The 72,089-nt window shown below is 33.4% G+C and overlaps 2 protein-coding genes and 2 long non-coding RNA genes across 5 annotated transcripts; 3 read left to right on the top strand and 1 right to left on the bottom strand.

Annotated features, from left to right (window-relative positions):
• The first annotated feature begins 886 nt into the window (after positions 1 to 886).
• Positions 887 to 3,379, top strand: LOC146918098 (uncharacterized). The gene is made up of 4 exons (XR_015015975.1): positions 887 to 1,193; positions 1,302 to 1,377; positions 1,801 to 1,894; positions 3,154 to 3,379. It is a non-coding gene; the product is annotated as an uncharacterized LOC146918098 (long non-coding RNA).
• A 24,062-nt stretch (positions 3,380 to 27,441) lies between these two features.
• On the bottom strand, positions 27,442 to 28,624 carry LOC146918097 (uncharacterized). Its single transcript, XR_015015976.1, has 2 exons — positions 28,155 to 28,624; positions 27,442 to 27,818 (listed from the first exon to the last, which is right to left on the bottom strand). It is a non-coding gene; the product is annotated as an uncharacterized LOC146918097 (long non-coding RNA).
• Positions 28,625 to 39,791: 11,167 nt separating this feature from the next.
• Positions 39,792 to 53,356, top strand: LOC146918096 (disease resistance protein Roq1-like). 2 transcript variants are annotated; one of them, XM_085719764.1, is made up of 7 exons: positions 39,792 to 40,494; positions 45,416 to 46,523; positions 46,813 to 46,986; positions 47,431 to 47,444; positions 51,130 to 51,226; positions 51,346 to 52,653; positions 52,743 to 53,207. In XM_085719764.1, the coding sequence occupies exons 1-7, from the start codon at positions 40,028 to 40,030 to the stop codon at positions 53,205 to 53,207; spliced, it is 3,633 nt and encodes a 1,210-aa protein (XP_085575890.1). In that variant the 5' UTR covers positions 39,792 to 40,027. The 2 variants fall into 2 exon arrangements, with proteins under 2 accessions (XP_085575890.1, XP_085575889.1); XM_085719763.1 differs by lacking the exon at positions 47,431 to 47,444 and having other exon boundaries at positions 46,813 to 46,979; positions 51,115 to 51,226; positions 51,343 to 52,653; positions 52,743 to 53,356.
• A 14,988-nt stretch (positions 53,357 to 68,344) lies between these two features.
• On the top strand, positions 68,345 to 71,326 carry LOC146918095 (LEAF RUST 10 DISEASE-RESISTANCE LOCUS RECEPTOR-LIKE PROTEIN KINASE-like 1.2). The gene is made up of 2 exons (XM_085719755.1): positions 68,345 to 69,574; positions 70,310 to 71,326. The coding sequence occupies exons 1-2, from the start codon at positions 69,196 to 69,198 to the stop codon at positions 71,209 to 71,211; spliced, it is 1,281 nt and encodes a 426-aa protein (XP_085575881.1). The 5' UTR covers positions 68,345 to 69,195; the 3' UTR covers positions 71,212 to 71,326.
• The last annotated feature ends 763 nt before the right edge of the window (positions 71,327 to 72,089 follow it).

Below are 72,089 nucleotides of genomic sequence, written 5' to 3'. Positions count from 1 at the left end.
GTTGAAAACGAGTAAAATCCCTAAATTGACGAGGAAATATTCTTAACCTCCATTTTGGCCGAATTTTTAGAGAATGCAAAAACATACCATGGAAGTCGTAGCTATGTTGTTTACCTATCCAACTAATTGGCACATGCTAAGAGTCAATGCAAATCGGCCACTTTATGGTCTTCCTAGTAAAAAAGGGTCGAAAACGAGTAAAATCCTAAACTAACGAGGAAATTCCCTTAACCTCCATTTATATGCTTGTTAGCTTTCCAAGGAATTGTTTCCTTCTTCACATCGCTTAAAATCGGCTAATTTATGGGCTACCTATTAAAAAAGGGTTGAAAACGAGTAAAATCCCTAAATTGACGAGGAAATTTTCTTAACGTCTATTTTGGCCGAATTTTTAGAGAATGCAAAAATATACCATGGAATTCGTAGCTAAGTTGTTTACCTATCCAACGAATTGTCACATGCTAAGATTCAATACAAACCGGCCACTTTATGGCCTTCCTAGTAAAAATGGGTCGAAAACGAGTAAAATCCTAAACTAACGAGGAAATTCCCTTAACCTCCATTTATATGCTTGTTAGCTCTCCAACGAATTGTTACATGCTTCACATCGCTTAAAATCGGCTAATTTATGGGCTACCTAGTAAAAAAGGGTTGAAACCGAGTAAAATCCCTAAATTGACGTGGAAATTTTCTTAACGTCTATTTTGGCCGAATTTTTAGAGAATGCAAAAATATACCATGGAAGTCGTAGCTGTAATATCCCACCTTATCGTTAACGGAATTTTTATCGGACTTTTGAATTAGAGAAGAATGTGGAAGGGGCAAAATGGGAATTTCACCTAGATGGGGGTACAAATATAACACAACACCAAAATATCTTCATTTTATCCAATTCATTTTCTTTCCAAAATCATATTTTCTTCTCCTCTCCCTCACAACTCACGCCCTCCTTTCTACTTCACCCTAATCCATCAAAATTCATCAAATTTTTTCCATTGAATCATCAAATCATGCTACAAAGGAGTTCCATGTAGAGTTTTAAGCAAGAGCCAAGCTTCAAAACCACTTTTCCCTCCATTCTTGGTGATCCACATCTCTCCCTTCATTTTTCAAAACTTCCATTTTCACTCCAATTCATGGGAATTTACTTGTAAGCTTGTTTTTGGAGATACCCATGAAGGAATAAACACTAGGTAAGCATCAAAAGTTCCTTCCCCTTTTCATTTCATATGGTGGCCGATCCACCCACTCAATTTTCCCATTTTCACACCTTGTTGGAATTGTTCTATTTTGTGCTCTAGGAATGCAATTATGTTGTGGATAATGATGTTAGTGACTTGTTTTGGATGCATAAGGAGCTATGGAATCACATTCAAGGTGAGTTTACTATTAAGTTTGAATTTTTGGAGAATGGGTTGAAATTAGAGACTTGGGATTTAAGAAGTTATTATGGACAAGTGGTAACAACTTTGATGAGTTAATGTTAATGTATGTTAAGCGGCAGTTGTTGTTACTAGTGACTATATTTGAAATTCATGATTTCGAGACGACATTTGTATGGTCATCATTGGCTTGTATATACTGCTGTGTAACCTATAATCGAGTAACTATTGGATTTTTGGATTCTACGCTTAATTCCCTTTAGTTTGGATATAAATTTTGTACGTTTCGGATTAGAGACGAATTCAGAAAACGCATTTAAAGTTTGGGATTTATGCTGAAAAATGGCTTACGGGTTTGATGTGGATTTTTCCGGAATAAGTCACAATGTGAATTCAAATTGGTTATAAATGATTCCAGGTTGATTACGGATGCCCTCATGGTTGAGCGGGAAGTTGGTTGAAGTTTGAAATGCAAAAGCGAGACGAGCCTAGGCCATTTCAATTGGTTAAAGGTGAGTTCCTTTAGTTAGTAAACCCTCCTTTGGGTAGTGAATTGTACCATTAGAATGCCGACATGTGATTTTGAATAAATAGAACATAGTATATTGTGACTTAGAATCATTAGGACATAATTAGCATAATTATGTCATAAGTTAGAAACCCTTGCTAATTTATTCTAAAATAACTTTTATGTTAATGAGCATGTTTATGGTAGTGTAAATGTTAGAGGAAAATTCTCTACGTGAGGTTTTAATACATATATGGATGTATACATGGTTTCGGATAAATTTGGAAATTGAAAGTTGTTTGATTGCTAGAAATTATTTCAAATTATTTGTTGTTGGAAATGAATACTTTTATGTGATTACTTGGCTATTGTTTGGATAGAAATTGAAAATCCATATTTTTCCAACTATGTAATCAAAATGACATGAAAACCTCCACATAGTTACTACCATAAGCTTATACATATTGACATAAGAGTTATGTTTAGAATGAATTAGTCATGAATAATATATCATGAGTAGATTTCCAATAATTTGAAACAAGGAACTTTAAGTTATGAAATTTCGGCTTAATTAGTCGAAGCTAGTGTTATCAAATTATTTATATGTTAAAGATGGGATCACTTTGTCTTTATTAATAGACTTAGAATATTATCATTATCAGAAAATCAGTTAAGATAAGTTATTCCTCTTTAGCTCCCCGTCAGTATTGGAGTTGAGGATTAACTTAGTTATCAGAAATCAGTTCAAGTTACAATATTAAAACATGTTTAAGTTGTGGCTTTCGCTATCCCGCCAGTTGGATACGAAAGGTTCCCGCCAGTTGGAACAGGCACTATCCGCGAGGATGACCCCACAATAATCAGAGGAGTCCGGTATCCCCGTCAGTTGGGTTCCCGCCAGTTGGAAATTAATACCGGTCAGAGTGGAATAAATTCCGGGGTTACTCCACCTGGGTTTATTCCGTAAAATCAACTCAGATAATATTGTTTGTTCAACGCTAACATTTCTAACATAATATGACAGACATTATGATTATGTTTATGATTTTGTCATTAGTATTAGAATTATATTAGTAATTCAGATAGCGATCCTAGTTATCCCCCGATCGCTCAGTTATGCATGATAGAACAGTATAAACCCGGAATGGGTTAAGTTTAGAGACAGATGGCGATCCTAGGTTCCCTGTGATTGCCTACAACCTAGGATAGGTGGAACTCACTGAGACATCCTGTCTCACCCCAATCCCTTTTATTTTATTTCAGATTCGCAGGTGGTGCGCACGCTGAACATTTGGTGATGAAGTAGCAGAAGAAGCTGGAAAATTATGTTTACTTGTCATTGCATGTATTTTGTAAACGTCATTGATACTCTTTCAGATGTATAAGACAAGTAATTCTATAATTTATTTGGAGAGATTTTTATTTATTGTAATTTTAATGTATCCAATACTAAGTTTAACGCACATGCTAAATATTCTAGATAAATTTAGTATGGGTGTTACAGTAGCTATGTTGCTTACCTATCCAACCAATTGTCACATGCTAAGATTCAATGCAAATCGGCCACTTTATGGTCTTCCTAGTAAAAAACGGTCGAAAATGAGTAAAGTCCTAAACTAACGAGGAAATTCCCTTAACCTCCATTTATATGCTTGTTAGCTTTCCAAGGAATTGTTTCCTTCTTCACATCGCTTAAAATCGGCTAATTTATGGGCTACCTAGTAAAAAAGGGTTGAAAACGAGTAAAATCCCTAAATTGACGAGGAAATTTTCTTAACGTCTATTTTGGCCGAATTTTTAGAGTATGCAAAAATATACCATGGAAGTCGTAGCTATGTTGCTTACCTATCCAACGAATTGTCACATGCTAAGATTCAATACAAACCGGCCACTTTATGGCCTTCCTAGTAAAAATGGGTCGAAAACGAGTAAAATCCTAAACTAACGAGGAAATTCCCTTTTCTTGGATTCTTGCCAAATGCCTAATATAGTTCATTCTAGTTATGTAATACTAATTTAGTAATGATTATGGACCTAATTAATAAGCTACTTCCTCAAAAGAAGTTTAAATTAAGTTCGTCTCTAAAGGAGGAACCTTTGGTGACCAAAATTTAATCCGAATTTTTTTTGGCCTGGATTCTTGCCAAATGCCAACTATAGTTCATAATATTTATGTAATACTCTTGGTATGATGATTATGGACCTAAATTTAATCTCCAACGGAGGAACCTTTCTGATCAAAATTTAATCCAAACTTTTTTTCTTGGATTCTTGCCAAATGCCTAATATAGTTCATTCTAGTTATGTAATACTAATTTAGTAATGATTATGGACCTAATTAACAAGCTACTTCCCCAAAACAAGTTTAAATTAAGTTCATCTCCAACGGAGGAACCTTTCTGATCAAAATTTAATCCAAACTTTTTTTCTTGGATTCTTGCCAAATGCCTAATATAGTTCATTCTAGTTATGTAATACTAATTTAGTAATGATTATGGACCTAATTAACAAGCTACTTCCTCAAAAGAAGTTTAAATTAAGTTCGTCTCTAAAGGAGGAACCTTTGGTGACCAAAATTTAATCCGAATTTTTTTTTGGCCTGGATTCTTGCCAAATGCCAACTATAGTTCATAATATTTATGTAATACTCTTGGTATGATGCAGAGGAGAAACCTTGGTGACCAAAATTTAATCCGAACTTTTTTCTTGGATTCTTGCCAAATGCCTAATATAATTCATTCTAGTTATGTAATTCTAATGTTATGATGATTATGCGCAAAAAAAGTTATGCGCAAAAAAAATTCAGCTCACCAAATCAATTGCTTCTTCAAAAAGTTATTCCAGACATATGTATCACTAATATACTATCAGAAACCCTTATGTATTTATTTATAATGTGCATGATTCGGATTGTCTTACATCCACTATTCCTATCAGATTATTTTCCTTGCTTTCTACATATGTTATGTAACCTAAATGTCAACCAACTTGGATAGACTATGAATTCCAATTAATTGCATACATATTTAAAAACTATTATGCTATCAGAAACCGTTATATGTTTAGTGATAAAGGGTTCAGATTGTATCTAGGGACTGTTATATGTCAATACTACTCTATCTTGCACATTAATATCTTGCAACTACAACATGTAGATACTGAACATAACAAACTTAACCAAAATATTGGTTAAGTAGATCATCCATAAAACCACTTTACATTATTAATCGTGTTTATATTCAATGAATCAGTAGTAATCTTTATTTTCAGTAAAATCCATAATACATTATGTCCTATGGTTACTCAAATCACTTTATTACATCAACATTTCAATATACTCATGCATATTATTAATGTTAACTATAAACTTCAACCATATTAACATTGATCATGCTTTATTGTTTTAAAAAATAGGCTTAATTATGCATATTGTTTATTAATTTGGATTTTACTTCTTGAAACCTCTATGTCTAATATAACTTGTTAATTAGGTCCATAATCATCATAAAAATAGTATTACATAACTAGAATGAATTATATTAGGCATCTGGCAAGAATCCAAGAAAAAAGTTCGGATTAAATTTTGGTCACCAAAGATTCCTCCTTTGGAGACGAACTTAATTTAAACTTTTTTTGCGGAGGTAGCTTGTTAATTAGGTCCATAATCATCATAAAATTAGTATTACATAACTAGAATAAACAATATTAGGCATTTGGCAAGAATCCAAGAAAAAAAATTTGGATTAAATTTTTTTCACCAAAGGTTTCTCCTCTGGAGACGAACTTAATTTAAACTTCTTTTGGGGAAGTAGTTTATTAATTAGGTCCATAATCGTCATAAAATTAGAATTACATAACTAGAATGAACAATATTTGGCATTTGGCAAGAATCCAAGAAAAAAAGTTCGGATTAAATTTTGGTCACCAAAGATTCCTCCTTTGGAGACGAACTTAATTTAAACTTCTTTTGCGGAAGTAGCTTGTTAATTAGGTCCATAATCATCATAAAATTAGTATTACATAACTAGAATAAACAATATTAGGCATTTGGCAAGAATCCAAGAAAAAAAATTTGGATTAAATTTTTTTCACCAAAGGTTTCTCCTCTGGAGACGAACTTAATTTAAACTTCTTTTGGGGAAGTAGTTTATTAATTAGGTCCATAATCATCATAATTAGGACACCCTCTCCAAAAAGACTTCCTACGCGGAGATGATAAAATTTTGCAACACTACTTAGGGTGATTTTGAATCTAGAAGGAAAGGACAATTACATCCAAAAAGACTTCCTACGAGGATAGATAGCCCCTAAGCATCTGCAGCCCCTTGTGCTTGATTGTTAAATCTAATTTAATTTTAAATTCCCATCACTCTTATATGAAATGAAGAAAGGACTTTTCTCGGTTACTTTAGCACTAAGGATAGAACCTATTCCTCATAATATCTGTCTTATACAGGAGCAAGAAAAGGGTTGGACTGCACACACACACTCACTTGAGACTTGATGTTGGGTAGAATAGGTTCATGAGAAGTATTTGAAATTGTAATTAGTGTACTTGGAACAAAACCTTTCTTTGAGACTTATGTTCTTAATATTGCCATAAATCAATCTTTGTTGCTGCTATGTTTGCTGCCTTTTGCTTGAGGACAAGCAAAGATTCAAGTGTGGGGGAGTTTGATGAGTCATAGATAGTATAATTTATTGCCTTATTTAGTTTAGTTTTATTTTAGATTTGATTTAGTTTTATTGCATTTTATTTTATATTAGAATATTTTACTTCAAATTATGTTTTATTTTATTTTAGGAATAAATATATGGTGGAAGGTGTCTTGGAGCAAAAGAAAGAGGACTGGAGCAAATACAGTGCAAGAATACGAAGATACGGGACAAAAATATGTTCCCACCAAGTCAGAAGCTTGGCACGGCCAGTGTCTTTTTAAAATCTATTCTAGTTATGTAAAATCCTTGGGGAACCCCTTAACCATCCCAAAAACATTAAAAGTACGGTTGGGAACTGGTAAGCACATAAATTGTACTCTCTCCGGTTCTATTTACAAGAAACAATAGACTTTTTAAATTCATTGAATAATTAATGTATTTGATCTATAATGTATATTAGATGCATCAATTATTTAATGAATCTAAAAAATTAAATGTTTCTTGTAAATAGGACTAGAGAGAGTAAACATTAAAAACTTGTTTTTACAAAAATACCCCTAAGTAATACAAACCTTTTTTTTACAAAAATACCCCTATAAATTGCACAAATTGAGAAAAACAATTTTGCTTTATCTCCGTAAAATTATAAATCCTCCTTGAAGAAATTGTTTTCCCTAAATATAAACTCATACTTCCTCGTCTTTATTATTAAAAACAAAAACTAATCTTATTTTTACTCTTTCCGTCCCTTTTTATAAGATTGATTTACAAAAATCACATGTATTTAAAAAAATTGTTGATTAATAAATTTGTCACAAATGTATATACTTTTTATGTTTTTAAATACATGTCACAATCAATCAATTGATATAATCTCACATAGACAATTAAGATTACACTTTAATATATGAATAAAGATCAACACACAAAGTTCACCAAAAAAAAAAAGATCAACACACAATCTTCCTTCAAAATAAACACATTAAATTTGCTAAAAATATTTATAAAAAAAGTCAAGTGGAGGTGGACAGGAGGAAGGAGGGAGTAACTTAAATGTAAGGACAATCAAGTAAACTAACACAATTTTACAAACTTCCACTTATGTGACATTATGACAAGAAGTCACTACTACAGAAATTAGTTTTTACATCAGTTGGAATCGACTTTTTACATCAGTTTGTATCCGATGTAAACTGATATGATGTGGTAAGTCAGTATCCTTTCACATCAGGTTGCAACTGATGTGAAATATTGAATTTCTACATCAGGTCCGCTTGCACTGATGTAATAGACGCACTTTGAAAATTAACCCAACAGTTTTCACATCAGTTGTACGTTCGACACTGAAGTTAAATACGTATATTTCACATCAGTTTTTTCAAATCCACTGTAGTGAAATAATTTTTTTTAAATTTTTTTAAATGGCTTATCAAATAAGCTTGACCCCTGTTTTTTTCTTTATAGTAATAAAATGAAAACAAATTATGGATAATTTTAATGCAAAAAAGCTCCCTTCATAGTTTGAACAGAGAGAAGCAAACATAGCTTTAGCAGTGGATTTGTCACTCATCTTCATGTACTCTGCTTTGGGTATGGCAGTGACAAGAGCTCCTCTGATAATATGATGCTTCTTGTAGAGTTTCCTCAGTTCTGGAGTATGTTTCTTTCTATCCACAGCAGCTCCTTCTTCATCAAGGACTAAATCACCAACACCATCTTCTAGAATATCCCATAATTCTTCATCTAGGCTCATGATGTAACTGTAAAAGTTGGTCTTCCACCAACTTGATATGTGAACCTATTTGTTTTTGTATTTGGTAAAATGAAAGAATTGGAATGACCTTTGTCCCAAAAAAGAGAATGGTTACAAGTTTGATAAATGAGAAGATTGAACTTGTCCCTTGATTTGAAAAATGATATGTGATCCTATTTTGTTTTAAATAAGGTAAAATGAAAGTCTTGAAATGACCCTTGTCGTGAAAATGAGATTGTAGCCTATATGGTTAAAAGTTTGATAAATATGAAGGTTGACCATGTCCCTCGATGTACCTTGACGCGAAACATGATATGTGAACCTATTTGGTTTCGTATTCGGTAAAATGAAGGTATTGGAATGTCCCTTGTTGCGAAAAGGAGATTTTAGACTATATGGTTACAATCTTGATAAATATGAAGGTTGAACTTGTCCCTCAACTTCCCTTGATTTAAAACTTGATATGTGAACCTATTTGTTTTTGTATTTGGTAAAATGAAAGAATTGGAATGACCTTTGTCGCAAAAAAGAGAATGGTTACAAGTTTGTTAAATGAGAATATTGAACTTGTCCCTTGATTTGAAAAATGATATGTGAACCTATTTTGTTTTAAATAAGGTAAAATGAAAGTCTTGAAATGACCCTTGTCGTGAAAATGAGATTGTAGCCTATATGGTTAAAAGTTTGATAAATATGAAGGTTGACCATGTCCCTCATTAATGTAATTTATCAAATACTCTTGAATTCCTTCCAAGGTTGGATTCAAGGGGTTCCCCAAGGGGAATGGTTAAGCCGAAAGGGAGCCGTATTTCACTAAGTTAACGTGTCGTGTCTTTTGTATTCCTTCCAAGGTCGGGTACAAAAGGTTCTCCAAGGAGAATGGGGTAAGCCGTAAGGGACCCGCACGTTCACTAAGGGAGTCCGGTGCGCTCTTGCTAAGCATTTCACCGGTAGTAAGGGATTATCTAATCGGTTAGATGGAGTGTAAATTGGTGTTGGATGATATGGTAACTTTAGGGTGATATTTGGGACGAGTTTGGTGAGTTTTAGGTCAAAAATGAGGTTTAGGGAGATCCCATTCCGCAAAATCATCTGTCACCCACGCACGGTCGTGCTACTAGGGAGCACCACTCGTGCTCAGCTTGCGGCTCTTTTAGTTGTTTTGGGGGTGCACGGTCGTGCCCCCAGGTAGCACGTCGTGCACCCTTCCCAAGCTTTGAAAAAACAATTTTTGACCACTTTCTATTCTGAATCAAGCTTAGGTTTCTTCATGAAATTTGTAGACGTGGATGTTAGATTTCAATTGGCTTTGGTTTTACCTCATTTATACATCCATAACTTGAGTTGTGATCAAAATACTCCACATGGGTCAACAGGGTCGTGCTCTTTCCCCAGGTGGCGCATTAGATACTCCAAATGGCATCACAGAATACTCATAGTGTCCATACCTCGTTCTGAACGCAGTTTTGGATATATCTTCTGCCTTCACTCTAATCTGATGATATCCTGATCTCAAATCAATCTTGCTGAACACTTCTGCACCAACCAACTGATCCATTAAATCGTCAATCCTCAGAAGCGGATACCGATTATTGATTGTCACCTTGTTCAACTGTCGATAATCCACACACAATCTCATGCTACCATCCTTCTTCTTAACCAACAACACAGGAGCTCCCCACGGCGAAACACTCGGCCTGATAAACTGTTTCTCAAGCAACTCTTCCAACTGCTTCTTCAACTCACCCAACTCTGATGCAGACATCCGATACGGCGCAATCGAAATAGGACTCGTTCCAGGCACCAAATCAATTGCAAACTCAACTTCCCTCTCCGGCGGTAACTCGGTAATGTCGTCTGGAAAAACTTCTGGAAACTCTTGCACTACCGGCAAATCACCAATTCATTTCTCACTACTCTCCTTCAAGGAAGCAAACATCATGAATACACAAGCTTCACCATCCAAAGACTTCTTCACTTGCTCCGCGGTCAAGAACCTTCTACCTTCCTCAGCTACCGACTTAGAAAACGTTACACTCTTGGTCAAACAATTAATGTTAACACCAAAAGTCAACATCCAATCCATACCAAAAATAATGTCCATATGCTTCAACGGAAGACACACAAGATCCAACTCAAAATCAACAGGAACCTTAACACAAACCACAAACAACTGAGCCTTCGCAAAAACAATTTTCGGATGACAAATGATACTCTTAGATGACAAATGATAGATTTTTAGAATTTTATAAAATTCGGCCTAAATGGAGGTCAAGTGAAATACCTTGTCAATTTTCGGATTTTGCTTGTTTTTGACCCTTTCTCACTAAAACGGTAATAACTTGGGAAGTCCTTATTCGGTAGGAGCGTGTGAACATTTATTGGAAAGCTAACAAGCATATGTATGACTTTTTCCCATCGAACAATTTTTTAAACGAAGAAATTTTGATGTAAAACAATGGATCAAAATCTTATCGGAAACGTTTAAAATCTCGTAGCAAACACCTATGAAAAATGCATTTATCTCATTTTTACGCATAACCTATTGACCAATTATTGTTTAAATTGTTGTTTTGTATGTCTTAGATGACAAATAATAGATTTTTAGAATTTTATAAAATTCGGTCTAAATGGAGGTCAAGTGAAATACCTGGTCAATTTTCGGATTTTGCTTGTTTTTGACCATTTCTCACTAAAACGGTAATAACTTGGGAAGTCCTTATTCGGTAGGAGTGTGTGAACATTTATTGGAAAGCTAACAAGCATATGTATGACTTTTTCCTATCGAACAATTTTTTAAAGGAAGAAATTTTGATGTAAAACAACGGATCAAAATCTTATCGGAAGCGTTTAAAATCTCGTAGCAAACACCTATGAAAAATCCATTTATCTCATTTTTACGCATAACCTATTGACCAATTATTGTTTAAATTGTTGTTTTGTATGTCTTAGATGACAAGTGATAGATTTTTAGAATTTTATAAAATTCGGTCTAAATGGAGGTCAAGTGAAATACCTTGTCAATTTTCGGATTTTGCTTGTTTTTGACCCTTTCTCACTAAAACGGTAATAACTTGGGAAGTCCTTATTCGGTAGGAGCGTGTGAACATTTATTGGAAAGCTAACAAGCATATGTATGACTTTTTCCTATCGAACAATTTTTTAAAGGAAGAAATTTTGATGTAAAACAGCGGATCAAAATCTTATCGGAAACGTTTAAAATCTCGTAGCAAACACCTATGAAAAATCCATTTATCTCATTTTTACGCATAACCTATTGACCAATTATTGTTTAAATTGTTGTTTTGTATGTCTTAGATGACAAGTGATAGATTTTTAGAATTTTATAAAATTCGGTCTAAATGGAGGTCAAGTGAAATACCTTGTCAATTTTCGGATTTTGCTTGTTTTTGACCCTTTCTCACTAAAACGGTAATAACTTGGGAAGTCCTTATTCGGTAGGAGCGTGTGAACATTTATTGGAAAGCTAACAAGCATATGTATGACTTTTTCCTGTCGAACAATTTTTTAAACGAAGAAATTTTGATGTAAAACAACGGATCAAAATCTTATCGGAAACGTTTAAAATCTCGTAGCAAACACCTATGAAAAATCCATTTATCTCATTTTTACGCATAACCTATTGACCAATTATTGTTTAAATTGTTGTTTTGTATGTCTTAGATGACAAATGATAGATTTTTAGAATTTTATAAAATTCGGTCTAAATGGAGGCCAAGTGAAATACCTTGTCAATTTTCGGATTTTGCTTGATTTTGACCCTTTCTCACTAAAAGGACAATAACTTGGGAAGTCCTTATCCGGTAGGAGCGTGTGAACATTCGTTGGAAAGCTAACAAGCATATCTATGACTTTTTCCTATCGAACAATTTTTTAAACGAAGAAATTTTGATGTAAAACAACGGATCAAAATCTTATCGGAAACGTTTAAAATCTCGTAGCAAACACCTATGAAAAATCCATTTATCTCATTTTTACGCATAACCTATTGACCAATTATTGTTTAAATTGTTGTTTTGTATGTCTTAGATGACAAATGATAGATTTTTAGAATTTTATAAAATTCGGTCTAAATGGAGGTCAAGTGAAATACCTTGTCAATTTTCGGATTTTGCTTGTTTTTGACCAATTATTGTTTAAATTGTTGTTTTGTATGTCTTAGATGACAAATGATAGATTTTTGGAATTTTATAAAATTCGGTCTAAATGGAGGCCAAGTGAAATACCTTGTCAATTTTTCGGATTTTGCTTGTTTTTGACCCTTTCTCACTAAAACGGTAATAACTTGGGAAGTCCTTATTCGGTAGGAGCGTGTGAAATTTTATTGGAAAGCCAACAAGCATATCTATGACTTTTTCCTGTCGAAAAATTTTTTAAACGAAGAAATTTTGATGTAATACAACGGATCAAAATCTTATTGGAAACGTTTAAAATCTCGTAACAAACACCTATGAAAAATCCATTTATCTCATTTTTACGCATAACCTATTGACCAATTATTGTTTAAATTGTTGTTTTGTATGTCTTAGATGACAAATGATAGATTTTTGGAATTTTATAAAATTCGGTCTAAATGGAGGCCAAGTGAAATACCTTGTCAATTTTCGGATTTTGCTTGTTTTTGACCCTTTCTCACTAAAACGGTAATAACTTGGGAAGTCCTTATTCGGTAGGAGCGTGTGAAAATTTATTGGAAAGCCAACAAGCATATCTATGACTTTTTCCTGTCGAAAATTTTTTTAAACGAAGAAATTTTGATGTAATACAACGGATCAAAATCTTATTGGAAACGTTTAAAATCTCGTAGCAAACACCTATGAAAAATCCATTTATCTCATTTTTACGCATAACCTATTGACCAATTATTGTTTAAATTGTTGTTTTGTATGTCTTAGATGACAAATGATAGATTTTTGGAATTTTATAAAATTCGGTCTAAATGGAGGCCAAGTGAAATACCTTGTCAATTTTCGGATTTTGCTTGTTTTTGACCCTTTCTAACTAAAACGGTAATAACTTGGGAAGTCCTTATTCGGTAGGAGCGTGTGAAAATTTATTGGAAAGCTAACAAGCATATCTATGACTTTTTCCTGTCGAACAATTTTTTAAATGAAGAAATTTTGATGTAAAACAACGGATCAAAATCTTATTGGAAACGTTTAAAATCTCGTAGCAAACACCTATGAAAAATCCATTTATCTCATTTTTACGCATAACCTATTGACCAATTATTGTTTAAATTGTTGTTTTGTATGTCTTAGATGACAAATGATAGATTTTTAGAATTTTATAAAATTCGGTCTAAATGGAGGCCAAGTGAAATACCTTGTCAATTTTCGGATTTTGCTTGATTTTGACCCTTTCTCACTAAAAGGACAATAACTTGGGAAGTCCTTATCCGGTAGGAGCGTGTGAACATTCGTTGGAAAGCTAACAAGCATATCTATGACTTTTTCCTATCGAACAATTTTTTAAATGAAGAAATTTTGATGTAAAACAACGGATCAAAATCTTATCGGAAACGTTTAAAATCTCGTAGCAAACACCTATGAAAAATCCATTTATCTCATTTTTACGCATAACCTATTGACCAATTATTGTTTAAATTGTTGTTTTGTATGTCTTAGATGACAAATGATAGATTTTTAGAATTTTATAAAATTCGGTCTAAATGGAGGTCAAGTGAAATACCTTGTCAATTTTCGGATTTTGCTTGTTTTTGACCAATTATTGTTTAAATTGTTGTTTTGTATGTCTTAGATGACAAATGATAGATTTTTGGAATTTTATAAAATTCGGTCTAAATGGAGGCCAAGTGAAATACCTTGTCAATTTTCGGATTTTGCTTGTTTTTGACCCTTTCTCACTAAAACGGTAATAACTTGGGAAGTCCTTATTCGGTAGGAGCGTGTGAAATTTTATTGGAAAGCCAACAAGCATATCTATGACTTTTTCCTGTCGAAAAATTTTTTAAACGAAGAAATTTTGATGTAATACAACGGATCAAAATCTTATTGGAAACGTTTAAAATCTCGTAGCAAACACCTATGAAAAATCCATTTATCTCATTTTTACGCATAACCTATTGACCAATTATTGTTTAAATTGTTGTTTTGTATGTCTTAGATGACAAATGATAGATTTTTGGAATTTTATAAAATTCGGTCTAAATGGAGGCCAAGTGAAATACCTTGTCAATTTTCGGATTTTGCTTGTTTTTGACCCTTTCTCACTAAAACGGTAATAACTTGGGAAATCCTTATTCGGTAGGAGCGTGTGAAAATTTATTGGAAAGCTAACAAGCATATCTATGACTTTTTCCTGTCGAACAATTTTTTAAATGAAGAAATTTTGATGTAAAACAACGGATCAAAATCTTATTGGAAACGTTTAAAATCTCGTAGCAAACACCTATGAAAAATCCATTTATCTGATTTTTACGCATAACCTATTGACCAATTATTGTTTAAATTGTTGTTTTGTATGTCTAAGATGACAAATGATAGATTTTTGGAATTTTATAAAATTCGGTCTAAATGGAGGCCAAGTGAAATACCTTGTCAATTTTCGGATTTTGCTTGTTTTTGACCCTTTCTCACTAAAACGGTAATAACTTGGGAAGTCCTTATTCGGTAGGAGCGTGTGAACATTTATTGGAAAGCTAACAAGCATATCTATGACTTTTTCCTATCGAACAATTTTTTAAACGAAGAAATTTTGATGTAAAACAACGGATCAAAATCTTATTGGAAACGTTTAAAATCTCGTAGCAAACACCTATGAAAAATCCATTTATCTGATTTTTACGCATAACCTATTGACCAATTATTGTTTAAATTGTTGTTTTGTATGTCTTAGATGACAAATGATAGATTTTTGGAATTTTATACCTCTCAGAACTGAAAAGATATTTCACATCAGTTGAAAAGCACTTTTCGCATCAGGTGACAACTGATGTAAGGTGATATGATGTGGTATGTTCACATCTTTTCACATCAGGTACGAACTGATGTGAAATCTTTTTTTCCACATCAGGCCTTTATTGCACTGACGTGGTATGCTCTCTTTAAAATTTAACAGCAGGGTTTTCACATCAGTTTTATGATAGAAACTGAAGTTAAACATGTATACTTCACATCAGTCCTTTAACCCACTGATGTGAAATCCAAATTCTAATCCGTTGTTTAATTGTGATCATTAATTAGATTTTTAGCTTTCCAACATTTAAAATCTACCATTAGTCATCTAAGACATACAAAACAAGAAATTAAATAATAATTGGTCAATAGGTTATGCGAAAAATGTGATAAATGGATTGTTTCCTATGAGATTTTAAACGTTTCCGATAAGTTTTAATCTGTTGCTTTACATCAAGATTTCTTCCTTTAAAAAAATATTCGACAGGAAGAAGTCATAGATATGCTTGTTAGCTTTCCAATGAATGTTCACACGCTCCTACCAGATAAGGACTTCCCGAGTTATTGCCATTTTAGTGAGAAAGGGTCAAAAACAAGCAAAATCCGAAATTTGAAATGGTATTTCACTTGGCCTCCATTTAGACTGAATTTTCAAAAATCCTTAAAATCTACCATTAGTCATCTAAGACATACAAAACAACAAATTAAACAATAATTTGTCAATAGGTTATGCGAAAAATGAGATAAATGGATTTTTCATAGGTGTTTCCTACGAGATTTTAAACGTTTCCGATTAGATTCTAATCCGTTGTTTAATTGTGATCATTAATTAGATTGTTAGCTTTCCAACGTTTAAAATCTACCATTAGTCATCTAAGACATACAAAACAAGAAATTAAATAATAATTGGTCAATAGGTTATGCGAAAAATGTGATAAATGGATTGTTTCCTATGCGATTTTAAACGTTTCCGATAAGTTTTAATCTGTTGCTTTACATCAAGATTTCTTCCTTTAAAAAAATATTCGACACGAAGAAGTCATAGATATGCTTGTTAGCTTTCCAATGAATGTTCACACGCTCCTACCAGATAAGGACTTCCCGAGTTATTGCCATTTTAGTGAGAAAGGGTCAAAAACAAGCAAAATCCGAAATTTGAAATGGTATTTCACTTGGCCTCCATTTAGACCGAATTTTCAAAAATCCTTAAAATCTACCATTAGTCATCTAAGACATACAAAACAACAACTTAAACAATAATTTGTCAATAGGTTATGCGAAAAATGAGATAAATGGATTTTTCATAGGTGTTTCCTACGAGATTTTAAACGTTTCCGATTAGATTCTAATCCGTTGTTTAATTGTGATCATTAATTAGATTGTTAGCTTTCCAACGTTTAAAATCTACCATTAGTCATCTAAGACATACAAAACAAGAAATTAACTGTCCTTTTTCTTGTTTTTCTCTCTCTACCTCTTATCTCAAAATGAAAAATGATGGTGTAAACCCTATTTTCTCTACAAACTAGAGTTTATATAGGTTATACACAATTAGCTCAACCCACCAAGTTCTAATGGGCCTAACCCATTTCTATTCTAACCCAAAATGTTACTATCACTTAACGGTAAAATGTAACAATAACGGTTACCTTCCGGCATATTTGTCAAAGCAGAAATGCGGCGCGGCGCTGCCACCCTGAAATTTGACGCGGCGCGGGATGCGGGAGCGTAGCGGGCGCTTTTTGTTGTCACTGCCTGGCTTATAAATGATTTCAAAATCAAATCCCATCAATTTAGAAGTCCACTTGAACTGATATGCACCCAATACATGTTGATCTTGCAGAAATTTCAAACTTTTCTGATCAGTATGGATTAGATAAGATATGATGTATTGATAATGTACGAACGCGTATTGTTGTATATAAATCCATTCGAAGTCTTTTATGTTGTATATTTTAATGTATCCCGTACTAAATTCAACGTCCGTGCTAGACTTTCTAGATACGTCTAGTATGGGTGTTGCATAAAGTTTCTTAATAGTTATTTTTCCTATGTAAATCATCTCCATTAGTGTTCCAAAAAAAAAAACATCTGAATTATTCTCCAAACTTAGAAAAAAAAACATTTTTGTCTAGGAAGAATAATCATTTAAAAATATTTATTTCAATACTAAATGATAATGATATATTCATTTTTCTTTATTCTAGAATCTCTTCATCAACAACATTATTTCCTTCTTCTTTTAAATAAATAATTTTTATAATAAATATTTCACTCATGATCCCAACGTTGGTATGATGTAGTAAATTGTAGTCCCTACATATTTAACTCATCGTCCCAACGTTGGGACGACGTTGTTTTTCTACATGCACATTATTAAATGACAATTCTCTCAAATTTCATTCTAAGCAAACCTTGCCAACATGGAATCCTCTCACGACTCTTCTAATTTTTATAAAAAATAAATAAAACTCAAAATAATAATTATAATTAAATATTTTATTTCCATTTTAATTTACCACAATTGATCATTTATATTACTATGCATTTAATTAACGGTCAACTTTTCCATTACTATGCATTCAAAATAAAGAATATTTCCTACTAAAAAACATTTATTTGTTTAAGGAAAACATGTACATTTTAATAAGCAAAAAAAAATGTAAATTTCATTTGTATTTTAAAATTTTAATTTTTTAATCTATAACCCAAAAAATATGTTTTTTTAGAGAACACAAAAGAAATATAAAGTTTCTTAATATTTATTTTTCCTATGTAAATCATCTCCATTAGTGTTCCAAAAAAAACATCTTAACTATTCTACAAACATAGAAAAAAAAAAAATTTGTCTGTGAATAATAATCATTTAAAAATATTTATTTCAATACTCAATGATAATGATATATTCGTTTTTCTTTATTCTAGAATCTCTTCATCGACAACATTATTTCCTTCTTCTTTTAAATTTTTTTTTTTTTGATAAGGCCAGAACAAATGACAAAAAATAGAGTGGCTCCCAACTAAATTGGTACTCAACGCTAATATTTTGCCAGATGCCCATAAATATATTATTAAAAAAAAGGAAAAAAATACAAAAAAAAACTGGGGGACATAAACCTAACCAGTTTATCCATAAAATGGAGGTCTACCCAAACGGGTGATATGAAAATTAAAAACAACACAAATGGATTATAACAGCCTCTTACGTAGAGGTCTAGACCGCGGTTAATGAACATAGCCAAATAAGATCATCCTTCCGACGCGGTGATGAATTCACAACCACCATCCAGATACATCTGGATCAACACAACAGTGTGTCCCTTATCAGACCTTGAAGAACGACGCCAATCTTCAGGATGACGACGACGGTAGGTTGGGAATCCGAACTGAAGCTTGATCGTCGAAAAGGAAAACGTCTAATCTGCCATGTCTACTCAACAAATTGAACAAACCAATTAATCAGAGACAGGCATGAGCCTATCTTTTCTAGGGATGGTGTCTGAATCAACCGCCAACACAGACAAAAATTCATGTACCAACAGCCCCTGCAACAAATATCAGCAAGCATTTTCAGCCCTTTCGAGCCCAACTGACCCCGCACACCGCGAACCACACTAGCATAACAGTGACGGTTGTCTGGAATAGAACTAAGAACTGTAGCACCAAACCAGCCATATCAGTCCAACCAGATCCAGATCGATGACCAAGATTTTAAACAAAATCAATAACTTCCCGACATATTAGATCCAAAGCTTCTGCACAATAGAACCAATGAGGAACGGCGTCGCCGTCTGCAAAACTTAAAACCCACAACCTCACGAACCAAAGAGAGAGCTAAGACAAGAGCAAACCCAATCGAACGTGATCAAACCACGCCGCCTAAAAAGCGATAACTCTAAAGGAAACCGACCCTTGCAGGTTATTGAGAGGAAACAAACATTCTACCGATAGCTGCGGTGTTGTGGGTCGCCAGAGTTTGCAAGGCAGCAGGCGAGAACCTCTAACAAACCAAACCCACCAGAACAGAAGTCACTAGTAGATTTGGCAAAGGGATGATGTGGAGGGCCGAAACCACTCATCACACCATCGTATCGTTGTGGCTACATCGTGTTGTGATGTTTGGATTGAGGGACGAAGAACTGGGCTGAAAAGAAGGAAGGTCAGAGGCGGCTCTTTCTTTTAAATAAATAATTTTTACAATAAATATTTCACTCATGATCCCAATGTTGGGATGATGTAGTAAATTGCAGTCCCTACATTTAACTCATCGTCCCAAAGTTGGGACAACGTGCAAACCTTGCCAACATGGAATCCTCTCACGACTCTTCTAATTTTTATAAAAAAATAAATAAAAAACAAAATAATAATTATAAATAAATATTTTATTTCCATTTTAATTGACCACAATTGATGTAACACCCATACTAGATGTATCTAGAAAGTCTAGCAAGTGCGTTAATTTAGTACTCGATACATTAAAAATTTACAACAAAATATACTTCGAATGGATACATTATACAACTAAATGTGTTCGTACATAAAATATAGCTCAACTTGTCCAAAACATAAATGATGCAACCTTGAATGTCCATCTCATCCTTCAGCGGTACGAACGAACACTTGTTGAATCATCCATTCGGCAAATAGCTTGCGTCCATCCTGTTTATCTGAAACAAATAAGGATTGGGATGAGATGTCTCAGTGAGTTCCACCTAATCCTAAGCTATAGGCAACCTCAAGGGAAACCTACGGTCACCATGTGTCTACTTTACAACCTGACGGTTGATTATACGTGTGTAGGGACTTGCATGCTTAGACAATTATGCATACTAGGACCGTCTTAATTTCATCTTACTTGTTATAGGCTTACTATAATTTTGTTTGTCATGGCGGTCAAGGGAACCTAAGACCACTATGCCAAGATACGGTAAACGCATCGAGGTCTTCTTGTAACATGTTCATGACACAATGCTAAGTCGGATGATTAGGGAAACCTAAGAACGTCATCGGTATCACATTCTTTACTTGTCTTAGTCTTGACTTGTACTTAACATATCATACATGAGTTCATTCATGATCATAATCATATCATACATAATCGTGTCTAAGTTCATTATTCATTATGTTAGCGTTGAACAAACATTCTTATCTTGATTCATTTTTTGGAGAGTCCCGGGTGGAGTAACCCCGAGTACAATCCTATCATGACCGATGTACATACATCGGACTCCCTCGATGTTGTGCAGGTCCCTTATGGCTTGAACCATTCCCCTTGAGTCGAGAACCTCCCATATTCCCCTGACGTGGATAACAAGAGACACGAGCAACGACATGCTGTTATAACATAGTCTTGCAGAAAAAGGTCTAAGTATGATTAAAATTCATTAAAATTTTGATTAAGAAAATGAAAGGAAAATCAATGGGATTTTGATCAAATGGCACCAGAATACTAAAACTTCCTGTTGAATTTAGTTAGTTTATTTGGCTTTGCAAAGAATAAAACTTACGGCTGTGGTTATATTTGTACGTTGACCATTTATTTAATGTCACGAAGTTGTATAAGTCGGTCTAAGTGGTAAAGATTTAAGAAATTGTCCATAATAATGGAATTATAAGAGGTGTTCATGATTTTGTCTAAGTTATAGGAAGTTGAGTCCATTGCATACTCATTAAAGATGGGGGGCGGAATTGTTTCAACAACTTAAATAATCTTTGGCACAAGGGCCTTAACATAAAGTCTCATAAAATCTTAGTTCAATAATAGTTCATGAAAATCTTCTTAAAATTAAGTTGTCTCCAAAGGAGGAACCTTTGGTGACCAAAATTTAATCTGAACTTTTTTTCTTGGATTCTTGCGAAATGCCTAATATAGTTCATTCTAGTTATGTAATACTAATTTTGTAATGATTATGGACCTAATTAACAAGCTACTTCCCCAAAACAGGTAGAGCTTTCTGGTTCCTTACCACTTCTTCTTGAAGCCATGATACCTTTGTTTGAATTGGTTTGAAGGTTTAGGCTTTTGGAAGGTTTGTTGTGGAAGGGATTGGTTTAGTGTTAGGGTTGATGTGTTGGTAAGGTTTTGGTTTGAGATGTGGAGATTGGTTAAGGTTTTGTGATGTTTGGGTTAGGTTTTGAAAGATTAAGGTTTTGGTGAATTATAGGTTTGGATGGATGAAAGATGTTTTTGATTGGTGGTTTGTGTTTTGGATGAAGTTTGTGATTGATTGGTGAAAGAATTGAGTGATTTGGTGAAGATTTGATGGAGATATGAAGGTTTGAGGTTTGATAGTTATGGAGGTTTAGAGAGAGGTTTAGAAGATGAAAGAAGGTTGTGGTTTGTGAATGAGGAAGAAGGAAGAAATTTTTTGAAGGTTATAGGAAGGGAGAGATCGGGCACGGCCGTGCCACCCTTGGCACGGGCCGTGCCAAATTTCTTGTGGCTCCTGGCTTTTTTTGTTCACAAACCCTTGGCACGGCCGTGCCAACCTTCTGGTAAGGAGGCTTCAAAAAAATTTCTTTTTTTCATTTTTCGAATCACACTTGGACAATTACCTGCAAAACAACTTAAAACAAAAAAAAACAAACAAAGCAATTAAATGCGTGGGTTGCCTCCCACGAAGCGCTTGTTTAGAGTCATGATGACAGTCAGTCATGCACTATTTTTAGAGTCTTTTTCATGATATTTTTGAGTTCACAAGCAAGTTTAAGCAGCAAGAAGAGCAAGAAAAGCAAGAAAATTGGAACAACTGCAAGCTGCCAATCGTATTGCGATTTTCACCATCGCAATACGATTTTTGAAGTCAGAACGCATGTTTTTGAAGAAGCCAAATCGCAGTGCGATTCCTCCTGGCGTGGTACGATTGCAAGATGGATCTGGAAGGATTTTTAGGGTTTAAGGCCAAATCGTGATACGATAATTGGCATCCATTAATTAATATTACTTCTTGACACCTCCTATTTTGTCATATTTTCAACATTGGAAAGCTAACAATCTAATTAATGGCCACAATTAAACAACGGATTAGAATCTCATCGAAAACATTTAAAATCTCATAGGAAACACCTATGAAAAATCCATTTATCTCATTTTTCACATAACCTATTGACCAATTATTGTTTAATTTGTCGTTTTGTATGTCTTAGATGACGAAAGGTAGATTTTCAACATTGGAAAGCTAACAATCTAATTAATGGCCGTGGACATGCCTTGTTTCATTAGTTACTACTTTTCTTAGTTACTACTTTTCGATTCCCTATCAGAATAAAATATGATAAAAATTGAGAAAATCATGGAGTTTATCAATTATATTAATTTATATTTTGTTTCAGTATGTCATACGTGATACTAAAACTTCCTGTTGAATTTAGTTAGTTTATTTGGCTTTGCAAAGAATAAAACTTACGGCTGTGGTTATATTTGTACGTTGACCATTTATTTAATGTCACGAAGTTGTATAAGTCGGTCTAAGTGGTAAAGATTTAAGAAATTGTCCATAATAATGGAATTATAAGAGGTGTTCATGATTTTGTCTAAGTTATAGGAAGTTGAGTCCATTGCATACTCATTAAAGATGGGGGCTTGATGCCCGGCAGCTTTATGCTCAAACTACGTTGGGGGCTTGATGCCCGGCAGCTTTATGCCCACTTGTTGAAGAGCCTATTTACGCTCATATATGTTGAGGGCTTGATGCCCTAAATGGTACCACATGCATTTGCATATCAAGAGGTTTTAAGATGATTTAAGATGTTAAGAGTTGCATTGTCAAAATTAAAGTTGCATAGTCGAGTCAAAGTCGTTAAATTGTTAAGATTAATTTATAAAGTTGATTATGAAGATGATATTGATGATTGAGTTTGAAGTTGTGTATGATGATGCTATGATTTTATAAGATTGTTATTATGATATATTAATGATGTTTATGCTGTTAAATATAATTGATGAATTATATGCTTAATATTGTTGTTTGTGAATCTCACCCCTTCTGCTGGAAATGTTGCCCTTCGTATGGGTAACTGCAGGTAATCAAGATTATGATACTCAAAAAATAATATTTGTTGCCAACACAAATTAAAGGTATATGATCTCAAAGTAGAAATATGACATGATGATACTTGATAATTTTTCATCCCTCATACTATGTTGTTGCTATTCACTGTTGTATATTTACCATCTCATACCTCTCACATTAAAACAGAAATGGGTGCATTCAAGCATTGTTGGTGTTCTAAAACTTGATGCACTTGTTAGGATTCAACCGCAGCTTGTTATAGATATGCTTGACTTTTGTAAAATTGTGACATAGAAAACAACAATTTAAACAATAATTGGTCAATAGGTTATGCGCAAAAATTAGATAAATGGATTTTTGATAGGTGTTTCCTATGAGATTTTAAACGTTTCCGATAAGATTTTAATCCGTTGTTTTACATCAAAATTTCTTCGTTTAAAAAATTGTTCGACAGGAAGAATTCATAGATATGCTTGTTAGCTTTCCAATAAATGTTCACACGCTCCTACCGAATAAGGACTTCCCAAGTTATTGCCGTTTTAGTGAGAAAGGGTCAAAAACAAGCAAAATCCAGAAATTGACAAGGTATTTCACTTGGGCTCCATTTAGAACGAATTGTAAAAAATTCTAAAAATCTACCATTTGTCATCTAAAACATACAAAACAACAATTTAAACAATAATTGCTTAATTAGGTCCATAATCATCATAGAATTAGTATTACATAACTAGAATGAACAATATTAGGCATTTGGCAAGAATCCAAGAAAAAAAGTTCGGATTAAATTTTGGTCACCAAGGTTCCTCCTTTGGAGATGAACTTAATTTAAAATTCTTTTGAGGAAGTAGCTTGTTAATTAGGTCCATAATCATCATAAAAATAGTATTACATAACTAGCATGAATTATATTAGGAATCTGGCAAGAATCCAAGAAAAAAGTTCGGATTAAATTTTGATCACCAAAGATTCCTCCTGAATTTTTCATAGGTGTTTCCTATGAGATTTTAAATGTTTCCGATGAGATTCTAATCCGTTGTTTAATTGTGACCATTAATTAGATTGTTAGCTTTCCAATGTTTAAAATCTACCTTTAGTCATCTAAGACATACAAAACAACAAATTAAATAATAATTGGTCAATAGGTTATGCGAAAAATCATATAAATGGATTTTTCATAGGTCACAATTAAACAACGGATTAGAATCTCATCGGAAACATTTAAAATCTCATAGGAAACTCCCAAATCCTGTCAATGCCGATATAGTCAAGAAATACTTTGTCTAAAAAGAAAAGAACAGCGTGGTAGGTCGAAAACCCGAAAGGGCGGCCTAGGCAAAAATGCGCTTCCCGGTGGATCGAAAACCCGAAAGGGCGATCCAGGCAAAAGTTAGGGACAAAAAAAATGAATATGAAAAAGCTCGCTGAGATTGTACGCAACTCAGGCAAGAATGAGAGCCTCGATGAGCCGAAAACCCGAAAGGGCGGTTCATGCAAAAAGGAGGTCAATAAAAGACAAGTAACTATATCTGGCAAATCACCATCACCCCTTAGGGCATCTGCAACTGTCAATGATTTTCTTCATCAGAGGCTTCTGTACTTGTGAATTCAAAATTTCTATGAAATGTAGCGGTCATCGTGTTCAATGTATCACCAACCAATAAAATTACCATTTTCCGAGCTTTGTAAATCCGTGAAGTCATGCATTTGGCCGACCCTCACTCTTCTACATCAATTTGAGCCTGTGCTATTGTTTGAAACTCTATTCATCTTTCTATTTCCAATGCTATATGCAAAATATTTCTTTTCTATTTGATAATGTCAATGTCTGAAACAAACATTTTTGAAAATTAAAAAATCTTTTTCTGTCTATTTTGAAAGAAAACCTGAGCAACAGGGTACATTTCAATGAAACATGCATGAATAAATGAGTGTCAATGACTATTTCAATACATGTTACAAGCAGGTTACTCCCCAGGATAATCTGTGGTCAATGGCAAGAATGAAAAAACAGAATGAAAATGAAAAAATGAAAAATGAAAATAAAAAGCTCGCTAAGTTGAAAACCCGAAAGGGCGGCTTAGGCAAAAATGAGCACCCCGCTGATTGACAACCTCTGAAGGCAATTCAGGCAAAAATGGGGCAATGAAAAGAACTTTACTCCCCGGTGAATCGAAAACCCGAAAGGGCGGTTCAGGCAAAAGTGGGGTTTGAAAATGAAAAATGAAAGAATATAAAAGCATTGACCACAGATGCGAACATCCAACGTTTACCCAGCACTGACACGCCTAACAACGGCGACCTGTATCCAAGGATCTTCCAGAAGGTTTCCTCCTCTACAAGTTTACTGCCCTCAGCCATGGTTTCGATACGTCTCTCAACGACGGTCTCTCCAAAAGAGGTTTTCTCCTGTGAATATGTTGCAGCACGAGCCATTACGTGCCCAATCTTCCAATGTTTTGTCTGCCTTTGTGAAACTTCTCTGTCAAGTTACAAACCGGTCAAAAACAAGCAAAATCCAAAATTTGACCAGGTATTTCACTTGGCCTCCATTTAGACCGAATTTTCAAAAATCCTGAAAATCTATCTTTAGTCATCTAAGACATACAAAACAACAAATTAAACAATAATTGGTCAATAGGTTATGTGAAAAATGTGATAAATGAATTTTTCATAGGTGTTTCATATGAGATTTTAAATGTTTCCGATGAGATTCTAATCCGTTGTTTAATTGTGACCATTAATTAGATTGTTAGCTTTCCAATGTTTAAAATCTACCATTAGTCATCTAAGACATACAAACAACAAATTAAATAATAATTGGTCAATAGGTTATGCGAAAAATCATATAAATGGATTTTTCATAGGTGTTTCCTATAAGATTTTAAATGTTTCCGATGAGATTCTAATCCGTTGTTTAATTGTGACCATTAATTTGATTGTTAGCTTTCCAATGTTTAAAATCTACCATTAGTCATCTAAGACATACAAAACAACAAATTAAATAATAATTGGTCAATAGGTTATGCGAAAAATATGATAAATGGATTGTTTCCTATGAGATTTTAAAAGTTCCCGATATGGTTCTAATCCATTGCATTACATCAAAATTTCTTCGTTTAAAAAACGATCGACATGAAAGCTAACAATCTAATTAATGGTCACAATTAAACAACGGATTAGAATCTCATCGGAAACATTTAAAACCTCATTGGAAACACCTATGAAAAATCCATTTATCTCATTTTTCACATAACCTATTGACCAATTATTGTTTAATTTGTCGTTTTGTATGTCTTAGATGACCAAAGGTAGATTTTCAACATTGGAAAGCTAACAATCTAATTAATGGTCACAATTAAACAACGGATTAGAATCTCATATCCACGCTATTTGATCACATCAAATCTCTAAACTTAAACCTTAATAAGAATTTTACATGGCTTTATGCATATAGATTCCATCTTATCGAGAAATTTACATAAATTTAGTACGTTATTCCTCATTTCCAACTATTGGTAAAATGCCCCTGAAATATTTCTTCGTAGCTAACTCATTCTAAACATAATTTTCATGTTAATATGCGTATGCTATGTTAGTATTCATGTTGGAGGGTCCTTAAAAATTTTCCTTGGTTCCATAATTTTTTTTTTCTCTTTCAAATATTATTCGAATAATTCTTGACTTAAAATTTCATATCTTTAATTATACATTTCATTCGTTACTATGAGCCGTACCTCATAGGCTACATTATCTCTCGTTGTAGCAAACGGATATAAAATTCATTACTATGACCCGTACGTCATAGGCTACATTATCTCTCGTTGTAGCAAACGGATATAGAATTCATTACTATGACCCGTACGTCATAGGCTACATTATCTCTCGTTGTAGCAAACGGATGTAGAATTCAATTTTCTCATTTTTTTATTTTTTTCTTTCTTTCTTTCTTTTTCTATGAGCATATTATTCATTTCAATTTTTCTCATCATTGCCATATTTTTTTCTGTGACTTTCTATAATTCACTGTGAGCATATTACTCATAGATTGTATTTCAATTTTTCTTTCAAATCATTTCTATAAGTATATATGCATCGATTGTGTTGTTAATTTCCCTCCAACGTTTATACTAACATCAACATACTTATTAACATAAAAGATATTTTAGAATACACTAATAAGGATACCTAATTCAGAAATAATCATTCTACTATCTCATATTTATTATGTTTCAAATGTACCATTCATATGGCATGATAGTCATACTTGCACAATCGGCAAATAATCATAAAAATGGTCTAATTATTCATATTATCTCACTAATCTAACAAAATCATAATTGATCCCATACTTCAAAATTGTCTCCAGACCTCAATACTGAATCGAAATTAGTGAAACTGATACTAAAACGTCCGTAATTTCGTTAGCTAACCATAGCATTAAAAATCATTTGATTTCAGGTTACAGAGAGAAAGTTATTACTGTTTTAGTGGAGCCCTGTCCCAGAACCCGTAGCCAGTTTTTCCAGCAGAAATTCACAACTTCAAACACACTTTCTGAGCTCGTTCCTAATCCGAAACATACAAAATTTATATCCAGACTGAAGGTAATTAAGCGTAGAATCCAAAAATCCAACAATCATTCAATTCCAGGTTACACATCGAAAGCTATGACCAAAAATACCACATATAAGCCATAAGAATTTTTGACCCAATCTCATAACATTCATGCATAATTACACTTCTATCCACCTCAACATGTATTTAGTTTCAAAATCACTTATATAACAACTTAATTTCATAACTCAACCATTCTCCCCTAATATTTTCTTAAAATTCAAATTCTAATTCATTCCATTATCTAACCACACAACTTATAAAATCAAAATTTATTAAGTAACTCACCTCAAAACAAGCTTTCAATCGATACCACAACCTCAAATTTCACTCCTTGGTTCCTTGAAACCCTAACCATCCTACAAGCTCTAAACCCATTCTCCACTTCTTGCTTCAATCACCAATTTAAACCTCCATAGTACCATTAACCTTACTTGCAAAGCTCAAGCCCAAGTTCAATTGCAAAAACCCAAATCAATGGAGAGGAGGAAGAGGTTTAGCCAAGGGAAAAATAAGGGAGAATAACTTTTCAAAGCTTGAAATGTTAATTACTTCACACAAGGATCCCAAAGAAGTTCTTGTATGGAGTTTTTAGGCAAGTGGTTGTATGTGTGCAAGCTTGGATGAGCCAAAAATGGCGTTTTTGTGAGATATGGTGAGAAAGAAAACTCTCCACGTGAGGGAGAGAAGAGAAGAAGGGTCTAGAGTGGTGTAGAAACATGAGGAAAAGTGGTAGAAAATTTGACCTTTAGTTTTTTTTTTTTTAAAAATCTAGAGTGGCAAGATTACCAAAATACCCTTCAAGTGAAAAAGACATAATTATCCTCCGTTAATTCGTAACCATTTAATTTCTCAAGCCCGTTGGAATAATATTACGAGATACTTACCAAATATCGTCGATTTCTCAATAAATAATTAATCCTTTGAAAATTATTAACTGATACGAAAATTTATTTAAAACTACGCGGGATATTACACTGACCCTGGTGGTGACCGGAGCCGAACCCACCTAAACTTTTTGTAACCAAAAAAAAAATCTATGTTTTAATGAAGTAATTGTCGTATCAACAACCACAAAAAAATGATTGACTCTAAGGGTGTGTTTGGTTGTGAGAAGAAAGTGAGAAGAGAGAAATAGGTAAGAGAGAGTGTGAAAAGAGAGAAATAGATGAGAAATAGAGTAGATTTGATGGGCTGTTTGATATAAGAGAAAGATGAGAGAAATAGAAGAGAAAGAAGTGTGTTTAGATTTTAAAAAGACAAAAGTATCCTTGCATTTAAAATTGATTGATTTTTTATTTTAACATAACTTAGTTTTTACTTTAGTTATAATTTACATAATTCATTTAATTATTATTTTAGTAAATAATTAATACATACCATTTAAATTACTTTTTTGTGCAAAATAATTCATATAGTAGTTTTTGTTATTATTATTTCATGTTCTCGTACATATTCAATTTGACTTTTTTTTTCTGTAAGTAAATGTTTTTTTTTTGTTTTAATTCAACTTTACTGATTTGAAATTATAATAACTAGTGCTTATATAAGCATTGATTCGTTTTGAATTTTGATCAACAATTAAAACAAAACCTGCACTTGCACTTGACCAACAAAAAAGAAAAACACTCATGTATTAGGCAATTGGTTCAGGCACCGCATAATTGAAAAGAAAAGGATAAAAATGGAAAAACAGTGATATTTTTCTTCTCTCTCGTGTTTCTTAGCTAGTTTGTGGAGATGCAAAAAGGTGTGGGTCCCAGTCCATTTTAATCTGTCGTCTTAATTTCTCTCATGCTCCAAACTGAAGAAACAAAGCATTTCTCGGCAACTTCTCTCGTCCATATCTCTCTCTCACCTTCTTCTCTTGTTCCAAACAAGCCATAAAAGATTTCTTAGGTGATTGTATTTGCTCACCATTATCATTTTCATCATATTATCTTTTTCCAAATCTACGACACTTTGTCGAAAGTGTCGGCTCTATACTCATATCAAATGCAAGACTTTTGGCAACAATCATACTGTTTATTTCTATATTTATCAAAGTATAATATTATACCTTATTACAGTATGAATAATCAACTATAGTTAATTATTCATACTGTAATATACCTTACACTTTTTAAAAAATTTGGGGAACATATTTTAGATTTATTTTTTGAGACCTAGGACGGTCGTCATCTTCCCCTACCTCGAATACGGCTCTGTGTGAATAGAGTTAGACTGGCAAATGTGTCATGACTTATGACAACATCATTATAGTTTTTAATTTGTGTGTAAAAACCTTAACCGTCATTAAAGTTAAACGTTATGTTTTTTTTAGATCCTACACATGTACGTTTCGAGATACATCGTATGTTTATGGATTCATGGTTAACTACCATTTGTACAACTTGACATTGCTACAACACATATGGTGGAACTTCCTACAAATGTACCAACATTAAAGGTTTGAAAATGAATTCTAACCTAGTTTTTCTTAATTTAATTGGTTAAGAAAAACAACTGCAATCAATTTTTACAGTATTATTACTCAAAAGAAATTCACAATATTTACATGGTGAAATATTAACATTATTTTTAAATCTGTCCATGTATGTAATGAGGCCAAATGAATTAGTGAACAATACCAAGGAATAATCACATGGAATAGTTGACCACAACTATTAGATGATTAATCTATAATCATAAGTGAAGTTAGTTACATCCGTTATCTTTACATTGAAAAGTTTGTTTGTTAGTTAACTAATAACTTGCACTCCAATTTATGTGTATAATAGTTTGTATTCTCCTATTTTTCATTAATCAATGAAATAACTATTTCTCTCTCCATAACCACCATTCTCATTCTCTCTTCTTCTCACTCTCAAATTCATCCATTGTTATGATTGCTTGAATTGCAAGAAACATAGCTGCGCTAATAACAACCAGGTCTGGCCAAATAAAAGGAACAATGAATGAATTCAAGACTCTTAGACTAATAGTGACTCACATATGAAAGAAGAGGTTAGAAGAGGGGACTATGAAAAGTGTGTAATGACTGATGAATTTTTTCTCTATTCATGTTTATAGACGTATTTGTCTTAAGCTTAGAGCTATTATGTTGATATCCTCATTAGACTTATACTTTGGAGTTTGTCTTACTTTTCTCAGCAAAACAAATGTACACTCAATCTCATTTCTGATGCATAATAGTTGATCAGTCTCTCATTTCTTAATGGTAAATTTTAGTATTTATATCAAACTTAATATTGTATCTTTACAGGTTCTAATATATGTTATTTGCATAATCACCTCACTTTCCATTAATTAGATTTTTCTTATAACAAAAAGTTTACTAAGCATCTTTAAAAAAAGAATTTACAAAACACAAAGCTACACTAAAATATACATGATAGACAATTCACAAATAAGTGATCACCCCTCTTCTCCATAATTCAACTCTTGGATGGATCTTTTCTTGAAGCACAACAAAAAACATATATTTTTGAAGGCACCGATGTTATCCACATTCGTTTTACCACTGCATAAAATCCATTGTCTACGTCCATGTCCGGAAACTAGACAGAAGAGCATATCAGCTTTTCACCGTAAAAATATTTCTCGCTTCAGGTAGTGAAGAGAATGAATCTGTCTCTGCAACTCGCGGCTAAACCTGCTGCACCAGACTACTAAAAACAGCAGCATCTGCATTGTCTTCTCCTACTTGATCAGTACTAGATGGCGTAAGAGTTCCGCGTTGTATTAGTTAGAAACATGATTCCCTGATAGCAGGGTCAATTCATTATAGCATATCATATACATTAATATCATTTATCTGTCAATTGTAGCCTAGCATAATTGTTATTAATGTATAACAAATAGTCATCATGACTAGCATGATTCTAGGATTATGTCTTGCAAAACAATGTTGTATATATGTGTATGTTGCGGTCTGTACAGATCATTACAAGAAATACAAATACATATTATTTTGTCTTGGCATCAGAGCTCTATTGCCAAAAGGCTCTTGATCCAAATAAAATCATGGCATCCGCTGCAAGTGCAAATAACAAAAACGATCTTCCATCAACTATTTCTGTCAAGCTGGACAGAGATAATTATCTCTTATGGCAATCTTTAGTCTTGCCTATCGTTAGAGGCTGCAGGCTTGATGGATACATGCTAGGGACAAAGGAGTGTCCTGAGCAATTCATCACTAATACCGATTCAAGCAAAAAGCTGAATCCTGCATTTGAAGATTGGCAAACTTATGACCAACAACTCCTTGGTTGGTTAAAGAACTCCATGACTGCAGACATTGCATGCAACACAATTCTTGCATTGTGAGAACTCAAAGCAACTTTGGGAGGAGGCCCAAAGTCTAGCTGGAGCACATACAAGGTCCAGAATCACCTACCTGAAGTCAGAATTTCATAGCACCAGGAAAGGTGAAATGAAAATGCTAGATTATTTGACCAAAATGAAGAATCTTGCTGATAAACTCAAACTAGCAGGGAATCCTATCCCCAACTCAGATCTAATCATTCAAACTCTGAATGGATTGGATTCTGAATACAACCCTATGGTTGTTAAATTCTCTGATCAAATCAATGTCAGTTGGATTGATTTACAATCTCAATTGCTGAGTTTTGAGAGTAGAATTGAACAACTCAATAGCTTCAATAATCTAAACCTTAACGCCTCAGCAAATATAGCCAACAAAACTGACTACAAAGGAAATTGGAGAAGCAACAAGTTTGGCTCAAATGGAAATTGGAGAGGCTCCAACTCATGGGGTTGGAGAGGAGGTAGAGGTAGAGGCAGGTCCTCTAAAGTAACTTGTTTTTCATTGAATTTATTAAGTTTTTTTGTTATATGAATTTGTCGCATCAGGAAAATGAAGTTAATGAATAAAAATTTATAATTTTTTAAATAAAATGGATTTCACATCGGGTTCAATTAAAGATGATGTGGAATATGTAGATTTCACTTCGGGGATGTCAAATATGCCGTTGTGAAATGCATCTTCAGATTTGGAAAAAAAGCGGTTTCGCTTCAGTTGAATCAAAAACTGATGTGGAAAATGACTTTTCACATCGGCTCCTTACCCGATGTTAAATGTCACGTACATACAACCTCACCTTTAGTTACATCGGTTGGGACCCGATGTGAAATGTCGATTTCCACTGATGTGAAATGTCATTTCTGTAGTAGTGAGTGTTTCTATAGGTTTGACAAAACCTACTCAGGGCCAAACCACTCAGCAGATGATGACAAACTAGCAGCACACAATGCCTTTCTAGCATCACAGGGAGCTGATCAAGATTATGATTGGTACTTTGATAGCGGTGCAAGCAACCATGTGACACACCAAACTGACAAATTTCAAGATCTATCAGAACATTATGGTAAGAATTCTCTAATTGTTGGAAATGGTGAGAAGTTGGAAATTGTAGCCACAGGCTCATCTAAACTTAAATCCCTTAACCTTCATGATATCTTATATGTGCCTAATATCACCAAAAACCTGCTAAGTGTTTCTAAACTAGCTGCTGACAACAATATACTTGTTGAGTTTGATAAAAATTGTTGCTTTGTGAAGGACAAGTTAACAGGGAAGGCAATACTAAAAGGGGCACTTAAAGATGGATTGTACCAGCTCTCAGGAATCAAAAGGAACCCAAGTGCATATGTATCTGTCAAGGAGAGCTGGCATAGGCGACTTGGTCACCCAAACAATAAAATATTACACAAAGTCTTGAGAAATTGTAATGTCAAAGTACCACCTAGTGATCATTTCAGTTTTTGTGAGGCATGCCAATATGGTAAAATGCATCTTTTACCTTTTAAATCGTCTTCTTCTCATGCTCAGGAACCACTTGAGTTAGTTCACACTGATGTATGGGGTCCTGCACCAATAATGTCATCCTCTGGTTTTAAATATTATGTGCACTTTGTTGATGATTTTAGTAGGTTCACTTGGATTTATCCCTTGAAACAAAAATCTGAGACTGTGCAACCTTTCACTTAGTTTAAAAACTTGACCGAAAATCAATTTAATAAAAAAATCAAAGTAATTCAGTGTGATGGTGGTGGTGAATACAAACCTGTGCAAAAACTTGCAATAGAAGCTGGTATACAGTTTAGAATGTCATGTCCATATACCTCTCAACAAAATGGAAGAGCTGAGAGGAAACACAGACACATAGCTGAGTTTGGGTTAACCTTGCTTGCACAAGCGAAAATGCCCTTACATTATTGGTGGGAAGCCTTCTCTACTGCAGTATATCTCATAAACAGGTTGCCATCACAAGTTACTCAAAATGAGAGTCCCTATTCACTCATGCTTCATAAAGAACCTGACTATAAGCTTCTAAAACCTTTTGGTTGTGCTTGTTACCCTTGCCTCAAACCTTATAACCAACACAAGCTACAATTCCACACAACCAGGTGTGTGTTCTTAGGCTATAGCAACTCTCACAAAGGGTACAAATGTCTCAACTCTCATGGAAGGATTTTCATATCAAGACATGTCATCTTCAACGAAGATCACTTTCCATTCCAAGATGGGTTTCTCAATACAAGATGTCCTTTAAAAACAACAATTAACAATCCATCTACTTCTTTTCCTTTGTGTAGTGCAGGTAATTCCAACAATGATGAAAGCACACCAATGAATGAAGAAGAAATTCTAGTTGAGATGAATTCAGAAGAAGCACAAAATGAACCACTTCAAACTGAGCATTTTCAAGATGTGAACAGCGACACTGAACAGACTAATAATAGTTCATCAAAAGCTGACACAACTCATGAAGAGTCACCAGACATAGCTCAACACAATGTAAGTGAATCAAGTCTGAACACAAATACAGGAAACACAATTCATACCAGGAGTAAGTCAGGCATTCACAAACCAAAGATACCTTATGTTGGATTAATTGAGACCCACAAAGACACAATGGAACCTGCAAATGTCAAGGAAGCTCTCACAAGACCTTTATGGAAAGAAGCAATGCAAAAGGAATTCCAAGCCCTCATGTCCAACAAAACATGGATACTAGTTCCCTACCAAGATCAAGAAAACATAGTTGACTCAAAATGGGTTTTCAAAACCAAATACAAGTCAGATGGCTCCATAGAAAGGAGGAAAGCTAGACTAGTTGCAAAAGGGTTTCAACAAACAGCTGGAATTGACTATGAAGAAACATTTAGTCCCGTAGTCAAAGCTAGCACAGTTAGAATTATCCTTTCAATTGCAGTGCACCTCAATTGGGAAGTCAGACAACTAGACATCAACAATGCATTCCTAAATGGATATCTCCGAGAAACAGTATACATGCATCAACCAGAAGGATTTGTTGATCCAACCATGCCTAATCACATATGCAAACTATCTAAAGCAATTTATGGATTGAAGCAGGCACCAAGAGCTTGGTTTGATAGTCTGAAAACTGCATTGCTAAACTGGGGCTTTCAAAACACAAAGAGTGACTCTTCTCTCTTTCTTCTAAAAGGTAAAGATCATATCACCTTTCTCCTTATATATGTGGATGACATAATCGTCACAGGAAACAATAATAGGTTCCTTCAAGCTTTCATCAAACAACTCAATGATGTCTTCTCTCTGAAGGATTTGGGTCAATTACACTATTTTCTAGGCATAGAAGTGCAAAGAGATTCAAGTGGAATGTACCTCAAACAATCCAAATATATAGGTGACCTGCTGAAGAAATTCAAGATGGATAATTCCTCACCATGTCCAACACCTATGATAACAGGTAGGCAATTCACAGTTGAGGGGAAGAAATTGAAAGATCCAACTGTGTTCAGACAAGCCATTGGAGGACTACAATACCTGACTCACACAAGACCTGACATAGCTTTTTCAGTAAATAAACTCAGTCAATACATGAGTTCACCCACCATTGACCATTGGCAAGGCATAAAAAGAATCTTGCGATATCTCCAAGGCACCATCAATCATTGCTTGCACATCAAACCATCCACTGACTTGGATATAACAGGCTTCTCTGATGCAGATTGGGCCACTAGTGTTGATGATAGAAAATCTATGGTTGGTCAGTGTGTGTTCCTCGGTGAAACACTTGTCTCTTGGTCCTCAAGAAAACAAAAGGTAGTATCAAGATCAAGTACAGAGTCAGAGTACAGAGCTCTAGCTGACCTAGCTGCTGAGATAACATGGATTCGTTCACTACTTACTGAGCTTAAACTCCCATTGCTAAGGAAACCCGTACTATGGTGTGATAACTTAAGTGCCAAGGCACTGGCTTCTAATCCAGTTCTGCATGCTCGTTCTAAGCATATTGAAATTGATGTTCATTATATCAGAGACCAAGTACTACAAAATGAAGTTGTTGTGGCTTATGTTCCCACAACTGATCAAATTGCAGATTGTCTCACCAAGCCATTAAGCCATACTCGTTTCAGCCAAATCAGAGACAAACTTGGTGTGATCCACTCACCACCAGTTTGAGGGAGGGAGTTAGAAACATGATTCCCTGATAGCAGGGTCAATTCATTATAGCATATCATATACATTAATATCATTTATCTGTCAATTGTAGCCTAGCATAATTGTTATTAATGTATAACAAATAGTCTTCATGACTAGCATGATTCTAGGATTATGTCTTGCAAAACAATGTTGTATATATGTGTATGTTGTGGTCTGTACAGATCATTACAAGAAATACAAATACATATTATTTTGTCTGTATTATTTTTATCCTAATTGCTGTATATTTTTCTATCACCTTGTAAAGAATTTCTAAACTCTTGTTATAGTGTATGTTTAAAACATTATAATTTGGTCAAATAAACTCCATATTATGCATACTACTCACTATTAAATTAAGTATTATTTTGATATGGCTGAAGCGAATGGAAAAATACGAAGAAGAAAGCCTTCCAAATGACATGTTTATATGATTTAAAACAGACATTTTATAGGCAAATACTGAAAATCATATCAATCATTTGTTTGAGAATTTTTTATTTCTCTGTTGAAAACCATAACTCACAAGTACGTTGTTAAACCTAAACCTCGCACACATGAATCTAAATCATGTGGATAAAACAAGGTTTGTCACATGGTTAAGGACACATGGCATGTGATCCACAAACGAAGAAGTTAAGGATTGGAAATGCTAACTAAAAATATTCATCAGCATGCTATAAGAAGCAAAACAAATTATCCGTAAAAGGTATTACACCATGATTATCAAGATAACAAGGATTCATACACTATTAGTTAAAGTTAGTATATGCATTTTCTAATAAAAATTAGAGTTCCTTTCAAATACTGAATTCCTATATCATAACTTCCACACATATTTAAGAAGAAATTTAATACTAATTGTTTTGAATTAAAAGTAACTCAGGGCATTATTTATTTGCTTTTTGAAAAACAAAAAACTAACTATTTTAGATTTAGTGTTATGCCTTTGTCTAGGTGAACTAATTAATGACTATGTTTTATCATTCATGATTTTTTGAACTCTTAGACTTTGGTGAGAAAGAGTTATTTATTGCCCATATGCTCAATCATGTAATGGACAGTCTCCATTATGGAGATATTTAAAAGTCATATGAACTTCAATACATTTTGTCGACCCACCAGCCTTAGAATTTGATGTTGAAATCATGTGTATTGTTTTTGGAAATTATTTTCTTTATTGGTTTTTCTTGTAGTTCATTGATAAACCAACCCAAGCTTTTAATAGAGAATGAAGTGTAACTCACTTTAATATTTGTAAATTTATTTTACATAGAATGAATTACAATTGCTCTTACTAAAGTTCTACTTTGTTCACTAATAAATTTATCCTCATTCTGCAGGGAGCATTGTTGTAGTTTGTGAAAGTTGAAAGAGAAAGGCTCTTGTATCAGGAAGCAAGGTTCAATGTCTCGTTTCTCAAGTTCTTTTCCATGAACAAGTTTTACTTACATTGGCCTTATTGAATAACCATATTATGGCCTTATTGAATAACCATAATCTCTATACAAAAACTTAAATTTTGATGATAATAAATTACTAATCAAAATACTTCCAAAAATATTGATGATTATAATTTTCTACTAAAACACTTTTCCATATTTCTCTCTTACAAATATGTGACACAATATATTCAAAAACGTTTACAATATACATAAAATTCACAACAACCATCCACATATTTCAAAAGATCAAAAGAAAATTGCATAAAGAAAAAAAAAAAAACCTAAATTTGAAACCATCTCACTATTAATGCGTTCGTAAGTTCGGGAGTCAGGGTGCTTGTGGTGTGGGGAAGTGTCGGTATCGGAGAATCAGTTGTTCACTACGTGTGATTTCACTAGTGCAATATGGTATGAAGTCTTCAATTCGCTAGGAGTGGAAATTGTGCTTCCGGGTGACACCTTTACTTGTTAGAAATTTTCTTTTCCATGGCCCGGAAAGGAAAAGGGTAAAGGGTGTGATGTTGGTTTGGCATACGGTCCAATGGCTGATTTGAAATGCAAAGAAAATGTCAACTTTTAACGGCAAATCTTCTAAGGTGGCGGAGGTGGTGGATGAGATAAAAAGAGTGACTTAGAGTTGGTTGCTGGGTAGAAAATGGAGTCCTTCTTGTCTTTTATTATGAATGACATACCTTGCCATTTGATTGTATTTTAAAGTTATATAGCTTTGTAAAATTTTGCATTAATTTTATGGAAACTTATTTTTAGGAGGGGTGAGTGCTACATATGTACTTCTTTACATGGTGTATATTTAGTATCACTTGTACCTATTTTCATCTTTCATGAATACAATCTTATTTGGCTGTTCAGAAATAATAATTAGCTAGCACTCATGCTGATCTATGAAGAAGATGAAATTGAGTGAGAACTCTAGTGGCTGCTAACCGTAGCTGGAACTTAGCCGCTCAATTCAACTAAACAAATTTCTAACCCTTGACACTAACATGTGGTTGTCTTTTTATAGTACAAGTCCAACCACTACAAGTTGTATCCATTGGTCATTTCTCCTATCTCCTTGTGAGTTGTCCTTGTCTAATCCTCTTGGCATTCATCATATTCTTTTATTCCTCGTACTACAATGATTAGAACCAGCTCAATTAACTTAGACCTTAAGAAAAGGAAGACGAGGGACCATAGAGTTCGTACAATTGTACGACATACTACATGATCCAAAATGATACATCTTCACATATCCTTCCTAGCGTTGCATCTTCATACATCGCCAGACTCCTTTCCCACGTTGTATCTTCTTGTATCGTCAAAGCAAATCCTTAACGTGTCCCACCAAACAACCAAAACAAGCATTATTAGTACAAAAAGATTAAATAACACTAAAAGCTAATTAAAACCATAAATTCTTAAATAGTCACTAAGATCTACAAACAATGCAATCACTCAATTTCTCATATATTATGGGGGATAAGTGCAATGTAATAACTTACAATTTTGTCGGTATCACACTACTTGGAAAAGATGCTCCAACATATTTTCCAATTTGACATGACTCACAACCAATGACTTTACATGTGAGAGTTGAGGAGTCAACACCTTTAACTTATCTAAACTAGGATGACCCAAATGACAATAAATGATATTCAGGGATGCAGAAATACCACAAGTATAGTGGATGGATGATTATGAAGGTAATGTAGACCATGTGATTCAGATCTTGTTCCTATTGTCATTCATACGGTCCTATATCAGAAAGACTCGGAAGAAAATGTTACGGAACAATTGAGAAAGCGAGTAAGTTTACTTTTTAATATCAAATTAAAAGCAAAACCAGGTATAAATAACACATAATTCAATGATAGAGATGGCAAAGGTGAGGCATGATCAATATCAGTAACTTGTGCCATATAAGTTATAACCGATAGCAAAAAGGATAGACAATGAGATAAGATAAGGATTATAGACCAACCATATGGAGGTGATAAGTTAGAAAAACGCGTTCTCCCTTTTTGCCACCGGAAAGTTTCATTGGCTAAACAGTTTTGGTTATAACAAATAATAATAGATAAAAACAAATTTAGTGGTTGGCGTACGTAATTTTAATGTATATTTTCGTTTAGATAATTGATGTATATATTAGGTGTTGAATTTAATCAACACTTACTGCATATTTCATTAGTCTAACGTTTCTTCACTTCACAGTTCACATGGCTTCCGTCAATGAAGAATTTAAGTACGATGTGTTCCTTAATTTTAGAGGCGAGGATACGCGTTATGGTTTCACCGGAAATCTCAAGAAAGCTCTTGATGACAAAGGAGTCCGAACTTTCATAGATGACGAGGAGCTTCAAAAAGGAGATGAAATCACACCATCACTTCTCAAGGCAATTGATGAGTCCATGATGGCCATTGTTGTCCTCTCTAAGAATTATGCTTCTTCTTCCTTTTGCTTACAAGAACTTTCTGTGATCCTTGATTCCATGAAAGATAAAGGTCGTTCTGTTTTGCCGGTTTTTTATAAGGTGGATCCTTCTGATGTACGGAAGTTGAAAAGGACTTATGGAGAAGCCATGGATAAACATGATGAGGCAAGCTCCACTCATAACATGAATAATAAATGGAAGATGTCTCTTCACCAAGTTGCTAATTTGTCAGGATTTCATTACAAGAAAGGGTATGTTACCATCTTTAATTTTATTTTTCTTCATTTTGTCTAGGGTCTTGTTTCTAGGATTAAGATAGATGATTTTTGTGAAAACCAAAATAAGTGCTTAATTAAGTTCAGTAGATTAATACACACACAACCACACCTGTAAAGAACGAATTCAGACATATGACACGATACAGACACATCAACACAACTAATTTAATATATATATATATATATATATATATATATATATATATATATATATATATATATATATATATATATATAGGGTTTTGCTACAAGCCACCCTTTGGTGGTGTCTTTTAGCAAGTCACACCTCAAGGTGTGATTTTCACTTTTTAGTTATAACTTTGCTAAAAGACACCTTCATAAAAGTAAGTTGGTGTCTTTTCGCAAATGCTCATAGAGTAACTTGCTAAAAGACACCTTCACAAAAGGTGTCTTCTAGCAAAACCCATATATATATATATATATATATATATATATATATATATATATATATATATATATATATATATATATATATATATATATATTACACTCACCTAAAAACATTAAGGAGTAAATTGGCAACTTATATCTACCTAAAACCACTAAGGAGTAAATTAACAACTTACACCTATTTGATTATTTACACTCACTTTTATAACTTTTATCAAATTATTTACACTCACCTTACTAATTTACACTCACTTTTATCAAATTATTTGTTTTATTTTTTAAACAAAAATATTAGCAACATGTTTTCAATATCTATTATTTTCTCACTGTAAGTGTACTAAACACACTACTACACATTCACTCTATAATAGAAACTGTTTAAAAATAATGCACATTTTTTTACTCTCTCTAATGTTGTCATCATTTTTAATCATATCTCGTCTAGTCTTACCACACATCCAACACAACATTCTCATATGTGCTACACTCTTATTTTCTCATGTTGGTTCATCAATGCTCGACACCGCATTTCATAAAACATCTTTGGTCTTACAATTGTCTGATAAAATTTTCCCTTCCAATAAAACATACGAGGATCTCATCCATTTAACCACCCAACTTGAATTTGATGATTTACACCTGATTCTATTTCTCTTAGTTGTTCAACATGGACCCAAGATATTTAAACAGTGTAACTTGTGGTGTGACACGATCTTCAACTTTCATATCTAAGCTAGAAATAATTTTCATTTTGCTAAAATTATATTGCATATACTCTATTTTGTTTCTGTTCAGGAAATATTTGTATGCTTATAAGGTTTGTCTCTAATTCTCCAAACCCCCATTCAATTCCTCCCTCGACTCTCCCAACATGAAGACATCATCTACAAAAAGTATACATCTCAGTTCTAACTTTTAAATGTGTTCCATAACTACGTCCAAGACTAAAGTAAAAAGATACGACTAAAGGGTTGATAGTTGGTGCAATCCTATTCTAACGGAAAAATTGTTGGTGGCCACTTCTTGCATCCTCACACTAGTCAAAGCCCCCACATAAATATCTTTGATAGCTAGAATATAATCAATCCTAACCCGTTTTCTATCTGGGGATTTCCTAAAAATCTCTCTAGACACTTCAACATACGCCTTCTGATGTCGCAGTGTTAAAAATCAAAAGTAAATAATTAGAGTTATTGTACCCATAAGGACTCGTGTGATTTCATCAAATTATATGATTTTAAGTTAAGTGTATGAGGTCGTTTTGTTCGCATAAAGATGATGAAACATATAAATACCAAGAAAATAGCAGAGAACTGAGTTTTGAGGAGATTATACTTCCTTCACCACTTTCTGATGCATCCTATATATTGATCTATATACTTTTAGGATTTCAGTTATATCTTCACTTACCGCTCTTCGTACATTTTTGTGTTCGACAAAGGAAGCGAGATTTATCATACCTATTAAATTCCAATGTCTCTCTGGTTAATCTGTATAATAGCATTAAGATCTGATTGTGGGTTCTGACTATAAATCTTGTCCCATGTTTAGCAACAAGCATCCACATATGAAATTATTCTTGATCATTTAGATCAAAAAGTATTTGTCATACAATTTCTAAATCAACAATCAACTTTAGAGTTTCAAGTCGGAAAAGAATTAAAAATGGAAATAACTCATTGATGTAATGAAAAAATATTATATATATAACACTCATCAATAGTAATACATAAGATTATGGTTAATTACATCTGATACCAACAAAAGAGAGAATTAGATACGCATAGACATTACAAACTTATAATACATGAAGAAAGTAAACATGTTAAATATTAAATATGATTACTCAAACTTCTCCCCCTCTTTAATTTCCACCCTATCTTGATTGCTCTCTATCTCATCTCTGCCAAAAATGATAGAAGTTTAGACTGCCTTAATTTGCTAAGGAAAATCGATACTCGCTTAGAGAATTAACTATGTTTTTCCTCCAATCTCTCTTGCTTGATTATTTAAGCCAATCTCTCTTGCTTGATTATTTAAGCCATTTTTGGCTCGCTTAGTGAATTCATATAGACCGCTAGCTAGTTAGCTCTAGTGGTAGTATTCTTTGTTTCTTTCTCTTTCATCTTTTATCTTCATTAACCTATGAAAGTAAGGAAAAATGCAAAAATTACCATCCTCATGTATCAAACCATGATTATTGAATATATATATATATATATATATATATATATATATATATATATATATATATATATAAAATAAAGTGTGGAAAATCACATATTTTCTATCAATTCTAGTTAATAAATGTCATGAAATATATATATATATATATATATATATATATATATATATATATATATAGATCATTAAGTAAATTTGTCACTTATCACATTTTCCAAATTGTCACTTATCACATTTTCCAAATTAATTAAAACTAAGTTCAAGTTTTTATCCTGTCGATATATGTCCAACAAACGTCGTAGTATGTAGATTGTTTCCATGGTCAACCTCCTAGACATAAAACCAAATTAATATTAGTGACTTGAGTATTTTTTTTGTATTTGTTTGGTATCTCTTTCTCAAAACTTAATGACATAAATCATAAGTTTAATTTCCCTATATTTTTTGCAATTCTATATATCACCCTTGTTCTTATATATCAGAATTAAAGTGTTTTTTCTCCACTCATCCTAAATCTGCTTTGACATCATAGTTTCGTTAAAAAGTTTGGTAAGCAAATCAATGACTATATCTCCAATACCTTTTCACAATTCCATAAGTATGTTGTCTAACCTAATTGTCTGGCCATTATTCATTCTTTTCAATGTTTCTTTTACCTCATGTTCTTGAATCGGACTCCATATATCTTTTATATCTTTTTCATGAACTAAAATTGCACCCTCTTCATCGTTAATACACTTTACTTGATCCAAGTATCTTGTCTTTCTTTCTTGTCCCATAGCAAGCATATATACAAATCTTTCTCCTTCCTTGGTGTCTAAGGATTGGTATTAGCCTTCAAAAGCTTTAGTTCTCACTTCTTTCACCGCCCTCTTGATCTCTTTCTTAGCTCTCTTATATTTTCCCATGTTTCAACATTTTTACACCTAACCCAATCTGTAAAGCATTTTTTATTCTAAATTTACTCTAAACATTTTCGTTCCACCACCAAGATTCTTTACGTCTTGGTCCAAAAGATCTCAATTCTCCCAAAGTCTATTTCAATACTTTTATAATCACATGTAACGTCTTTTCTCACATATCATTTGCACTTCCTTGTGGCTGCCCAAAACCTCCTATAAGATCTTGTATTGGAAAATAATTTGTTTGTCACCCTTTAAATGCCACCACTAGTTCCGTGCAGTCCCCTTGTAGAATATTCTATTCACTCTCCTCTTAACCCTTATATTCATAACCAATAGTTTATATGTTAGGTAGTAGAGCTCTCTTCATATATGAATTTACACTCCAAAAAAATATTTTATCTAATTTTTTAATAAGAAATAAATCCATTGGAAAATATGTCGCCACACTTTTAATTTGTATGTGGTAATGTGATCATTGCTCTTCCTAAAGAAAATATTAGCTAGACTAAGATCAAAAGCCGATGAAAAATCCATGATTAATTTACCCTCTGCATTTACTCCTTGAGGCCATACCCCCCCTATGGAAGCACTCAAAACCTCTCGGTAAACTCCCTACATGCCCATTTAGGTTTGATCCAAAAAAAAAAAAATCTCCTAGTGGTATATCTTGAACTAAGCCTTTACTGCCTGGGTGTGTAAAACACTAATAACATTAAAAGTGTTTTGTTTCACTACAAATATTTGGCCTATGATCTTATCTTATTCTTTTTTACATCCACAATATCCTTCTTCCACTCCCTAACCACAATAATTCCTACCACATTTCTTGGTCTAGCTTTGCCACTGTACCAAAGCTTCAGTCCTTAACTGTCTAATTATTTCGCCTTTTCACTCATCCAATTAATTTCCATTAGGCTCATAAAATTAATTTTCCTCCTATTTATGTTGTCCAATATTTCCATAAGAGTGACTATATTTCATGTTACGTAATGAATCCTACTATAATGAACTTACTTATTTACACTCTCCCATTTATGAAGATTTGAGAACCCTTGCTTATTTGTCACTGCATCCAGGCGAGAATGCAGTGACCGTTTCTTATTTGACATTATACTCGAGCTATAAAACATGCTCCTTCCGGGAAACAACCTAACATTCACTCCATTACTTATTCCGTCCATGTCATAAAGATGCGACAAAATTTTACATTGATTCTCACCTGCCTAACCCAACCATCTTCGTTTATCTAGGCTTGAGACCGACCATGCATAGTAAAGCTAACATAGGTAGGATTTGAAATGACAAAATAATAAAGGAAAATTTGACTTGTAGTAAATAAGTGATAAAATTATTGACATGATGTACTGGAGTTATTTATTTTCTCTTATTGACAGGAATGGGTATGAGCATGAGTTTATTAGGAAGATTGTTGAACAAGTCTTTAGAAAGATAAAACCCGCAACTTTACATGTTGATGATTACCTAGTTGGACTAGAGCCCCGAAAGGAAAATGTAATGTCACTTCTGAATGTTGGGTACGATAATAGAGTCCACATGGTAGGAATCCATGGAATTGGTGGAATAGGAAAAACAACTCTTGCTCTAGCAGTTTTTAATTCGATTGCCCATCAATTTGAAGGTTCGTGTTTCCTTGAAAATGTTAGAGAAAATTCTAAGAAACATGGGTTGCCATATCTCCAAAAAATTATTCTTTCTAAAGTAGGTGGGGAGAAAATTGAGTTAACAGGTGTTCTACAAGGAATTTCAATGATACAACAACGACTTCGACAAAAGAAGTTTCTTTTGGTTCTAGACGATGTTAACGAGTTGGAGCAGCTACAAGCTATTGCTGGAAGACCCGAATGGTTTAGTCTTTCAAGTCGAATCATCATCACAACTCGGGACAAAAGGTTGCTAGCATGTCATGGAGTTGAAAGCACATTTGAGGTTAAGGCGTTGAACAAGAATGATGCATTTGAATTGCTTAGACAGAAAGCTTCTAAGACAGGAGAAGTTAGTTTAGGTTTTAAGGATGTTATAGAACGTGCCATAACTTATGCTTGTGGGCTTCCATTGGCTTTAGAAGTAATAGGTTCTCACTTAATTAATAAAACAATAGAACAATGTAATGTTTCTCTAGATCGATATGAAAGGAGGATTCCTGACAAAAAGATACAAACGATACTAAAAATGAGCTTTGATGCTCTGAATGAAGAAGAGAAGAGTGTTTTTCTTGATATTGCTTGTTTCTTCAAAGGATGTAAATTGGCAAAGGCTGAAAAAATACTTCATGCTCATCATGGAAACAGTAAGAAAGATCACATCGATGTGCTAGTTGAAAAGTCTCTCATAAAGATAAATAAGTTTGATAATGTGACATTACATGATTTGATAGAGGACATGGGGAAAGAAATTGTTAGACAAGAATCACCGGAAGAACCTGGAAAACGCAGTAGGTTATGGCTCCCCGAAGATATAGTTCAAGTTTTAGAAGGAAATACGGTGAGTAATAATGTTTTCCTTGTTATTTTCAACTTTGATTAATGTTGCTAATGCTCATATTCCCTTGGCTATTATTTTTTTTTTTTTTGTATAAATGGTAAATGTTAATAATTAGTTGTTAGATTTTTTTTCTCTTTTGTCCGAATTTAAACTCTTTTGGCTTTCTACATTATTAATGTTATTAATTATCAAATAATTTTTTCCCCTTTATAATATGTAAAAATCTTAAATACGGGAGCTAATTTTCGAGTATGTATTCATCGAATTGTCCTTTTTTGTTTGTTTATAGGGAACAAGTAAAATTGAAATCATATATTTGGTATGTCCGATTAGAACTAAAGTACTAGTAGAATGGGATGGAGAAGCTTTCAAGAAGATGGAAAATCTCAAAACGCTAATTATTAGTGATGTTCATTTTTCTGAAAGTCCCAAACATCTTCCAAATAGTTTAAGAGTACTGGATGTTGTATATTTGAGATATTTCAAAAGTTATTTTACTCTATTCTATTTTATTAAAAATAAATGGTTTAATTAATTTTATTGAGAGAAAATTAACTTTGTTGACTTATGCATAAGAAGCTCATTTTGACAGGATATTACGTTGCCATTTTACCATGATTTGTAGAACCTCCTTTTTAATTACTCTTCCTGCTCCGTATTTATTAGGAACAATCACTTTTCAAATGAATTTGATTTGGTTTTCTCAATAATTAGTTACCCTTGAATTTTGCTGACCGTATACGTTACCTTCCTATTCATAAACTTCTCATTTGTTGGGCTGTTATTATCATTATTATTAATAAGTAATATAGAATGTTGCCTTTTAATGGGAAGAACCGTTTTCCAACGGGAGAAAATATATTCCTTCTATATTAACTCAGCTACATTGCTTTTTCGGATAACAAAGAGAAAACATATATTGTTCTACTTTTCTTCCTTCAATTTTATAGAAAAACTAAGTGCCTGAGTTACTATGTCAATAATTTTTCTCGTGTCTTGATAGTCTCGGTACGATTATCGCCGGGAAGAACCTGTTGTATTCTGGGGGAATTGCGCAATCTTGCGGATAATTCCTTAGTCCAGTGACGTAGTCGCGCCTCAGGTTTATTTCACAGTTTGTTATTTTTGCAGGTTAATCATTTTCCGGTCATCCGCAACAACAATCTAAGGAATTATGGCTGGAGATGATTCTAACAATGACGGTAATAAGAATGTCACAGACTCTACCCTGGCTGTTGCTACTGTTCCTCCTCCGGCAGTGGTCACCTATGCAAAACAATTCCCAGACGTTTCCAGAATTGAAGTTTTTGATGGACAGAATTTCCGGCGTTGGAATGAGCGTATCTTCACTCTGCTAGACGTCCACGGTGTTGCTTCTGCTCTTACAGAGGTCAAACCAGATGAAACCAAATCAGATGCCAAACAAATTGAAAAATGGAATAATGCCAACAAGGTTTGTCGCCATACAATTCTTTCCACGTTATCTGATGTACTTTTCGATGTCTACTGTTCCTACAAGGTTGCCAAAGAAATTTGGGACAACATGAATGTCAAGTACACTGCTGAGGATGCTACCAAACAGAAGTTTGTTGTTGGAAACTATCTACGGTGGCAAATGAAAGAGGACAAGGAAATCAAAGTGCAGATCAATGAGTATCATCAACTCCTTGAAGAATTGAAGGCGGAGAACATCCAACTCCCAGATGCGTTTGTTGCTGGTGCGCTGGTTGAAAAATTGCCAAACTCATGGACTGATTACAAGCAACAGCTGAAGCATAAGCACAAGCAGATGTCTCTTAATGATCTCATCAAACACATAATCATTGAAGACATCAGCCGAAAGGAATGCGAAGTTGCAAGAGGCAAAGCTTTGGAGTCAAGAGCAAATCTAATCCAAAACAATGCGCGCAAACAGAGGTATGAAAATAAATCTGGTCATGCCCTCAAAGTAACTAACCCCAATTTTAAACCAAACCTAGGAGGTTGTTATGTGTGTGGAAAGGTAGGACATAAAGCATATCACTGCAGATATCGAAAAGTGAATGGTCAGCCTCCTAAGCCAAAAGCAAATTTGACTCAGGGAGATGATAAGAAAGATGACGATGATGATGTTATTGCTGCCGTCATATCTGAAGTGCATCTTGTCAGTGATGTGAAAAAATGGGTGATAGACTCGGGGGCTACGAGACACATATGTGCAAAGAGAGATGCCTTTACCTCCTACACTTCTGTGGGGGATGATGAAGATCAAGTCTATCTAGGTGATTCACGAACTGCTGCAGTGAATGGCAAAGGCAAGGTACTTCTGAAGCTTACTTCCGGCAAGACTTTGGCTTTGAGCGATGTGCTACATGTGCCTACTATTAGGACCAATTTAATTTCTGTAGCACTATTAAACAAAGTTGGGGTTAAAGTATCATTTGAATCTGATAAGATGGTGATGACAAAGAATAATGTATTTGTTGGGAAAGGGTATTGTGATCAGGGGCTTTTTGTTCTTAGTGTTTCTGAGTAGTTTGTATCTCCTTAGACTATTTTGCTTTATTATCTGTCTTATTCAGTTTCAATAAATTTGTTGCTCCTTTGACATTTATATATATGTGTGTTTCTCATTCAATTGATATGGTGTTCCTGTGTTTTTAATTACATACCATGTTTATAGTAATTACCTGAGTATTTTTAACTATGATACTGAAAGCAAAGTGTCGTGAAAATTATGTCTGTGAAAATTAAGTCTTCCTTCATGTTATGGTTGAACAGCATACATATGGAAGATGCCTTGAAAAATAGTTTCTGTAAGTAAGTGTATGTTTTCTTTGATACATGAAATGAATTGAGTGAAATGTATAGAACTTAGTTATTAGTTATGTACACTACTGTCAAAAATTCTATGACTCTAGTTTATGATTATACGTAGCCTGCTAGAACTTGTATGAAATTTTTGTTAATTTCTTTTACGTGGGGGTATATAATATGCTATAATTTTAAATTTGACATTGCATGCTTACATATTTAATTGATAAATTTATCTTAAGATTACATTACTTAATATGAAATAACCATTGCATTATAATAATACAATGATGATAATTGGATATGAACCAATAAAATAAATCTATTTATTTTATTGATGAATATGATGTTGCTTACGTTGTATAAGCAAATTTGTATAATCTGTTATTTTTGTATAAACCAAGTTTATTTTATAGACTTGAAGATATAAGATTAATTGATTAAGAGACGTCTTAATCAATATTTGTGAATTTAACGAATTCGTTGATAAAAACCCCGGGAAGAAAGAGAAGGAAATAAGACTATGCCACTTGAAAAACGACAAGTGATGGGAACCCAACCTTTATGATTGGAGATCCCATGAAAAAGGTTCATATGGGAAAAACAAGTCACTTGTTAGTTATGTTAGCACTAAATTGTTTTGTCTTTTTCCTATAGTGTTATGCCAATGAGAAGTGCTAATTAAATTTTAAATTTGAGGGTAAGCTTTATATGCTTTTAATGATTACCATAAACCCTTATGGGTGGTGCGTGGTTGTAGCATGCACTAGATGGAATCACCTATATGAGTGTCAAGTGGGGCCGCTTGCATGAGACCGTGGCGGGTCTCTAGAGCACTCATGAAAACCAGACACGCGCACGGCCTAAATGCGCAACACAGCGATAACACGAGAATTGTGGGGGTGTGATGCGAGTGATACACCTCTAACATACGCCAAGTGTCTTTGGTTCATATAGCTTGCTACACCAATTCACTGTGTGTTAAGTTTATCATTCTAGCACTGGTTCATATAGCTTGCTACACCAGTTTGATGCATCATACTCAAAGGTGACTCAGGCAAAATAGTTTAATTTAAAACTTTTGAAATATGTGGGGGATTGTTGTATATTTGAGATATTTCAAAAGTTATTTTACTCTATTCTATTTTATTAAAAATAAATGGTTTAATTAATTTTATTGAGAGAAAATTAACTTTGTTGACTTATGCATAAGAAGCTCATTTTGACAGGATATTACGTTGCCATTTTACCATGATTTGTAGAACCTCCTTTTTAATTACTCTTCCTGCTCCGTATTTATTAGGAACAATCACTTTTCAAATGAATTTGATTTGGTTTTCTCAATAATTAGTTACCCTTGAATTTTGCTGACCGTATACGTTACCTTCCTATTCATAAACTTCTCATTTGTTGGGCTGTTATTATCATTATTATTAATAAGTAATATAGAATGTTGCCTTTTAATGGGAAGAACCGTTTTCCAACGGGAGAAAATATATTCCTTCTATATTAACTCAGCTACATTGCTTTTTCGGATAACAAAGAGAAAACATATATTGTTCTACTTTTCTTCCTTCAATTTTATAGAAAAACTAAGTGCCTGAGTTACTATGTCAATAATTTTTCTCGTGTCTTGATAGCCTCGGTACGATTATCGCCGGGAAGAACCTGTTGTATTCTGGGGGAATTGCGCAATCTTGCGGATAATTCCTTAGTCCAGTGACGTAGTCGCGCCTCAGGTTTATTTCACAGTTTGTTATTTTTGCAGGTTAATCATTTTCCGGTCATCCGCAACAACACTGGAATGGTGCAGGTATCCTTCATCTGATTTACCATATGGGTTCTATCCTAAGAAACTTGTTATTTGCAATTTTGGCTCTCACCTTGCGTCATTTGAGTTTCTCAAGAAGGCAAGTATAATCAATCTATATCTCTTATCTTATATTAATAAATACTCTTTATGATTATTCAAATATTTATTTTCATTTTTATGATCTTCTTTTTATTTTATTTTTCTTTTTTGCAGAAGTTCGAGAATATGAGAGTTTTAAATGTATGTGGATATTTAAAACAGATACCTGACCTATCTGGTCTTCGAAATTTAGAAGAATTGTCAATTAGAAATTGTAGGAGACTAATTGCAATTGATAAATTGGTTGGTGTTTTGGGTAAACTTAAAATCTTGAGAGTTATGCATTGCCGAAAAATCCAGAATTTTCCACCTCTCTTGCTAGCTTCTCTAGAAGAACTTGATCTTTCATATTGTACTAACCTTGAGAGTTTTGCACCTGTTGTATTGGGTAAACTTAAAACCTTGAGAGCTATGCGTTGCATCAAGCTCAGAAGAATTCCGCTTCTCAAGTTGGATTCTCTTGTAGAACTCAATCTTTCAGATTGTTCTTGTCTTGAGAGTTTTCCACATGTGGTAGATTTCTTGTTGGATAAACTTAAAACATTGAGTCTTAGAAATTGTGTCCAGCTAAGGAGTATTCCACCTCTTAAGTTGACTTCGCTAGAAGAACTTGACCTTTCACGTTGCTATAGCCTCGAAAGTTTTCCACTTGTGGTGGACGGATTTCTTGGTAAACTTAAAACCTTGCTTGTTAGAAGTTGTCACAATCTCAATAGTATTCCACCTCTCAAGTTGGATTCTTTAGAAAAACTTGACCTTTCATATTGTTATAACCTTGAGAAATTTCCAAATGTCGTGGATGGGTTGTTGGATAAACTTAGATTTTTGTGTATCGATTATTGCATCAACCTTAGGAGTATCCCACCTCTCAGGTTGACTTCGTTGGAACAATTTGATCTTTCACATTGTCTAAGTCTAGAGAGTTTTCCAGAAATATTGGAAGAGATGAGAAATATACCCAGACTCATGTTGGACAAAACTCCCATAAAAGAGTTTCCGTTTCCATTTCAAAAGCTCACTCCACCTCCAACATCTTACCCATGTAATTGTGGAATTGTTGATTTGTCAAATAGAGATGCTGCAATGTCATTGTTGGCTGAATTTACCATTGAGGGTAAGAAAAAAGTGAGCCCAATGCAATCTTCATATGTAGAATATATTTGTCTCAGAAACTGCGAAGTTTCAGATGAGTATTTGTCAATAGGTCTCGCGTTGTTTGCTAATGTGAAAGAATTACACCTAACTAAAAATCGATTCACAGTTCTTCCTAAATCCATAGAAAAATGTCATTTTTTAAGGAGGCTTGTCATGGATGATTGTGAGGAGCTTCAGGAAATTAAAGGGATTCCTCCATGCTTAAAAACGTTATCTGCTTTGAACTGCAAATCCTTGACTTTGTCGTGCAAAAGCAAATTACTAAACCAGGTTATGATTTTTTTAATAATTTATGTGATATGTTAATTGATATTATTCATCATATAGTTAAACTTACATTAATTATTGATGACTAACAGGAATTTCATGAGGCTGGAAACACTTGGTTTCGATTGCCACGAACAAAGATTCCAGAGTGGTTCGACCACCAGTGCTTGGCCGGATTGTCAATGTCTTTCTGGTTTCGAAACAAGTTTCCTGCCATAGCTCTCTGTGTTGTTTCTCCAATGACATTGGATGATTTTCGACGTCGTGTAAGAGTGATCTTCAATGGAAATACATTTTCCTATACACGAGGTGTTACAAGACATATGTCACCAGCAAAAATGTATCATTTACATCTTTTTCATATGCAACTGGAAAACTTTGATGATAATATGGACAAAGCACTTTTAGAAAACAAGTGGAACCATGCAGAGGTTGACTTTGGATTCCCATTCATGAATTGTGGAGTCCATGTATTGAAAGAGAAAAGTAGCATTAAGGATATTCGATTCACCAATCCAGGTAATGATGCTACCACTGTGTTACACTTGGGATGTTGAAGTGAGTATATAATTTATTTTACCCAAATTATCATAAAGCTTTCTTCCTGTAATCAGGTTGTTATAACTTATAATACAGAATGGAAAAGTGAATACTAGTGTTATTGTGGATCATTCTAATTTTTCACTGTTAGTTGTTATTGTCTGAACTGAAGTACAATTAAATCCCAATGTATATATAAATAAAACCGAAATCATACTGGTTTATATAAATGGTATGAAAAATATTCATCTTTGCTAGATCTTGTTAATGTGGTTCACTCCATATGCTGTTCTTTCAAAAAATCAAGAGTTCATGCAAAAGAAATGATGATTTGTATTTTGTTGAGATTCTTAATATGTTATGATGCTATTTATTACAAGAGCTGAGTTATTTCTAGCGAAGCATTTTGTCCCGAAGTTGTCCTGAATAGCCTATCACCGTTAGATTATCAACTGTTACAATACATGGATGGATGGAATACAATGTGGATTTATGCTACACTTACTTTAACACGGTTGTGATATGGTCATGAATTGCTTTCTCGGGACAAATAGCATTTTCCTTATTACAATGTATATTGCTTCTGGATATATGTTAGTTAATCGCATTCCTCGAGTCAATGCTAACAGTTTTTTACTGCATCATTGTTAATTTTGTCTCTGAAGAATGGATCGAAAAGTGTGTGATGAATCTGTGAAAGATGCTTAGGATTTCAAGTGTGAGAAGATTGTCCAAACGGTTCATAAATTAATTGCATATATGTCCCCCTCCAGAGAATAAGACTGAGCCATTATTACCCATCAATTTCAATGATCCACAATCCCAGCTTCCAGAAAAATATTAATTTATCCTTTATGAGGTAAAAAGATGATTGTTATACTTGTTAGATAAATTTCAGTGAAAAGTAGAGATAGAAAAACAATTACTGCACATAATCACAATTCCATCACAAGCCAAAATGAAAAGATGGTTGCATTGCAGTTGTTAGTGGTCTGACTAGCAGAACTAGTGTTTCCATCCTTTGGAGTGACAATGCTCTAAAAACCCAATGAACTGAAAAAAAAAATTCGTTTAGTTAAGAGCAATGATAGGTTGACCACCCTATCTGGCATACACCTCTTATACCTGCACACACAAAAGTAACATGTGGCGACGTGGCCCCCACATACTCACCAACTTTGTCTCTCACTCTCTCTTCTCCCTAGTGCCACATAGGGTGTAAAAGGAGGTAAGAAAAAAGGGTGGCAACTTATAATTAATCTTTAGTTAACACCTTAAAGAAAATAGAGAAATGATATTTGAACATCCATTTAGTGACAACTTTTGCAACAACTTTCTCTCTCATACTCACATTACTTTTTACTTTATCTCTCTATTGCTATGGTTTCCGTGACAATACCACTTTTTTCTTTGTAAAATATGGTTGTCAAATAAGTTGTCACCAAATTGGTTGTTCAAATAACACTTCTCAACAAAATATAAAACTTTTCTGCCCACGCATCTTACTTCCATCTTCAGTCCAACATGCACCATATCCATCAGCAACCCTTATTTCAAAGACAACTCTGTGTGGTGCGCCAACGTGTATATTCATCCAACAATAATGCGCTATTAAGTTGTTAATAACATCCACTCCTAGCTATTTTTATTAGAATGTGGAAAGTCCTCATGAGTTTAGCTCAGTTGATATGAACAATGCATAATATATGCAAGTACGGGGGGTTCGAACCACACCACACAAAAAAATGTGGAAAGAACATTGAAAAACACAGGATAAGTAAAAAAAAATGTGATCAACTTGTTAGAGAGGGAGAGACGACAGTGCTAGTGACACATTATTAGTATACTTGCTGATGTAAACAATGTGATCTCCCAATTTTCTTTGCATATCTTCACATCCATGAATGTTTTATCTCTAAAAAACATCAATGACTTCTGCGCCCACCACTCATGTACCGGTTGGACAAACTTCACCCTTTCCGTGGTCTTCGTAGCGGCCCCACCAACTCTAGATGGCTGAATTTTATGGGGAATCAACCCGACTAACACATGAACTGGGGTAGAAGTGATTGTTCCGTTTAAAAATAAAAAAGTGTACATTTTTTACTGAAGGAAAGGATAATAGTTATTATACATATATAATCATCATATATTTAAGATTAAGAAAAAAAGCATTGAAACTTGTTGTATTTGTTAGTGGCACATCTTCCCTCAATTATTTTAAGGACATCTGCAAGCAATACCATTATAAGACGTACTAGAATCAAAGTCTAGTTATAAGGATTATGGAGTGATGAATATAAGATCTTTTAGTTGTGTATAAAAAGGTTCTTGAACGTTAACATGTAGTACAAATAAAACACTTCAAAATATATTGAAACAAAAAAGAAACATCATATATGTTACATTGAAACCAACCTAATCATAGATAAACCAACCTAAACAAAAAAGAAACATCATATATGTTGCATGGGTCAATTTTCAAATTCATTGGCCATCATGTCTAAATTTAAGCCTTCCTCTAAAATACTTCCACTCTTTTTCTAATGAAAGAAAAATTCATTATATACTCTCTCTTATGCTTCACTTTCATCATCTTCATTCCCTCACCTAAAACCCTAAGCTCTATTGTATTTTCTTTGCATATCTCCACATCGATGAATATATAAGGATTAAACAAGGATGAGAACTTCTAGTATTAACATCTGTGTAAGATTTAAGGTATATGGATTTCACATCCATGAATGTTTTATCTTTAAACACAACAATCACGTCTGTCTCCACCACTCATGTGTCGGTTGGGTTTATTCTCCATGAAATACAAACCCTCTGAAGTTGGCGGGGCTGCTACGATGACCACCGTGAGGGTGGAGTTTGTCGGGTTGTATGCGTAGTAAATGGAGGAATTTAACCCAAACTAAATTCCTCCCTCCACTACACCTACAACCCAACAAACTCGTCCCTCTCAGAGATCTTCGTAGCAGCCCCACCAACTTCAGATGGCTGGATTTCGTGGGGAATAAACCCAACGGAAACATAAACGGGGTAAACATGATTGTTGCATTTAAAGACAACGATAATGGCTATGAAATCAATTTACCTTAAATCAACCATTACCTCCAAATATGAATTTAAATGAAACATAAACAACAACTAGAATGGTAAAAAACTTTAACCAAATAAAACATCCAATTGAAGAAAAAGCAAAACCCCATAAAACAATTCAAAAAAACAAAACAAAAAAAAAAACGAGAAAATAAAGAAAGAAAAACAACTTAAAACTCATCTCAAAATCCAACTTCCCCATTCAAATGTACCATAAAAAATTGAAAAACAAAGGTGTGATTACTAACCTGCCATATAGTATTTAAAGTCAGAAATATGCTTCATTCAATCGACAATTTTCTTGCCAACCTCCCTTCCACTTACGTTCCATCCCGTATTATTTTGTTTCACCAAAAGAAGAAAGTGGCGGTAATAGCTTACCATGGTGAGTTCTGAATTATAGAATTCAATCAACAAAACGAAAATCTTTAAGATCATTGTAGAATCATGCCATAGCTCTATGAGCATTTTAGATAATTTGAATTAAACATGATATTGATGGTGCCGCCTTACATCTTAATAAACTACCACGAACGAAAAAATGGTGAGGTAGTTTAAGACGCATTGATCGCTATTAGAGAATAAAGAAGAAGATGTTAGTGCAGTTACTTGATATACAAGTAACTGTGTTTAGTTCATTTAGACAAATTACATGATTCACAAGTAACTGTATCAGTATGATAATAAGAGTGATTAGCATGTTGATTAGGAGAAGTGTAACACTATATATACTCCTTGTACATGTTAATTCAACTATGAGAAATGAGATTTATTCATTTTGCACATTTCATAACACGGTGTATTTAAGGATATATAACTGATAAGAATAATTTGTGTACAAGAGGATAACAACCCAGAATTTTTGTAAGAGAGTATGGTGTATAGGATTTCTTGTAAGAGTTTTTTTTTTTTTTTTTCCTCTGGTGACCATAGTGTAAAACTACTCAAATAAATAGAGGTAACCATATATGACTATTTCAATATGAGAAAAATGAGGGATGTACACGATGAGTTTTGATGAGAAAATTCGGCCTTTGACCCCCAAAAAAGTGAAACTAACACCATGAATTTGGGTTTATCATTGTTTATGGTCCACCATTACTTTTTCATGGTCCATAGTCGGTAACTAACACCATTTTTTTATCAAAGATAAAAGTATCTAAGCATTCTTGGTTAATGTAGTCAGGCCGTTCCTATGAAATAGGAGGCTTGACTCTCTTTTTAAAATAGGTCCCCTAAAATAAAAACAATTTTTTGTGTGTAGGTAAACTTCATTAAAAAAATCAGAATTAGAAGAACTTCTAAACATGAAACGAAATAAAAAAATATATAAGTGAAAGAGAGGTGAAATTTACCTAACGGTGTCGTTTGGATTTATCATCCCTCCGGTGTTGGAAAGTGGAAACAAATGGTTCATGCGAAAAAGAAATGATTGTTGATTCTTTTTATTGAAATAGTTTTCCAAATTGACTGATTGAGTGATTATATAAATTGGGGGTGGTTTGGTAGCATCAGATTTATGTCCAAAGGCAGGGGCGGATCTCTTTGGAGACCCCCAGGTGCCATGGTATCCCCTAACTTTACTATATATCATATTAGGCCTGTTAATAAAATATGTTTCACTTGGTCGCAGTGGAAAGATGTCCAAAGGCAGGGGCGGATCTCTTTGGAGACCCCAGGTGCCATGGTATCCCCTAACTTTACTATATATCATATTAGGCCTATTAATAAAATATGTTTCACTTGGTCGCAGTGGAAAGATGGCTTGTCTTTCAGCAAAATGTCGCGGGTTTGAGCCCCACAGTCGCTTATTTTTAATAATTCCACCGCAATAATTTTATTAATTTTAATCAAAAAAAGTGTTCCTCTGAGGAGTTGAACCGGCACCCCCTCACTATGATCAAAAGGAAAACTAACCACTTGACCTGTTATCTACTCATTGTTTTTACTTGAAACCGTTTAATATATAATACATACATTTTTGGCACCCCAAATAATTTATTCAAGATCCGCCATTGTCCAAAGGAATATTAGAGCCTAGAAAAAACTCAAACATGTACCGAAGAAAGAAAAAGAAGTAACATATATATTTTTTTATTTAAGTGGGGTGTGATATTAGACTTAATTTATTTTTTTGAGTCCCATAGGTTTTGGAGGCCCGACTTGGTTGAGCTTCTTGCGCACCCCAAGGCCGGGCCTGAATGTAGCTCTTATACGTGGTTGATTATATAATGGATGATTAATAAGTTGCCACATATTATGATACCAATTAATTATTTATTGAATGTAATTAATCTCATATTTAGAAATTAGAATGTCACATATTTGTATAGTATTATCTGGACAATTCTAAAATGACTAAATTGACTCACATTATTCAATATTTAAGGGACTAAATTGACATTCTAAAAGTTGGTAAGATTAAATCAATTATCAATTATAACTTAAAATTTGGAGTATCAAAATGTTTTTTTTTTTTTCCGTAACACGCTCCCTACATCACTCTTCACCTACCCTCTATGCAAATTGATTCAACCTCTTTTCATGTAAATTGTGCCTTTCAACCTCTCTTCACTTTCCTTCAAAAATAAAAAGCCTCTCTTCACTTACTCTATGCACAACCTCCCGTCACATTCAATACAAATCTCTATTCTACCTCTCTTAACCTATATACTCCTTTCGACGTCTCTTGAGATACAAACAATCTCCATTCATTCGTTCTCTCTCAAAAACCTAATTGTTCATTTTAAATTTCATTTATCCAAAGGGAAATATATCTCTCTCTATTATATCTATTATATAAATTGCTCCATATTTTAACCAATGATGATATTTTAGTACTAACAATAGTGACTTGCAACTACATTTGATTACATGAGTGTATGATGTAAATCTCAACAATCCCTCCATAATTTGTTTACGGTTCACGACTTTCACCGTCAAACTTTAAACTAATTGGTCAGACAAGGTGTGAATTGTAAACAAATGTATAGGGTTGTATGTAGAGATACATATTACATTGAGAAATTTGTACAATCACTTTTTAATAACTTTTGTGATAACTTTCTCTCTCATACTCATGTTATGTTTGCCTCTTCAAAAAAAATACTCATGTTATGTTTTTATTTTCTCTCTCTTGCTTTGGTTTTTGTTTCAATTCCTTTTTTTCTTTGTAAAATTATGGTTGTTTCAAAAGTTGTCAATCAAATGGTTGTTCAAATAACACAACAATACATTTATAGATACAATTGTGAGCCATTCTTGCCCCAATAATCACTGACAAGGGTTTCATATATGATTTCAAGCAAATGGTTGGCAATCAAATGGTTGATTTTATTTAATTTACATTTGTAACTCGCTTGTTCAAAAAAAAATTTACATTTGTAACTCACTCACTTATTAGCTTTGAGAAAAAACCTACAATGGGTTTTGCTACATTGGACCGTATGTGTGGTAAACCATTATTTTTTAACAAAATTGTTTCAAAAATCCCTAAAAAAATAACTTGTTTCAAAAATAAAATTAATAGAAAACAATTGATAAATTACACAAAATTAAATGAAGCGATTCTTAGTCAGATATATTAGCATTTGTGTCTCTAATTTCATAATTTTTTTTATCTTAAATTCTCATTGAGTGATTATTTCTTTTATTTAAGTAGTGGACAGTGTTTCAAACCGTTGCAAAAAGTGTTAAGCACTAGGCAATTGAATTATATAAGTTAATCTTAATATTTAACAGCATTTTTAGCCCCCTAACTTTCCCAAAGTTGCGATTTTGGCCCCCTAAGAGAAAACTACAAAACCGCCCCCTACGTTTTGCACATGTGACAGTTTTAACCCCCAAGACCAATTTTGACTCGGTCTACGATGACGTGACACCTTAAGTGAGGTGCAACATGTTATTTTTTTTTTTTGTCTTAGGGGGACAAAACTGCTACAGTTGCAAAACTTAGGGGGCGGTTTTGTAGTGTTTTTTCTTAGAGGGCCAAAATCGCAACTTCGTGTAAGTTAGGGGGCGAAAACTGCTATTAAGCCTAATATAAATTATGGTTTATTGTGTTAAACATAAGTCAATTGATGAATATGTGTGATTGGACTATTGTTTTTAAAACGAAACGTGATGGATTGGACCATTTAGCTAAGCCCAACGAGAGGTCCATGTCTTCAACTATTTAGCTATTTAAATGGCATCCCATCATACGGTTAAGTATTCTGACCAGTACAATGAAATCCTAAACCCGAACGGCGATGAGGGTAGTCATTCCTCTCATACTTGTTGGCAGATGTCGTTGATGAACCTAAATATAAAGGTACACAATTTCTTGTTCCTCCTTTATTACTGATTATATGCTATAATTTGTATCTATTGATATATGACTAAGTATTAAAACTTACCAAAAAGATCTTGCGACACCCATACACTCGACGTTGTTTAATCATCACAATGTTTCTTTTGTCACAGTTTGAACCGTCGCAAAGTGCATTTTTTCTTTTGTGCTAAATGTTCACTTACTTATTACAATTTTCTTTTCATTTCTATCTTCCCTGATTCAAATAGCATAAGTTACTCTTATCACTCCCACACCTAAAATCAAGTTAACTGTGCCTAACCTCCCAACTAATATTCAATTACCTATTACTAGTTACAACCAACTAACTAATTACATATATATAACAAATTATAAAAATCAAGTATGTAAAAAATGGAAAAAGAAACTCACATGATATTTGATTATGAGTTAATACTCTCCTTCGTCTTTATTTGTCATACCATCACTATAACATTGATTAAGAAATATGGGATGTTGGTGGGACATTTTAACGAAGATGGATGGATTCAGGGGAAACATTTATTATCATGTTGTGGTTATTAAAAATTGAAAGGTTTATTCACATAACTTTTATTAATTTTTTTTTGACAAAAACAAAACGATGTTCATTCATTTGAATCGATAGAGTACATCAGATACAAATATCGCTAAAAACGTAAAGGGTGGATCTGCGAACAAACTCACAGCACCCAAGTTAATAGCATAAAACGGCAAAATGCCTACAAATAATATGATAAAACCTAAGTCACCAAAATTCACATGCTTCCGGATCTGCAACGTTGACGCCCAAATCATTAGTTGAATTTGTAATTGACTGATGCCGATCTTTCAATAGGAACTCAACGAACACCGCGACAAGACGCAAAATCAAACGCCGCACAAGACGACGAACAACATAACGTCGCACTTAGACGACGAAATCGCAATAAAACACAAGAAAAAACTTGATATATGTGAAAACCACTTATTTAGATTGAGAGAAGATGGAAAAAAGAGGTAGAAGGGTGATTTTAGGTCAAAAAATGACCTAAAACCACCTCTCCTCGATGAACGAAGGAGAAAGAAAGTTTAGAGAGAAGTTGGTGTTTCTCTCACTAGAAAACTAGGGCCGGCTAATCTACTGGTAATTATCAATTCTTTTTGACAGGAAAAATTAACTACCCAAATTTATTTAATCATAACTTTTATTAATGAAAAATATATATTTTCGGCAAAAATATTATTTGGAAAATAGAGACATATACCAACGGATAATGCGGTCATATATCAACGGAAACACGTGGTGGATAAAGATATTAAATATGTGTAATTAATCGTGTCAGGTCCAACAGCTCGATATTTTACAAACGACCATCATGGTGCAAAAACCATTAGGGGATGTACGTTTTTGTTTAACTCAATTATGAGCATATAATTGTACTATAAGCTAATAATTGTGGGAACTCTTTGTATTATTATGCACCTTGGTCAATCATTAGGTTGAATAACGTGTTTATGTTATTGAACCTAATGTTTAAGTAAGGTGCATAATAATACAAAAAGTTCCCACAATTATTATAGCTTATAGTACAATTTGTATATGCTCCTAATTGAGTCAAACAAAACCGTACATCCCCTAATGTTTTTGCACCATGATGGTCGTTTGTAAAATATCGAGCTGTTAGACCTGCACAATCCCAGTCGATGCAAGAATTTCATGAACATGATACCATGAATACCCTTGTAGTGTCAAAAGTAATCGTATTCCTGAAATCAGTTGTACGAATAGGTACCATTTGCATTCCATTCATGCTGCCAAAATATAAAATTATATCTTTCGTAGTTAGGCCAGGTCATTCATGGTGTTCCCAAACCTATTAACCTATAATATATGTTAGATAGATTCAATTACTGGGACTGTACCAAATTATATGTCATATTCTAGCAAAAAAAAAATTAAAAATTATTCCAGGTTATATGTGATTTTACAATATCAATGAATAATTAATGTTTATTTTCTCATTATGTCGTTTACGTTATCTTTTTCCAATTCTTTTAATTTATGTTTTGCATACCATTAATCAATGATATTTTTGTAAAATAATTCATAATTACTCTTTTATTTACAAAATTAATTATATTTCTTAATACATGTGAAAAAAAACTAGAATGTCATGTAATTCAGAACAGAAAAAGAAACATTGTGACAGTTCAACAACATCGAGTGTAGCGTGTCGCAATATCTTTTTGCAACGGTTTGAAACATTGTCCACTACTACTGTCTTTTACTCTTTTTATCACAACCCATTTCAATTAATTGGGGAGCATTTATTTTAAATATTTTTTACCCTCGTTTTCTACACAATTAGAGTAAAGATAAATGTCACCGTGAGTTTGATTCAGTTGGTAGTGACAATGCATAATATATGCGTCCGAGGTTCAAATCTCGGCCACCAACAAAAAAAGAGTAAAGATAAATCTTTAAATTTACATTTTGATATTTATCTTCTAATAGTAACTAAAAAATTATCTACATTTCAATCTTTCATTTCTTTCAATTATGTTGTTTTTTTCAAAAGAAGGTCAAGTTTTTTTTTCATAAAAAAGGTCAAGAAGGTCAAGTTTATAACTATCATTTTTATTATATATCATTTATCTCTTTATAACACAGTTATCACATACCATCTTTATGGGATGAATGATCTATGACCCTTTGCTTATCTTGAAAGGGATAAGCGGAATGCACGCATATTCAATAGAAGATAATCAATCCCTAAAAAAAAAAAAATATGATAATAAAAAAAATTGATGTTAAAAAAAGATTTATAGCGGAGCTTTGTCCCGTACCTTTCACCGGAAAAATAGTTATTGTTTCAATTGAAAAAGCAATAAGAAGAATATGAAAATATGGTTGCCTCAATGTTGTTGCTCGCGTCGCTAATGCCAAGGTTTCAGAGAGTATGATGTAGAATTGGTAAGCCTCCCCCCCCCAAAAAAAAAATAATTCGCAAGTCTACGGTGGTCGGGGTTAACCATCCTGGACGTAGCAAATCTAGGTTGCACCATGATTCAAAGTTATATCTTGTTGATATGTCTTTAATCGGATCCATTTCGATTTGGGTTGGATATTTTGTTTGAACTGAAAATGCTATCAAAATTTAAGAAAAAAGTTATATTATGTATTAGTTTATATTTATTTGGATATTACTTTTTCCACCCTATTAGTTTCTCATGCGCCATATTTTTTTACGAAAATACCCTTGTTTCAGATTATATAATCCAAATGTTCTTTTGTGATTTTCAGATTATAAAATCCGAAATATGAAAACTTTATAAGCAAGAATCATAATCTCTGTCAATTCAGTAGTTTTGAACTTTGCTTTTAAAAATGACCTTAAAAAAATGATAAAACATGTCAAATAAAATCAAGGAAAATACCACCAAAAAATTCTAAAAATCAAAGAAAACTAATGCAATTTTTTTTTTGGATTTTTCTGAGTATGAAAAATAAAATAAAAATGAAACATGGGTGAAAATGATGGAATTTTTGATTTTGAGGGGTGGAGTTCCGTAAGAAGTCTCTTTTACAGGAGTCATAATCCTTGATTTTTTTTCTTCTGATTTTCTAAGCAAGTTTCGAAGCAATTCGGCCAAAATAGCCTAAAAATCAGATTTTTTTACTGAGACTCGACGGGAACACCTAACAATGACCTGAAGCACAAGGAGGGGGTTATGAAGGTAAGTATAGTTCATAAACTGACTATTCCTATCTCAAACAGACTCAGTCTTTGTACTGATACAGTTTGGATTATATAATATGAACCAAGTTTTCCTAAATTCTTGGCAGACGAGGGGTGTGTATGGAGTGCTTGGATTTTATAATTTGAAAAAAATATGAAACATGCCCTGTTATAATGGGGGTTTTCGATTATATAATCCAAACAGATGAAAAACTCATTTTCCACCAAAAAAACAAAGTGAAAACTCATTCGGATTCTATAATCTGAAAATCCTTCAGGGCATTTTTGTAAAACAAATAAAAAATTAAGGCGTGTGAGAAGACCGACCATATGGTAGAAAAAGCAATAGCCTATTTATTTTATCCAAAATAATTTTTGGCCTTTACTTTTCTCATCCAATGCATTATACACCCTATTTTATTATGAAAATACCCTTTACTCGGATTATATAATCTAAACCATGTTTTGGATTATAAAATATGAACTCATGTTATATATAACTCTAAAGCATAAAACTTCCCTCATTTCAACAGGTTCACTTTTGCCCAAAAACTTATCTCTCACTCTATGTTAGTCTATTTAGTGTCACAAATTTTTAGTCCATTTAGTGTCACAGATAAAAGAGCAAAACAAAAAATGGGAGTTAGTCTATTTTCTTGTTGAATATACATTACATCACTTGCTGTTGTCAAAAGTATTAGGCGCAAAACCGCGATCTATCAAGGCTGTTTAGAAAAGCCAGAAGATGTGGTGAACATGCCTGCAATGTGGCTATTCCCGCATCAAATCATCGACGGATTGGCTGAGGCTTCTTCAGTAGTAGGAAAAACTGAGTTTTTTTCTCAATGTGGTACCTCAATCTACCAAGGACCGACTAATCTGAGGGTCCAATACCACCGTCGTATTATTCATTCATTAAAAAACTATATTTGAACTTGGATGGAATCAGGGGTCTGCCTAATGATTTTTTAAAATAAGTGGGCCTAAATCAAGGTTGAATATAAGGGATCTTTTTTTATTAGAATATGTTGTTTTTTGGATTTCCAAACTATTGTATTTGGATTTCCAAATTCTATTATCTACCGAAGTTGTTACTAGGTTGAGTCACGACCAGGTCGCTCTCTTTAAGACGTTTCGTGGCACTACCCAAAATTGTGCAAGGTAGACTATCAACCACGCCGCCTCCAGGATAAAACAAGCCCAGCTACAACTGTGCGGTTAACTCCTGCATTGTAGAAAACCGTTCGAGAATTACACCTTCAAATATGGTACTAAGACCACTCTTTAATACTGAAACCACTTTAATATGGTATTATTACCATTCTATTATGGTGCTAAGACCACTCAAATATGGTGTTTCCACCATTCTAACCCTTAAGTTCTCCAAACTATCAATATGGTACTATGACCACTCAAATATGGTGATACCACCATTTCTCCTCAAATAGAAAAATATTTAAACAATTTATATACTGTTAAGATCATTCATAATTCCGACGGGACATTATTATTACGAAAGGGACTATGATCTTAATAGTACTCTTTATTCCGAAGGGACATATATTATCGAAAGGGACTATGAACTTAAGACCACTCTTAATTCTGAAGGGACATTAAACCGAAAAGGGACTATGGTCTTAAGAACACTCTTAAAATATGGTTCAATCGATTGATCGAAGCCACTCGATACGGTACGTAACCGCTCTATTTGAAACCGAAAGGGACAGAAAGGAGTAGAAGCGGAAGAAACTTGTTAACACAAGTCGGAGGGAGAAGAGAAGAAAAGAATTCCCGACAACTCAATGAAATTCTTTTCGGTGTGTGGAATGCACTGTGTGAGCTCTCTATTTATAGAGAAAATTCACAACTAATAAGTGAGAAACTTTGGGAACAAGTAATACATTACTTTGTGATTAAGTAATTCACTTATTAGAGCTAGTACAAAAATATCTCAATTGAGTACTGAAATATATTAAATTTAGTACAAAAATATATTATATTATGTACCAAAATATTTTAGCAAAACTTGGGGACTAAGAAAGCACTTTCTAATAATGATTAAATTAATTATTTAATTTATCATTTTCAAATAATAAAATATATATCAATATATATTTTTTTTCTCTAGTGCTTATGTACCCCCATTAATTTGAGGTACACCCCCACTATATAAACACTACTAATGTGTGTGTTCCATCCGATGTGGGACTTCCACTTTTTTCAATTCACACAACACTAGTTCTACCCAACATGGGAATTTGTGTTTAGTCTTTTTTACTCAATTTCCACACATGTTCCAACAAAATATGAGGTCTTTTTGCTCGTAAAATCTAATGAAAAATGAGTTTCTTTGGGGGACCTAAAGCGAGGACTTTGATGGCCTTACCCTTAAACCAGCTCCGGATGGAATTGCATTTTTGTCAACAAGAAAAAACTTACATAGTTACATACACATTACTACATACTTTTTCTGTCTTCCTTGCAATTTTATTTTTCACAAAATCTCTTTTATTTGTTTCCACCTTCTCCCACTTCGGTGTTTCACATTGTTTGTTTGTTTTATTTTTCAAAGCCTGATTTGCTTTGTGTTTTATATTCCCATATTTTCCAGCCCTATAAAAGAAAGTATCATATTAAAATTGTTTTCATGCATAATTTTTTTACCAAATTATATCAATAATATTTTTGATGAATTTGAAATAGTTATAGCCATTTTTCGGTTCATGTCATTCTATAGTTTTATGAAAATAAAAAAAGAATAATAGCGGTAAATGATAGAAATGTCAAATGCACCAGAGTGCTTGATTTATTCTTTGGTGGCACGTGTATTGTTGCACTGTTCATTTGGTTCTTATTAAAAGAACGGTTATTCAATAGGTAATTTGAACATCAACGTTGAAGATCTGAATACATGAATATTCAAGTCCCTTTAATTTTATTATATTATTTATAGGTATTTTACAGTTATATGTTATTAACTTGGATGATGTGAATTTGTTCGCATATGATTTTAACGATGTTAAATGTTGTCCTCTTTTGAATGAAACTCCACTTATCTAAGTGAAGCTTGAATAACAATCGCTTATGTTAAAAGGTATATTTCCATCTCTTCGTATGTCTTATGTAAAAATGTACATTTTCATTTCTTGAGAAGTAAAATCGAGAGTAAATTTTTTTAAGAAGGCAAAATAAAATATATTACTACCAAACCACACCCTCCCCGCCACAATGCATGCTATAAAAGAGAGCTAAAGTAAAATCGAGAGTAAATCACACTTCCCTCTTATATACTTGAATTACAATCATTTCTCTTAATAATTAAATACGTATTATATTTTAATCCATTTTAACATAAATAAATATTTTATGATAACACTTAACTTTGAATCACTATTCAAGAAAAAATCATTCACTTGTGTTTATAATTTCAATACTAATGATAAGTAAATTTGAATATTTTATTATTAATTTAATGATTTAGATTTTCTGAAGAAAAAAAAAAGCATACATTTTTACAATGAATTGAGTAGTAAAATTGTTTATGATTAAATTTTTGTGTTAAGAAAATCATAATTTTGTTAAGTTAATCATTGAATTGGTCCTTGTTTTTGTAAGTTATTTTGAAATTAGTCTTCGACTATATTAATATTTTAAATTAGTTCTTGTATTTATTAAAAGTTTCTCAATTTTTTTTTTGATAAAATTAAAAGTTTCTCAATTATTTGCTCAAAAAAAAAATGTTTCTCAATTAGGTCACTATCTCTATGTTTTTGTTTCATGACGAGGATCTAATTGACAAACTTTTAATAAAGAGAGTGATTAATTTGAAATATTAATAGAGTCCGACAGTAATATGAGTCAGAGAATAATTTTAGAGTCACGAAGGACAAATTTGATGGTTTACCCTCTAATTTTTTTATTTTTTGTTTTTGTTTTAGTGTCTAATATTCATCTTTTTCAATCTGAATAATTGAGATCCAACCGACCTCTACCCTCTAATTTTCTTCTACTTGTCGACTTTTGCTTCTTCCTGCTACCTTCCATCTTTGCTACAAACACTTCTCCTTCTTCCTCCATTCCTTAATTTCCATCAGGTGATAATATATTATTATTTCTTAGAATTGTTTACCATTTTCTGCTTTACGCGCTTCTTTCACTACAGAGAACGTTCCTTGCTAGTAACTATAACCAATCTTCATTTTTTTTGATGAATACTTAGTTTAATTGATACCCTTTTGTTTATTTTGATCAATCCTCACAAAAAATTAGCACCCATTTCTTTTGATCCTAAAAAGTTTCCATTTTTTTTCAAAACCACACAATTATGAAGAATCTTTAAATTTTACCTTTTTAGATCACTTTAAGGTGACTTAGCTGTCAAATTTTGATACTGTTACTATCATTGTCAATACTTAGATCAATTTGTTTTTTTTTGTTTGTTTTGTGGAATGATTATTGGTGAGTGTGAATTTTCTATGAATTTGGGTTTGTTTAAGGTATTTTTTTTGTGTAATTAATGGATTATAGTTTATAAGCACTTTAGGTTAAGATTTCTTAATATGTTTTAATTAAGATGCTTAAATCTTAGGGCCACTTTGTCATAAGTAAAAATTAAAATTTTGTGGTACTTAACATAGATTATAAGCCGTGTCCGTCAGTGTTGTCAAATAGTGGCTATAGCAGTGTTATAGCACTATAGTGTAGCAGAATTTTAGCAACCGTAATAACTCTACGCTACACGATTTAGTATAGAGTATTGTTAAACAGTGGCTATAGCGTTGTAGCATAGCGTGGTTTGAACAATCTGCTATTTTATGCGATCTGCGATTGACAACACTGGTATTAGTGATGCCAATTTTCTCTTTTTTGTGTCATTGTTTTTCCCCTGATGAAACTGGAAAGAAAAACAACCCTTCATTAACAAAGGGTTTTAAGGAAAAGGGTAGCGATTTTGTGGCTGCGAGTTCTGCGAAGGCAATCAACAATGATCAAATGGTGTCTGTAGATTCTAAGGTTACAAGCGATAGTAAGGAGTCAGTTCCGGTGATTTCTGAGATACCAAGTAGTCATGGTGCTGAAGCATTGATGATTGACTCTAAGGTCCAGAACAACCAATGCAACATTAGTGAGAGTGAGATATTCAAGTATTCTGAACTTGAAGAAGCTACCAGTAACTTCGACACTAGTAAAATACTTGGGAACGGAGGCTATGGAACGGTTTACTCTGGTAAAAACATCCACTTTATTTCACTTTCAAGTTTGTAGTTAGATTCTGTTTTATATAGTGATCTATCAGCTTATGTATACAAACTTATGTAGAAAATGCTTTTTATAGTTGAAGAGAGGATCAAAATAAGAGTTGTCTAAGTTGTTTATATAAGAAAAACTGAAAAGTTTAATGAGTATATCATAATCTTTGATTATGAGCTGATTCATATTGTTGCACAAGTGTTTATGTCTATGTGATAAGATAAGTTCAAATAAACTCTTCTAAGCATACCTTCAGTACTAGGGAAACTACAATATTATGTTCATGCATGTTGAAATTTTAGAATTCGTTTTGACAAAAAAAGGTCATGCAGCGTTAGTGTAAACTAGTTTTTACATTGACGTCCAATGAGAATCTAGAATTTTGCTGTTATTTTTAAATTGCGGTTAGAAAATGGGCTTACATGGAAATATCATGAGTTCTCATTGGATGTCGGTGTAAACTGTTTGATACTGACAATGCATCTCCTTTAAAATCGTTCATTTTTATCTTGAATATGTAATCTATCCTTTCAATCAGTAACTGAGAAGACTCCCCTCAAATTTTTCTGGCATGTATCAGTATTCAATAAGACTTTTTTTTTCGTACCTATGATAGAATATGTGACAAACCCTTGGCTCATATATTGAATATGATGCTGAGAATTGGATAGTGAGTTATATCTTCTTACTCAATTTTGTTAATATCATATAGGAACACTTAAAGATGGGCGTCTTGTTGCAATAAAGCGCTTACACAAAGACAAGTTCAAGATGTTAAGGTTACATGATAATAAGCTTGAGGAGGAAACATTAAGAAAGTTCATCAATGAAGTTTCAATGTTAACTCGCATGAGGCACGAAAATCTTGTCCAACTGTATGGTTGCACCTCTCCTCAAACACGTGAACTACTTCTCGTGCAAGAATACGTTCCGAATGGAACTGTGTCTTCTCGTCTTCATAAACACAAGTTCCCGTGGTCTACTCGACTAAGCGTCGCATTACAAACTGCAAGTGCACTGGCTTATCTTCATGCTTCCAATGTTATCCACCGTGATGTGAATACTAGTAATATTCTACTTGACAAAAGTTTGAATGCAAAAGTTGCCGACTTTGGATTGTCACGCCTTGTCCCGCACGATGCCACTCATGTTACAACCGATCCTGCTGGAACTCTCGGTTATATTGATCCGGAGTATTACGAGCATTGTCATCTTTCGGATAAAAGCGATGTTTACAGCTTCGGAGTGATATTGGTTGAGTTGATATCATCTTTGCCTGCATTTAGCAAGGATGAAAAACAACCTTTTCTTTCTGATTTCGCTATGGATAAAATTCTTAAGGGACAACTCGAAAAGCTTGTCGACCCGACTCTTGGATTTCAATCAGACAATTGGATAAGTGAAACGGTAGGTGCAGTGGCAGAGTTAGCATTTGGCTGCTTACAACCTCAAAGAGACATGAGACCTTCCATGAGTGAGGTTTTGAATACTCTTGAGAGCATAAAAAGTGGAAGCTCTCAAAAAGCTCTTAAACGGGGTTCAAATAATTGTCATAATGCTACCAAAGTTCACATTGTGTCACGTTTGCCAGATGATTATTTTGAGAAGAAATAGCACCAGAGTTGGAATATTATATCTTTTTTGTTTCAGAATTTGAATATTGGTTGCTCATGTATACTAATTTCAACATTTATATATACTATCGGTATAAATACCAATTATTTATGTATGCTTTCAATTCTTTCATGGTACGATTACAATTCATATTGGTATCATCTCAAAAAATAAAATGAAATATAATAATATTTCCACCAAGAAGTGTTGGTGATAGCTTGAGTGGGCCTTTGGGCTGGTAACTTGTGGATCAGAGGTTGCTTGGACCCAACTCATCACTGTCCTCAACTGCAGCTTCTAATCAGGATGCTCAGAAAATTGCTCTTCTCCCTTCCAATATTGTTCATTCTTGTAATTATGCCCTACTTGAGTTAACTCACGATTCGGTTTTTTCAACGTGAGTTAACTTACGCTGGACATTTTTCAGCATGAGTTAACTCAAGTAGGCACGTGAATGAGTAAAAACAAAAGGGGGAAGAGCAATTTCCAAATTTTTAATATGCAATTGTTAGGATAAATTATTTTAGAAGCTTGAAGTAAATTTCATGTATATTTTTTGAAACAGTCAGAGCCGGCCCAACAAGTTAAGAGGCTTAAATCAAATTTTATAACGAGGTCTTTTAAAATTACAAAGAAAAAAAAATAACACAATGCTTATTAAAAACATAGTAAATCAAGTTTTGTTGAATCTAAGATTTGAACTTAGCGCCAAAAGGATTTGAGACCTTAAAATTGACCAACTAAGCTAGATAAATATTGATTATTAGCATGTCATATTATATATTTATAGCTAAATTGACTTATTTTGAAGCTTTTTTTAATCCAAAATCTTAAGGCCTAAAACCCTTGCTTGGGTGACTTGACTCTTAGGCCAGCCC

Source organism: Medicago sativa, chromosome 6 (genome assembly GCF_051527215.1).
Source record: "Medicago sativa cultivar Bolivia chromosome 6, Bolivia_mono, whole genome shotgun sequence".
Classification (NCBI taxonomy): Eukaryota; Viridiplantae; Streptophyta; class Magnoliopsida; order Fabales; family Fabaceae; genus Medicago; species Medicago sativa.
The sequence above is the reverse complement of the archived record's forward strand: the minus strand, read 5'-3'. Positions and strand labels throughout refer to the sequence as shown.

Bases quoted from the DNA above. Each gene is read 5' to 3' on its own strand.
- LOC146918096 (XM_085719764.1), top strand. From the start codon at position 40,028: ATGGCTTCCGTCAATGAAGAATTTAAGTACGATGTGTTCCTTAATTTT. The intron at 46,524-46,812 runs GTGAGTAATAAT...GTTTGTTTATAG, and splicing joins AAGTTTTAGAAGGAAATACG to GGAACAAGTAAAATTGAAAT. The intron at 52,654-52,742 runs GTTATGATTTTT...GATGACTAACAG, and splicing joins AAAGCAAATTACTAAACCAG to GAATTTCATGAGGCTGGAAA.
- LOC146918095 (XM_085719755.1), top strand. From the start codon at position 69,196: ATGCCAATTTTCTCTTTTTTGTGTCATTGTTTTTCCCCTGATGAAACT. The intron at 69,575-70,309 runs GTAAAAACATCC...AATATCATATAG, and splicing joins CTATGGAACGGTTTACTCTG to GAACACTTAAAGATGGGCGT.